General features: G+C 59.8%; 2 protein-coding genes across 2 annotated transcripts; both read right to left on the reverse strand.

The window, feature by feature from the left end:
• Positions 1-25,030: 25,030 nt before the first annotated feature.
• On the reverse strand, positions 25,031-26,219 carry LOC115455475 (translation initiation factor IF-2). Its single transcript, XM_037444968.1, has 2 exons — positions 26,005-26,219; positions 25,031-25,877 (listed from the first exon to the last, which is right to left on the reverse strand). Exons 1-2 carry the CDS (start codon positions 26,217-26,219, stop codon positions 25,031-25,033), a joined length of 1,062 nt encoding a protein of 353 aa, XP_037300865.1.
• Positions 26,220-30,645: 4,426 nt separating this feature from the next.
• Positions 30,646-45,832, reverse strand: LOC119191084 (actin cytoskeleton-regulatory complex protein PAN1-like). Its single transcript, XM_037444969.1, has 5 exons — positions 45,717-45,832; positions 45,258-45,580; positions 37,359-38,501; positions 32,062-32,202; positions 30,646-31,979 (listed from the first exon to the last, which is right to left on the reverse strand). The coding sequence occupies exons 1-5, from the start codon at positions 45,830-45,832 to the stop codon at positions 30,646-30,648; spliced, it is 3,057 nt and encodes a 1,018-aa protein (XP_037300866.1).
• Between the last annotated feature and the right edge of the window lie 24,096 nt (positions 45,833-69,928).

The following is a 69,928-nucleotide window of genomic DNA, read 5'->3' on the forward strand; positions in this document are numbered from 1 at the left end:
TGTTCACGAGTATGGGGAAAGGATGGTCCGCCCAGGCAGTGCCTGTACCTGGGTAAGCCTAGCGTAACCCGCCAGAGGGTCGGCCGGTACTCTGGCGGGGGTCGCACTGGACCGAACTACCCATCGGCCATGCATCCCTCGCGGTGCGCCGCCGCTTGGGATTCGGGGTGATTTTTATAGAGGTTTTCTTCCTCGCGGTCCGGGCGGTTAAGCCAAGACCCTCGGTCCAGCAGGGCGCGAGACATATCCACAGACCTCCATACCGGATTACGATCTACGACGGCGACAATGGGAGGGAGAGTCCCCCACTGCCTGCTCGGGGCGGGGTGAGCGCACACCGAGCCCGTCGACACCCCGGGACAGAACCGGGAGCCGCCCAGATGGGCCAATCTCGACACTACGACACGACGGCCGCCACAAGAGGCGACGACCGCCAACCAACTCATTGTCAGGATATTCGCCGGCGCGCAGATCAGCCTGATCGGTCTGATCGACGCGCCGTTGCCAAGTGCACCACGAGGAGGTTCCCGACCTAGCACCCAACCTAACCTAACCTTTTTTGGTTTCGCGGAGAAAGTGCCTTATTACTACCGCCCAGCCTTCGCGGGGGCGACTGAGCGGTTATGTTGGGGTCTCCCGTGCCTTACGACCCGACGTTGCGCCGCCCGGAATTGATGTAGACCTTCGGGCGACCGCCGGGCCGAGTCCCTAACCTATGTACAACGCACGGCATACCAACTAAAACTCCGCGGTGGCCCTCTTCGGCGCATTAGGGGACGGCTGCGGGCTTCCTCTGACGTTGGAATGTCTAGTCTGCGACCGCAACCGCCCCTGCGCGGTGCCGCCTTGCGGCCCGTCTCCTATGGGGGCTCAAAAGCCCCGCGCACCGAAGGACGCCCTCGGCGTCTACGGCAGCGTGAGGCCAACAACACACTGCCGTCCATCCCGGGGGTCAACCGAGGTGTGCGATGAACGCACGTACACGCACTGAAAAGTGCGCGCGCACTAGGACGGGCAGCCCCCTGCTGCCCGCCGACGACCCCTTCGTGGCCCCTATTAGTCGCCTTTTACGACAGGCAGGGGATACCGTGGTGGAATTCTCCAAACGCCCCCATTCCACAGGGCGGGAGACGCCGGTCAGTCGTCCACCCGGCGCCTCCTACGTCTCCTCTGACGGCGGGAGGGATCGGCCCGTTCCCGATCCCTCTCGGCACTCTCCTTCTGCGAGAGGAACCACCTCACAGAAGTGGGCCACCGCACGCCAGGCCTCCCGACTGTCGACCATGGACGCGACCACGGCCGGCAGCGAGAGGTCTCCTCCGACGACTTGACACGAGAGCGCTGCGCTCATCGTCCCAGGCTGGGCAAGACTCCAACGTATGTTGGGCCGTATCCCGCGGGCAGTTGTCACAATGGTGACACACGGCGCTAACCTCCGTGCCTACTATCTGACACAGGTACTCCCCGAAGCACCCATGCCCGGTGAGCACCTGTGTCAATCTAAAAGTTGCCGCGCCGTGGCGCCTGTCCAGCCACTGTGCAAAGACAGGACGCACTGCCGCGACGGCCCGAAGCCCCGCTGACGGGGCCTCCAGCCTGAGACGCCACTCCTCCACGGCGGCTCGCCGTAAGGAGGCCCTTTTGGCCTCCACCTCCTTCAGGGCCGGACGCTGCCCGTTCCTGAACGCCTCCTCCCTCCAATGGAATGTATCGGAGAGAGCCTTGGCGTCCAGATCCCAGGGCAGGAATCCGGCCAAAAGACTAACCGCCTCGAACGAGACCGTGCGATACGCCCGTATGGCCCGCTGCGCAATGACCCGCTGCGGGCCCCGCAGAAGAGCGGCAAGAACGCTCCCCTAGGGCGTCAGCCCAGACCGGGCTGCCGTATAGTGCTATGGACCGCACGACCCCGTGGTATAACCTTCGACAAGGGATATTTGGACCTTCCAGGTTGGGCAGCAGGCTGGAAAGAGCGCCCGCCGCCCTGGTCAACTTCGTCCTTAAATTTTGAAAATGGGCGCGGAATTCCCATCGGCTATCCAATATCAAGCCTAAATACTTCATCGTGTTCCCGATGGGAATCCGCACCCCCTCCACTACGATGTGGGCACCGGCCGGTGGCCCCGCCGAGGCCCGTGAAAGCAGATGGCCTCAGTCTTCTCGAGGGCCACCTTTAAACCTAAACGCCGAATGCGGCTCACTATATGACCGGTGCCCACCGCCGCCAGGATCGCGGCGCCCTGGAAGGTCTTAGACGTCGCCGTGACCAACGTGTCATCCGCATAACACGTCACGTCGACGCCCCAGAGATTGGCACCACGGAGCACCCAGTCGTACCCGATGTTCCACAAGAGGGGGCTAGAACCGACCCCTGTGGAACACCGCACGACTTATCGCTCTTCGGTGCCACCCGTCGGCGCCCGGATACACCACGTACCTGTCAGAAAGGTACGCGTGCACCAGACGCCTGAGATAGGGCGGCACCACATGGTACCGCAGTGCTTCGTTTATACAAGGCCAGGGGAGCGAATTGAAAGCGTTGGATATATCCAATGAAACGGCGATAACTACCTTTCCCCTGGCCACTGCTGCCTCCGCCTGCGACTTGACCCGCAGAATCGCGTGGACAGTTGAGCGTCCACTCCTAAAACCAAACTGTTTGTCGGCCAAATTTGGACCGACCCTCTCGAGATGCTCGACGAGGCGCGCGTGTATAATACGCTCAAAAAGTTTGGCGACCTCGTCGAGCAGCACGATGGGCCGGTAGGCCGACGGCGACTCTGCGGGTCTCCCCTCTTTCTTAAGCAGGACGAGCTTCCCGACTTTCCAACGCGCCGGGAAGACGCCCTGCACCATACAGGCGGAGAATAAACTGCGGAGCCGCGGCCCCAAGTACTCGAGGGCTAACACCCAGGCTTTCCGGGGATGCCGTCGAGACCCGGGGCGGTGTTTTTGCCCACCAGTCGAAACACTGCCGCCCGCATTTCCGCGGGCGAAACCTCTGGAATATCCCTTGCCGAAAGTTCCGACGACGATGACGCCAACTCCGGTGGCGCCATCGGTGGAGAGTGGTCTCCCTCGGTGGCCGGGAACAAGGCCGCGACAACGTTGGCCAATAAATCTGGCCTGAGACTCTCCGACAGTGGAGGCGCCGCCGTACGAAGCTTGTTCATAACTAGCTTGTATGGGCGCCCCACGGGTCCGCGTCGAGAGTCTCCAAAAACTCCACGTGCCGCGACCTTGGCCTGTGAATGGCCACCCGCAGCGCTCTCTTCGCCTCTTTATAGAGGCCATAGAGCTGCCGCTCCTGGTCTTCGTGGTCTCTTCCTCGGATTCGGCGGCGGCGATGCCTGGCGCATCGGCGGCGCGCAGCCGCGCAAGACGCGCGCAACTGCGCTAACTCCGCCGACCACCAATACACCTCCCGCCGCGGAGGGCGACGGAGCGCCCGGGGCATGGCGGCGTCGCAGACATCCGACATTGCCACCCCGAACCACTCCGCCTCCTGCTCTACCCGAACCGGACCCTCCGGCTCGGGGAGCCACAGACTGCCAGAGCGGCCAACTCTAGGAGCCTCCCTTGTCGAGGCGCCTTAACGCCCACCGCGGGCCGTCCTGTCGAGGGGCACTCGGTCCACCAGTACTATTGGGCCGGATACTCGGGGGCGCGGAGACATCGAACCTTATATAACGGTGGTCCGACAGCGTCTCCACGCCCACGAGGACTCTCCAGCCCTGGACACGACGTGCGACGGCGGGGCTCCCAAACGACAAATCCACAATAGACCCGCCGTTGTGCCGCACGCACGTGTCCACCGACCCCCTGTTCAGGACGACCAGGCCGACGGAAATCGCCCATTCCTCCAGGACCTCACCGCGAGCGTCGGTCGCCGGCGAACCCCAGACCGCGGACTTCGCGTTGAAGTCGCCGGCGACGATCGCCGGGTGAGGTTGGCCTTGCTCAACCAGGGCCCCAGCCGAACGAGAAAGGATTCGAACTCGGCCCGAGGTCTGTTGGGGAGAAATAAACTCCTACAATCCACAAGTCCCCAACAGAGCCGCGACGCATCCCTGGCCCTTCTCGACTTTTGCGAAGGGCGGGGAGCCAGCGGCACCCTGGGTGATGATGGCCACCGACCCGTCGATGTCCCCTACCCAGTTATCTCGGGGCGGGACAAAATACGGTTCGGCGACCACGGCCACTTGCACCGACCACTGCGCCAGGCTTTGGGACAACAGGTCCTGGGCGCGGGCGCAGTGGTTGATGTTCGCCTGGAGGAAACTTAGGTCCATTACTGATGGGCGATCTCCTCCACGTCCATCTCGGCCACTAATTGTTGCGGTGGGCTCGCCGCCTGCGGCTGGGACAGAACCTCAGCCGCGGCGGCATTCCTTCTTTGTTGGGGGCGGCGCCGGGTTGCGTCGGGAGGGGGCAGAACAAGCCTTCCCCCCGAGCCGGTGCCTGGCGGGCCTGCCGGCGGCAGCGCAGACTGCGCAGTTCGCCGGGGCCTTGCACTCACGGGCTTTGTGGCCCGCTTGACCGCAGCGGTAGCAGAGGTCGCTGCGGTCCACCGCGCAGTCGCAGCGCTCCCCGGACGTGCCCGGACTCCAGGCACCGGAAGCACCGCATCGGCCGCGACTCGAGGACCGTCACCCGAGCCGCGGTCCAGCCAATAAGGATGCGGGCCGCCCCCCTAACTTTTTGCGCCGCCTTAATAGGCATCCTGACCCAGGCTGTCCCCACGCCGGATCGATCAGGGCGAATTTGCCCAACTTTTATCGCCTCTACGGCGCACTCACCGGCCTTGGAGAGGGCCGCTGCGACTGACTCGGGTGTAGCAGTGTAGTCGAGTTCTGTCAGTCGCAGTTCGACGGTTTTGGTGGGCCGGGATATCCTCACATCCTCCGACCCACCGAAGCACTCCCTCAGCCTCGCGGCGAGGGAGTCGGCCCTCTCCTCTGAGTTGGCCCCGGGCACCTCATACATTGGGGGCACCCGTGGCCGCAAACTTTGGCCTCATCATTCCAATTTCTAGGCCGGGGATGTCTACCGTATTTTGAGAGTCCATTAGTAAGCTCTTATAGAATCAAGCCCTTCGCAACTGCTGCTGGTGTGAGAGATGACTACGGCCGCAGAACGTGGCGGCCGCAGTTTCGGCTCCTTCCGGCGCGTCGGTTTCGGCGGTTGCGTGCTGTTTGTTGGCGCTGCTGCCGGCTTCCCCTTCTTCTTTCTTCTTACCACCTCGACCCACGGCGTGTCCACGTTAGCCGGGGCTGGCGGCAGCACGCGGGGCTCTGGAGCGGGTTGGGCTGGAGGCGGTCCGTTCTTCTTGCCCTTTTGGGGCTTTTGTTTGGGCGTCTCTCTCCTTCGGTCCTGGGTCTTCTTTGCCGCCGATGCCGTCGTAGTCACCGGGGCCGTGGAGGGACCCGCGACGGGTTGTGGCGGCGCGCTGGAGGGCCCAGCGACTGGAGCAGGGAGGGGGGTGGGAGCGGGAGCGGGTTGGGCTGCTCCCTTCTCTTTCCTTTTTCCCTTGCCTTTGGCCGGTTTTGTGTTCGGCGCCCCTCCTACATATCCGCTCGTCACGGGGAGTTGTGTGTCCCCGGAGGCGGTCCTTCTTTCGTGGGCCAGCGGGGGCCGTTGCGCCGGGCCCATGAGGATAGATTCCATTTGGGCTTGGACCCTCGCTTCGACCATCGCCAGCATCTCCTCTGTCGATGACTTGTTTGCGGACGCCTCCAGGTCTTCGAGGCGTCGTTTTAGGGTGGCATTCTCCTCCTTCATGGCCTTCATGTTGGCTTCAAGACGGGCACTGTGATCCTGCCACTTCTTTATTTCCTCCTCGAGGCGCGCGATGACTGCGGACTCAGGCTGTTCCACGTACTTCACGATCTTGTCCGTGACCCAGTTAAGCGCTTTCTGGGAAGTGCCTTTGAGGTTGCCTGACTTCCTCACGACATTGCGAACAACCTGGGTGTACTTACGGAGGTCTTCCTTGAGTATTGGACGGTCCTCTTCGGTGTCTGATACTCTGGGGGGGACCGGCGACTTGATAAATTGCAGCTGGTCCTCCAGCTCCTTCTCTGCGTCTTTCCGCGCGGCTTCCCGTTGAAGCCTGTCACGCTCCAACTGCGCTTTCTTGAGGCCGACGTACTTGCCCACTGAGGGCGGGCGTCCTCTCATTCTGCCGTCGATCGCCTGCGTCTTCGGCGCCGGTTCATCGGTGTCGCTGGTCAGACTGAGCTGCGAAAAGCTGCTTCTTGTTTGCGACTTCCTTCTCCAGAGCTTTTTGCTCCTCACGGTAGAGCCACTCTCGCTCGAGTCCGTGTCCAGGCTCAAAGGCCGCGCGGATTCGGCTGCCACCTCCATGGGCATCGCGCCCGTTGTCTCCTTCACTACGTCTTCGTCGTTGGGCTTGCACCCTTCGACCACCGCCTCTCCGGACGAAACCGAAGAAGGCAACTTCGTTAATAAAATTATTGGGGTTTTGTTTTGATTAAAGGATTCCATAATTGTTCCCACGAGTGTGGGGGAAAGGGTGGTCCGCCCAGGCAGTGCCCCCTGTGTCTGGGTAAGCCTAGCGTAACCCGCACAGAGTGTCGGCCGGTACTCTGGCGGGGGTCGCACTCGAGACCGAACTACCCATCGGCCATGCATCCCCTCGCGGTGCGCCGCCGCTTGAGATTCGGGGTGATTTGTTCTAGAGGTGTTCTTCCTCGCGGTCCGGGCGGTTAAGCCAAGACCCTCGGTCCGGCAGGAGCGCGAGACATATCCACAGACCTCCATACCGGGTTACGATCTATGACGGTGGCAATGAAGGGAAAATCCCCCACTGCCTGCTCGGGGCGGGGTGAGCGCACACCGAGCCCGCCGACACCCCGGGACGGAACCGGGAGCTGCCCGAGATGGGCCCCACGACGTTGTCTAGTCGACGGCGGAAAATATCGTCAGCGGGCCTACTCGCCAACGCCACAAGTGACGGAGAGACTAGTCGACGACGACACTGTCCGACGGCGTAACTAGACGGCGGCCGCCGCAAGAGGCGACGACCGTCAACAACTCGTTGTCAGGATATTCGCCGGCGCGCAGATCAGCCTGATCGGTCTGATCGACGCGCCGTTGCCCGGAGTGCACCACGAGGAGGTTTCCTGACCTAGCACCCCAACCTAACCTAACCTAACCTAACCTAACCTAACCTAACCTTTTTTTTTTTTTTGTTTTCGCGGAGAAAGTGCCTTATTACTACCGCCCAGTCTTCGCGGGGGGCGACTGAGCGGTTATGTTGGGGTAGCCGTTGCCTTACGACCCGACAATTGAAGCGGCCCGGGACCCTCGGGCGGCGGTCGGGCCGAGTCCCTAACCCTAACAACTAGTCCCTACGCAACGACCTACCAACTAAAACTCCGCGTTGACCCTCTTCGGCGCATAGGGACGGCTGCGTGCTACCTCGAGACAGCAGGTCCGAGTTTCGTCCGCGGCCGCCCCTGCGCGGTGCCGCCTTGCGGCCCGTCTCCCCTAAATGGGGGGCTCCTAAGCCCCGCGCACCGAAGAGACGCTCTCAGCGTCAGCGGCAGCGTGAGGTCAACACCACACTGCCGCCCATCCCGGGGTCAACCGAAAGTGTGCGATGAACGCACTACACGCACTGAAAAGTGCGCGCGCACTAGAGACGGACAGCCCCTGCTGCCCGCCGACGACCCCTTCGTGGCCCCTATTAGTCGCCTCTTACGACAGGCAGGGGTTTACCGTGGTGGTATTCTCCAAACGCCCCCATTCCACAGGGCGGGAGACGCCGGTCAGTCGTCCACCCGGCGCCTCCTACGTCTCCTCTGACGGCGGGAGGGATCGGCCCGTTCCCGATCCCTCTCGGCACTCTCCTTCTGCGAGAGAACCACCTCACAGAAGTGGGCCACCGCACGCCAGGCCTCCCGACTGTCGACCATGGACGCGACCACAGCCGGCAGCGAGAGGTCTCCTCCGACGACTGACACGAGAGCGCTGCGCTCATCGTCCCAGGCTGGGCAAGACTCCAACGTATGTTGGGCCGTATCCCGCGGGCAGTTGTCACAATGGTGACACACGGCGCTTATCTCCGTCCTGCTATCTGACACAGGTACTCCCCGAAGCACCCCTGCCCGGTGAGCACCTGTGTCAATCTACACCTTGCCGCGCCGTGGCGCCTGTCCAGCCACTGTGCAAAGACAGGACGCACTGCCGCGACGGCCCGAAGCCCCGCTGACGGGGCCTCCAGCCTGAGACGCCACTCCTCCACGGCGGCTCGCCGTAAGGAGAAGCCCTTTGGCCTCCACCTCCTTCAGGGCCGGACGCTGCCCATTCCTGAACGCCTCCTCCCTCCAATGGAATGTATCGGAGAGAGCCTTGGCGTCCAGATCCCAGGGCAGGAATCCGGCCAAAAGACTACCCGCCTCGAACGAGACCGTGCGATACGCCCGTATGGCCCGCTGCGCAATGACCCGCTGCGGGCCCCGCAGGAAAAGCGGCAGAACGCTCCCCTAGGGCGTCAGCCCAGACCGGGCTGCCGTATAGTGCTATGGACCGCACGACCCCGTGGTATAACCTTCGACAAGGGATATTTGGACCTTCCAGGTTGGGCAGCAGGCTGGAAAGAGCGCCCGCCGCCCTGGTCAACTTTGTCCTTAAACGTTTTTAAAAATGGGCGCTGAACTCCCACCGGCTATCCAAAATCAAACCTAAATACTTCATGGTATTGCCGATGGGAATCCGCACCCCCTCCACTACGATGTGGGCACCGGCCGGTGGCCCCGCCGAGCCCGTGAAAGCAGATGGCCTCCGGTCTTCTCGAGGGCCACCTTTAAACCTAAACGCCGAATGCGGCTCACTACATGACCGGTGCCCACCGCCGCCAGGATCGCGGCGCCCTGGAAGGTCTTAGACGTCGCCGTGACCAACGTGTCATCCGCATAACACGTCACGTCGACGCCCCAGAGATTGGCACCACGGAGCACCCAGTCGTACCCGATGTTCCACAAGAGGGCCTAGAACCGACCCCTGTGGAACACCGCACGACATCGCTCTTCGGTGCCACCCGTCGGCGCCCGGATACACCACGTACCTGTCAGAAGGTACGCGTGCACCAGACGCCTGAGATAGGGCGGCACCACGTGGTACCGCAGTGCTTCGTTGATGCATGGCCAGGGGAGCGAATTGAAAGCGTTGGAGATGTCGAATGAAACCGCGATGACGACCTTCCCCTGGCCACTGCTGCCTCCGCCTGCGACTTGACCCGCAGAATCGCGTGGACAGTTGAGCGTCCACTCCTAAAGCCAAACTGTTTGTCGGCCAAATTTGGACCGACCCTCTCGAGATGCTCGACGAGGCGCGCGTGTATAATACGCTCAAAAAGTTTGGCGACCTCGTCGAGCAGCACGATGGGCCGGTAGGCCGACGGCGACTCTGCGGGTCTCCCCTCTTTCTTAAGCAGGACGAGCTTCCCGACTTTCCAACGCGCCGGGAAGACGCCCTGCACCATACAGGCGGAGAATAAACTGCGGAGCCGCGGCCCCAAAGTACTCGAGGGCTAACACCCAGGCTTTCCCGGGGATGCCGTCGAGACCCGGGGCGGTGTTTTTGCCCGCAGTCGAAACACTGCCGCCCGCATTTCCGCGGGCGAAACCTCTGGAATATCCCTTGCCGAAAGTTCCGACGACGATGACGCCAACTCCGGTGGCGCCATCGGTGGAGAGTGGTTCTCCCTCGGTGGCCGGGAACAAGGCCGCGACAACGTTGGCCAATAAATCTGGCCTGAGACTCTCCGACAGTGGAGGCGCCGCCGTACGAAGCTTGTTCATAACTAGCTTGTATGGGCGCCCCACGGGTCCGCGTCGAGAGTCTCCAAAACTCTACGTGCCGCGACCTTGGCCCTGTGAATGGCCACCCGCAGCGCTCTCTTCGCCTCTGTAGAGGCCGTAGAGCTGCCGCTCCTGGTCTTCGTGGTCTCTTCCTCGGATTCGGCGGCGGCGATGCCTGGCGCATCGACGGCGCGCAGCCACGCATGACGCGCGCAACTGCGCTAACTCCGCCGACCACCAGTACACCTCCCGCCGCGGAGGACGACGGAGCGCCCGGGGCATGGCGGCGTCGCAGACATCCGACATTGCCACCCCGAACCACTCCGCCTCCTGCTCTACCCGAACCGGACCCTCCGGCTCGGGGAGCCACAGACTGCCAGAGCGGCCAACTCTAGGGCCTCCTTGTCGAGGCGCCTTAACGCCCACCGCGGGCCGTCCTGTCGAGGGGCACTCGGTCCACCACCAATATTGGGCCGGATACTCGGGGGCGCGGAGACATCGAACCTTATATAACGGTGGTCCGACAGCGTCTCCACGCCCGCGAGGACTCCTCCAGCCCTGGACACGACGTGCGACGGCGGGGCTCCCAAACGACAAATCCACAATAGACCCGCCGTTGGGCCGCACGCACGTGTCCACCGACCCCTGTTCAGGACGACCAGGCCGACGGAAATCGCCCATTCTCTCCAGGACTCCCTCACCGCGAGCGTCGGTCGCCGGCGAACCCCAGACCGCGGACTTCGCGTTGAAGTCGCCGGCGACGATCGCCGGGTGAGGTTGGCCCCTTGCTCAACCAGGGGCCCCCAGCCGAACGAGAAAGATTCGAACTCGGCCAGAGGTCTGTTGGGGAGAAATAAACTCCTACAATCCACAAGTCCCCAACAGAGCCGCGACGCATCCCTGGCCCTTCTCGACTTTTGCGAAGGGCGGGGAGCCAGCGGCACCCTGGTGATGATGGCCACCGACCCGTCGATGTCCCCTACCCAGTTATCTCGGGGCGGGACAAAATACGGTTCGGCGACCACGGCCACTTGCACCGACCACTGCGCCAGGCTTTGGGACAACAGGTCCTGGGCGCGGGCGCAGTGGTTGATGTTCGCCTGGAGGAAACTAGGTCCATTACTGATGGGCGATCTCCTCCACGTCCATCTCGGCCACTGGTTGCGGTGGGCACGCCGCCTGCGGCTGGGACAGAACCTCAGCCGCGGCGGCATTCCTTCCTTGGGGGCGGCGCCGTTTGCGTCGGGAGGGGCAGAACAAGCCTTCCCCGAGCCGGTGCCTGGCGGGCCTACCGGCGGCAGCCGCAGACTGCGCAGTTCGCCGGGGCCTTGCACTCGCGGGCTTTGTGGCCCGCCTGACCGCAGCGATAGCACAATTCGCTGCGGTCCACCGCGCAGTCGCAGCGCTCCCTAACGTGCCCGCTCTCCAGGCACCGGAAGCACCGCAGGGGCCGCGACTCGAGGACGGTCACTCGAGCCGCGGTCCAACCGATCAATATGCGGCCGCCCCCCTTCATCCTTTTGAGGCCGCCTTTATGGGCAAACGAACCCAGGCGGTCCCAACGCCGGAGCGATCGGGGCGAATTTGCCCCACCTTGATTGCGTCCGCGGGACACTCACCGGCTCTGGAGGGCCGCTGCGACCGACTCCGGGTGGCCGTGTAGTCCAACTCCGTCAGCCGCAGCTCTGCAGTCTTCGTGGGCCGGGAGATCTTATCCTCCGACCCACCGAAGCACTCCCTCAGCCTTGCGGCGAGGGAGTCGGCCCTCTCCTCCGAATTGGCCCCGGGCACCTCATACATTGGGGGCGCCCGTGGCCGTGAACTTCGGCTTTAGCCTCGAGATATCCAATCCGGTGAGGTCCACGCGATTCTGTGCGTCCGTGAGGACGCCCTTACGTCATCCCTTTGCCACTGCTGCCGGTGTCAGCGAGATTACCACGGCCGCAGAACGTGGCGGCCGCAGTTTGGGTTCCTTCCGGCGCGTCGGTTTCGGCGGCTGCGCGCTGGTTGTTGGCGCTGCTGTCGACTTCCCCTTCTTCTTCCTTCTGGCCACCTCGACCCACGGCGTCTCCATGAGGCGGGGCCGGCGGCAGCGGACGGGGCTCTGGCGCGGGTTGAACTGCCGGCTCTTTTCTTCCGCCCTTCTTCGGCTTGGAGCCTGGTGCCGGCTTCTTTGCAGGCGCCGCGCTCTTCTCGCGTCTTCTCGCGGTTGCTGGCGCCATCGCGGGTGTCGACGCCGCCGCTGTAGAAGGCCCGCGTACGGCTTGCGGCGGGCAGCTGGAAGGCCAGCGATGGGAATAGTGGGGGCAGGAGCGGGAGCCTGAGGGGCTGGGCCGTCTTTTTCCCCTCCTTTTCCTTTCTCCTTCCTCGGCTTGGCGTAGGTTCCACAACATACCCATCGCTCACTGGGAGTTGGACATCCCCGGGAGTAGTCTTCTTTTCGTGTGCCAGCGGTGGCCGTTGCGCTGGGCCCATGAGGATCGACTCCATTCGGGCTTGGACCCTCGCTTCGACCATCGCCAGCATCTCTTCTGTTGACGGGCCTTTGGCGGCCGCCTCCTGCTCTTCGAGGCGTCGTTTCAGAGCTGTGTTCTCCTCCTGAATCGTCTTGATATTTGCCTCGAGCCGGGCACAGTTCTCCTGCCACTTAGCCTCGCTCTCGAGAAGAGCGATTGCAGCGGACTCAGGTTGGTCTACATACCTGGCGAATTTTGTTTGTGACCCAGTTTAGGGCCTGCTGGGAAGTGCCTTTGAGGTTGCCAGATTTCCTCACTGTTGTGCGTACTACCTGGATACACTGCCTTAGGTCTTCCCTCAGCACGGGTCGGTCCTCTTCTTCAGTGTCTTCCTTGGAATCGGCGACTTGACAAAATGGAGCCGGTCCTCCAGCTCCTTCTCGGCCTCTTCTTCGCGCCTCCTCGCGTTGGAGCTTATCGCTCGAGCTGAGCTTTCCTCAAGCCGACATATTTGCCCACTGAGGGCGGGCGTCCTCTCATTCTGCCGTCGATCGCCTGCGTCTTCGGCGCCGGTTCGTCGGTGTCGCTGGTGAGACTCAGCTGCAGCTGTTTCTTGTGTGCGAGTTCCTCCTCCAGAGCTTCTTGCTCCGTACGGTGGAGCCACTCCGCTCGAGTCCGTGTCCAGACTCAGAGGCCGTAAAATTCAGCTGCCACCTCCATGGGCATCGCGCCCGTTTTCTCCTTCTGTACTTCGCCATCGTTGGGCTTTCGCCCCCGAACTCCGCCTCCCAGCCCGGATTCCGGAACCGGAGAAGGCAACTTCGTCAATAATAATGGGTTTTAAGTTGAGATAAGGATTCCATGATTGTTCCCACGAGTGTGGGGGAAAGGGTGCGTCCGCCCAGGCAGTGCCCCTGTACCTGGGTAAGCCTAGCGTAACCCGCACAGAGTGTCGGCCGGTACTCTGGCGGGGGTCGCACTCGAGACCGAACTACCCATCGGCCATGCATCCCCTCGCGGTGCGCCGCCGCTTGGGATTCGGGGTGATTTTTATAGAGGTTTTCTTCCTCGCGGTCCGGGCGGTTAAGCCAAGACCCTCGGTCCGGCAGGAGCGCGAGACATATCCACAGACCTCCATACCGGGTTACGATCTATGACGGTGGCAATGAGAGGAAAATTCCCCTGCCTGCTCGGGGCGGGGTGAGCGCACACCGAGCCCGCCGACACCCCGGGACAGAACCGGGAGCTGCCCGAGATGGGCCCACGACGTTGTCCTAGTCGACGGCGGAAAATATCGTCAGCGGGCCTACTCGCCAACGCCACAAGTGACGGAGACCTGGTCGACGACGACACTGTCCGACGGCGTAACTGACGGCGGCCGCCGCGAGGCGACGACCGTCAACAACTCGTTGTCAGGATATTCGCCGGCGCGCAGATCAGCCTGATCGGTCTGATCGACGCGCCGTTGCCTTAGAAGGTGCACCACGAGGAGGTTTCCTGACCTAGCACCCCAACCTAACCTAACCTAACCTACCTATCTAACCTAACTAGCCTTTTAGACTAGCTTATTAGCCTTTCGCACTAGCCTGAGCCTTTTCCTTTTTCCCAACCTCCTAACGTTGGTTTCGCGGAGAAAGTGCCTTATTACTACCGCCCAGCCTTCGCGGGGGGCGACTGAGCGGTTATGTTGGGGTAGCCGTTGCCTTACGACCCGACAATTGAGCGGCCCGGAACCCACGGGCGGCGGTCGGGCCGAGTCCCTAACCCTAACAAACTAGTCCCTACGCAACGACCTACCAACTAAAACTCCGCGTTGACCCTCTTCGGCGCATAGGGACGACTGCGTGCTACCTCGTGACACCAGGTCCGAGTTTCGTCCGCGGCCGCCCTGCGCGGTGCCGCCTGCGGCCCGTCTCCTAAATGGGGGGGGCTCCTAAGCCCCCCGCGCACCGAAGAACGCTCTCAGCGTCAGCGGCAGCGTGAGGTCAACACCACACTGCCGCCCATCCCGGGGTCAACCGAAAGTGCGATGAACGCACTACACGCACTGAAAAGTGCGCGCTCACTAGAGACGGACAGCCCCCTGCTGCCCGCCGACGACCCCTTCGTGGCCCCTATTAGTCGCCTCTTACGACAGGCAGGGGTTTACCGTGGTGGTATTCTCCAAACGCCCCCATTCCACAGGGCGGGAGACGCCGGTCAGTCGTCCACCCGGCGCCTCCTACGTCTCCTCTGACGGCGGGAGGGATCGGCCCGTTCCCGATCCCTCTCGGCACTCTCCTTCTGCGAGAGAACCACCTCACAGAAGTGGGCCACCGCACGCCAGGCCTCCCGACTGTCGACCATGGACGCGACCACAGCCGGCAGCGAGGGTCTCCTCCGACGACTGACACGAGAGCGCTGCGCTCATCGTCCCAGGCTGGGCAAGACTCCAACGTATGTTGGGCCGTATCCCGCGGGCAGTTGTCACAATGGTGACACACGGCGCTTATCTCCGTCCCTGCTATCTGACACAGGTACTCCCCGAAGCACCCATGCCCGGTGAGCACCTGTGTCAATCTAAAGATTGCCGCGCCGTGGCGCCCTGTCCAGCTCACTGTGCAAAGACAGGACGCACTGCCGCGACGGCCCGAAGCCCCGCTGTCGGGGCCTCCAGCCTGAGACGCCACTCCTCCACGGCGGCTCGCCGTAGGGAGGCCCTCTTGGCCTCCACCTCCTTCAGGGCCGGACGCTGCCCGTTCCTGAACGCCTCCTCCCTCCAATGGAATGTATCGGAGAGAGCCTTGGCGTCCAGATCCCAGGGCAGGAATCCGGCCAAAAGATAACCGCCTCGAACGAGACCGTGCGATACGCCCGTATGGCCCGCTGCGCAATGACCCGCTGCGGGCCCCGCAGGAAAACGGCAGAACGCTCCCCTAGGGCGTCAGCCCAGACCGGGCTGCCGTATAGTGCTATGGACCGCACGACCCCGTGGTATAACCTTCGACAAGGGATATTTGGACCTTCCAGGTTGGGCAGCAGGCTGGAAAGAGCGCCCGCCGCCCTGGTCAACTTTGTCCTTAAACTTTTAAAATGGGCGCTGAACTCCCATCGGCTATCCAAGATCAAACCTAAATACTTCATGGTATTGCCGATGGGAATCCGCACCCCCTCCACTACGATGTGGGCACCGGCCGGTGGCCCCCTAAACCTAAACGCCGAATGCGGCTCACTACATGACCGGTGCCCACCGCCGCCAGGATCGCGGCGCCCTGGAAGGTCTTAGACGTCGCCGTGACCAACGTGTCATCCGCATAACACGTCACGTCGACGCCCCAGAGATTGGCACCACGGAGCACCCAGTCGTACCCGATGTTCCACAAGAGGGGCCTAGAACCGACCCCTGTGGAACACCGCACGACATCGCTCTTCGGTGCCACCCGTCGGCGCCCGGATACACCACGTACCTGTCAGAAAGGTACGCGTGCACCAGACGCCTGAGATAGGGCGGCACCACATGGTACCGCAGTGCTTCGTTGATGCATGGCCAGGGGAGCGAATTAAAAGCGTTGGAGATGTCGAGTGAAACCGCGATGACGACTTTTCCCCTGGCCACTGCTGCCTCCGCCTGCGACTTGACCCGCAGAATCGCGTGGACAGTTGAGCGTCCACTCCTAAAGCCAAACTGTTTGTCGGCCAAATTTGGACCGACCCTCTCGAGATGCTCGACGAGGCGCGCGTGTATAATACGCTCAAAAAGTTTGGCGACCTCGTCGAGCAGCACGATGGGCCGGTAGGCCGACGGCGACTCTGCGGGTCTCCCCTCTTTCTTAAGCAGGACGAGCTTCCCGACTTTCCAACGCGCCGGGAAGACGCCCTGCACCATACAGGCGGAGAATAGACTGCGGAGCCGCGGCCCCAAGTACTCGAGGGCTAACACCCAGGCTTTCCCGGGGATGCCGTCGAGACCCGGGGCGGTGTTTTTGCCCGCAGTCGAAACACTGCCGCCCGCATTTCCGCGGGCGAAACCTCTGGAATATCCCTTGCCGAAAGTTCCGACGACGATGACGCCACTTCCGGTGGCGCCATCGGTGGAGGAGTGGTCTCCTCGGTGGCCGGGAACAAGGCCGCGACAACGTTGGCCAACAGATCGGGCCTGAGACTCTCCGACAGTGGGGGCGCCGCCGAACGAAGCTTGTTCATAACTAGCTTGTATGGGCGCCCCACGGGTCCGCGTCGAGAGTCTCCAAAAACTCCCCTACGTGCCGCGACCTTGGCCCTATGAATGGCCACCCGCAGCGCTCTCTTCGCCTCCTTGTAGAGGCCGTAGAGCTGCCGCTCCTGGTCTTCGTGGTCTCTTCCTCGGATTCGGCGGCGGCGATGCCTGGCGCATCGGCGGCGCGCAGCCACGCATGACGCGCGCAACTGAGCTAACTCCGCCGACCACCAGTACACCTCCCGCCGCGGAGGACGACGGAGCGCCCGGGGCATGGCGGCGTCGCAGACATCCGACATTGCCACCCCGAACCACTCCGCCTCCTGCTCTACCCGAACCGGACCCTCCGGCTCGGGGAGCCACGAACTGCCAGAGCGGCCAGCTCTAGGGCCTCCTTGTCGAGGCGCCTTAACGCCCACCGCGGGCCGTCCTGTCGAGGGGCACTCGGTCCACCAATACTATTGGGCCGGATACTCGGGGGCGCGGAGACATCGAACCTTATATAACGGTGGTCCGACAGCGTCTCCACGCCCACGAGGACTCTCCAGCCCTGGACACGACGTGCGACGGCGGGGCTCCCAAACGACAAATCCACAATAGACCCGCCGTTGTGCCGCACGCACGTGTCCACCGACCCCCTGTTCAGGACGACCAGGCCGACGGAAATCGCCCATTCCTCCAGGACCTCACCGCGAGCGTCGGTCGCCGGCGAACCCAGACCGCGGACTTCGCGTTGAAGTCGCCGGCGACGATCGCCGGGTGAGGTTGGCCCTGCTCAACCAGGGCCCCCAGCCGAACGAGAAAAGATTCGAACTCGGCCAGAGGTCTGTTGGGGGAGAAATAAACTCCTACAATCCACAAGTCCCCCAACAGAGCCGCGACGCATCCCTGGCCCTTCTCGACTTTTGCGAAGGGCGGGGAGCCAGCGGCACCCTGGGTGATGATGGCCACCGACCCGTCGATGTCCCCTACCCAGTTATCTCGGGGCGGGACAAAATACGGTTCGGCGACCACGGCCACTTGCACCGACCACTGCGCCAGGCTTTGGGACAACAGGTCCTGGGCGCGGGCGCAGTGGTTGATGTTCGCCTGGAGGAAACTTAGGTCCATTATTGATGGGCGATCTCCTCCACGTCCATCTCGGCCACTGGTTGCGGTGGGCCCGCCGCCTGCGGCTGGGACAGAACCTCAGCCGCGGCGGCATTCCTTCCTTGGGGGCGGCGCCGGTTGCGTCGGGAGGGGGCAGAACAAGCCTTCCCCCCGAGCCGGTGCCTGGCGGGCCTGCCGGCGGCAGCGCAGACTGCGCAGTTCGCCGGGGCCTTGCACTCACGGGCTTTGTGGCCCGCTTGACCGCAGCGGTAGCAAAGGTCGCTGCGGTCCACCGCGCAGTCGCAGCGCTCCCGGACGTGCCCGGACTCCAGGCACCGGAAGCACCGCATCGGCCGCGACTCGAGCACGGTCACCCGAGCCGCGGTCCAGCCAATAAGGATGCGGGCCGCCCCCCTAACTTTTTGCGCCGCCTTAATAGGCATCCTGACCCAGGCTGTCCCTACGCCGGATCGATCAGGGCGAATTTGCCCAACTTTTATCGCCTCCACGGCGCACTCACCGGTCTTGGAGAGGGCCGCTGCGACTGATTCTGGAGTGGCTGTATAGTCCAGCTCACTTAGCCGCAGTTCCACGGTCTTCGTGGGCCGGGAGATTCTGATATCTTCCGACCCCGTGAAACACTCCCTCAGCCTCGCGGCGAGGGAGTCGGCCCTCTCTTCGGAATTCGCCCCGGGCACCTCATACATTGGAGCGCCCGTGGCCGCAAACTTTGGCCTCATCTTGCTTATTTCAAGGCCGGTGAGGTCTACCTTATTTTGGGCGTCCGTTAGGACGCTCTTATAGGTCAGGCCCTTCGCAATTGCTGCTGGTGTGAGGGAGATGACTACGGCCGCAGAACGTGGCGGCCGCAGTTTCGGCTCCTTCCGGCGCGTCGGTTTCGGCGGCTGCGTGCTGTTTGTTGGCGCTGCTGCCGGCTTCCCCTTCTTCTTTCTTCTGACCACCTCGACCCACGGCGTGTCCACGTTAGCCGGGGCTGGCGGCAGCACGCGGGGCTCTGGAGCGGGTTGGGCTGGAGGCGGTCCGTTCTTCTTGCCCTTTTGGGGCTTTTGTTTGGGCGTCTCTCTCCTTCGGTCCTGGGTCTTCTTTGCCGCCGATGCCGTCGTAGTCACCGGGGCCGTGGAGGGACCCGCGACAGGTTGTGGCGGCGCACTGGAGGGCCCAGCGACTGGAGCAGGGAGGGGGGCAGGAGCGGGAGCGGGTTGGGCTGCTCCCTTCTCTTTCCTTTTTCCCTTGCCTTTGGCCGGTTTTGGGTTCGGCGCCCCTCCTACGTATCCGCTCGTCACGGGGAGTTGTGTGTCCCCGGAGGCGGTCCTTCTTTCGGGCCAGCGGGGGCCGTTGCGCCGGGCCCATGAGGATAGATTCCATTTGGGCTTGGACCCTCGCTTCGACCATCGCCAGCATCTCCTCTGTCGATGACTTGTTTGCGGACGCCTCCAGGTCTTCGAGGCGTCGTTTTAGGGTGGCATTCTCCTCCTTCATGGCCTTCATGTTGGCTTCAAGACGGGCACTGTGTTCCTGCCACTTCTTTATTTCCTCCTCGAGGCGCGCGATGACAGCGGACTCAGGCTGTTCCACGTACTTCACGATCTTGTCCGTGACCCAGTTAAGCGCTTTCTGGGAAGTGCCTTTGAGGTTGCCTGACTTCCTCACGACATTGCGAACAACCTGGGTGCACTTACGGAGGTCTTCCTTGAGTACTGGACGGTCCTCTTCGGTGTCTGATATTCTGGGGGGGACCGGCGACTTGATAAATTGCAGCTGGTCCTCCAGCTCCTTCTCTGCGTCTTTCCGCGCCGGCTTCCCGTTGAAGCCTGTCACGCTCCAACTGCGCTTTCTTGAGGCCGACGTACTTGCCCACTGAGGGCGGGCGTCCTCTCATTCTGCCGTCGATCGCCTGCGTCTTCGGCGCCGGTTCGTCGGTGTCGCTGGTCAGACTGAGCTGCGAAAAGCTGCTTCTTGTGTGCGACTTCCTTCTCCAGAGCTTTTTGCTCCTCACGGTAGAGCCACTCTCGCTCGAGTCCGTGTCCAGGCTCAAAGGCCGCGCGAATTCGGCTGCCACCTCCATGGGCATCGCGCCCGTTGTCTCCCTTCACTACGTCTTCGTCGTTGGGCTTGCACCCTTCGACCACCGCCTCTCCGGACGAAACCGAAGAAGGCAACTTCGTCAATAAAATTATTGGGGTTTTGTTTTGATTAAAGGATTCCATAATTGTTCCCACGAGTGTGGGGGAAAGGGTGGTCCGCCCAGGCAGTGCCCCCTGTACCTGGGTAAGCCTAGCGTAACCCGCACAGAGTGTCGGCCGGTACTCTGGCGGGGGTCGCACTCGAGACCGAACTACCCATCGGCCATGCATCCCCTCGCGGTGCGCCGCCGCTTGAGATTCGGGGTGATTTTTTATAGAGGTTTTCTTCCTCGCGGTCCGGGCGGTTAAGCCAAGACCCTCGGTCCGGCAGGAGCGCGAGACATATCCACAGACCTCCATACCGGGTTACGATCTATGACGGTGGCAATGAGAGGGAAAATCCCCCCACTGCCTGCTCGGGGCGGGGTGAGCGCACACCGAGCCCGCCGACACCCCCGGGACGGAACCGGGAGCTGCCCGAGATGGGCCCCACGACGTTGTCCTAGTCGACGGCGGAAAATATCGTCAGCGGGCCTACTCGCCAACGCCACAAGTGACGGAGAGACTGGTCGACGACGACACTGTCCGACGGCGTAACTAGACGGCGGCCGCCGCAAAAGGCGACGACCGTCAACAACTCGTTGTCAGGATATTCGCCGGCGCGCAGATCAGCCTGATCGGTCTGATCGACGCGCCGTTGCCCAGGGTGCACCACGAGGAGGTTTCCTGACCTAGCACCCCAACCTAACCTAACCTAACCTAACCTAACCTTTTTTTTTTTTTTTGGTTTCGCGGAGAAAGTACCTTATTACTACCGCCCAGCCTTCGTGGGGGGCGACTGAGCGGTTATGTTGGGGTCACCGTGCCTTACGACCCGACGTTGCGCCGCCCGGAATTGATGTAGACCTTCGGGCGACCGCCGGGCCGAGTCCCTAACCTATGTACAACGCACGGCATACCAACTAAAACTCCGCGGTGGCCCTCTTCGGCGCATTAGGGACGGCTGCGGGCTTCCTCTGACGTTGAAATGTCTAGTCTGCGACCGCAACCGCCCCTGCGCGGTGCCGCCTTGCGGCCCGTCTCCTATGGGGGGGGCTCAAACCCCCGCGCACCGAAGGACGCCCTCGGCGTCTACGGCAGCGTGAGGCCAACAACACACTGCCGTCCATCCCGGGGGTCAACCGAGAGTGTGCGATGAACGCACTGCGCGCACTGAAAAGTGCGCGCGCACTAGGACGGGCAGCCCCCTGCTGCCCGCCGACGACCCCTTCGTGGCCCCTATTAGTCGCCTTTTACGACAGGCAGGGGATACCGTGGTGGAATTCTCCAAACGCCCCCATTCCACAGGGCGGGAGACGCCGGTCAGTCGTCCACCCGGCGCCTCCTACGTCTCCTCTGACGGCGGGAGGGATCCTCCCTCTCTCGATCCCTCTCGGCACTCTCCTTCTGCGAGAGGACCACCTCGCAGAAGTGGGCCACCGCACGCCAGGCCTCCGGGCTGCCGACCATGGAAGCGACCACGGCCGGCAGCGAGAGGTCTCCTCCGACGACTGACACGAGAGCGCTGCGCTCATCGTCCCAGGCTGGGCAAGACTCCAACGTATGTTGGGCCGTATCCCGCGGGCAGTTGTCACAATGGTGACACACGGCGCTAACCTCCGTGCCTACTATCTGACACAGGTACTCCCCGAAGCACCCATGCCCGGTGAGCACCTGCGTCAGGCGAAATGTCGCCGCGCCGTGGCGCCTGTCCAGCCACTGTGCAAAGACAGGACGCACTGCCGCTACGGCCCGAAGCCCCGCTGACGGGGCCTCCAGCCTGAGACGCCACTCCTCCACGGCGGCTCGCCGTAAGGAGGCCCTTTTGGCCTCCACCTCCTTCAGGGCCGGACGCTGCCCGTTCCTGAACGCCTCCTCCCTCCAATGAAAGGTATCGGAGAGGGCTTTGGCGTCCAGATCCCAGGGCAGGAATCCGGCCAAAAGACAAGCCGCCTCGTACGAGACCGTGCGGTACGCCCGTATGGCCCGCTGCGCTACGACCCGCTGCGGGCCCCGCAGGAGGGCGACAGAACGCCCCCCCAGGGCGTCAGCCCAGACCGGGCTGCCGTACAACGCCATGGACCGCACGACCCCGTGGTACAACCTTCGGCAAGGGATACCAGGACCTTCCAGGTTGGGCAGCAGGCTGAAAGAGCGCCCGCTGCCCTGGACAATTTCGTCCGCAACTTTTCAAAATGGGCGCGGAATTCCCACCGGCTGTCCAAAATCAGACCTAGATATTTCATAGTTTTGCCGATGGGAATCCGCACCCCCTCAACCACGATGTGGGCACCGGCCGGTGGCCCCCGCCGAGGCCCGTGAAAACACATGGCCTCGGTCTTCTCGAGGGCCACCTTCAAACCTAAACGTCTAATCCGACTCACTACGTGGCCGGTACCCACCGCCGCCAGGATCGCGGCGTCCTGGAAGGTCTTAGACGTCGCCGTGACCAACGTGTCATCCGCATAACACGTCACGTCGACGCCCCAGAGATTGGCACCACGGAGCACCCAGTCGTACCCGATGTTCCACAAGAGGGGCCTAGAACCGACCCCTGTGGAACACCGCACGACATCGCTCTTCGGTGCCACCCGTCGGCGCCCGGATACACCACGTACCTGTCAGAAAGGTACGCGTGCACCAGACGCCTGAGATAGGGCGGCACCACATGGTACCGCAGTGCTTCGTTTATAAAAGCGTTGGAGATATCTAACGACACGGCGATCACAACCTTCCCCCTGGCCACTGCTGCCTCCGCCTGCGACTTGACCCGCAGAATCGCGTGGACAGTTGAGCGTCCACTCCTAAAACCAAACTGATTTTGTCGGCCAAGTTGGGACCGACCCTCTCGAGATGCTCGACGAGGCGCGCGTGTAAAATGCGCTCAAAAGTTTGGCGACCTCGTCGAGCAGCACGATGGGCCGGTAGGCCGACGGCGACTCTGCGGGTCTCCCCTCTTTCTTAAGCAGGACGAGCTTCCCGGTCTTCCACCGCGCCGGGAAGACGCCCTGCACCATACAGGCGGAGAATAGACTGCGGAGCCGCGGCCCCAGGTACTCGAGGGCTAACACCCAGGCTTTCCGGGGATGCCGTCGAGACCCGGGGCGGTGTTTTGCCCCGCAGCCGAAACACTGCCGCCCGCATTTCCGCGGGCGAAACCTCTGGAATATCCCTTGCCGAAAACGACGATGACGCCACTTCCGGTGGCGCCATCGGTGGAGGAGTGGTATCCTCGGTGGCCGGGAACAAGGCCGCGACAACGTTGGCCAGTAGTTCTGGCTGGAGACTCTGCGACAGCGGGGGCGCCGCTGGACGAAGCTTATTCATCACTAGTTTGTAGGGGCGCCCCCACGGGTCCCCGTCGAGAGTCTCCAAAAACTCCTTGCGTGCCGCGACCTTGGCCCTATGAATGGCCACCCGCAGCGCTCTCTTCGCCTCTTTATAGAGGCCGTAGAGCTGCCGCTCCCGGTCTTCATGGTCTCGTGCGCGAATACGGCGGCGGCGATGCCTGGCGTATCGGCGGCGCGCAGCCACGCAAGACGCGCGCAACTGCGCTAACTCCGCCGACCACCAGTACACCTCCCGCCGCGGAGGACGACGGAGCGCCCGGGGCATGGCGGCGTCGCAAACGTCCGACATTGCCACCCCGAACCACTCCGCCTCCTGCTCGACCCTCACCGGACCCTCCGGCTCGGGGAGCCACGAGACTGCCAGAGCGGCCAGCTCTAGGGCCTCCTTGTCGAGGCGCCTTAATGCCCACCGCGGGCCGTCCTGACCAGGGGCACTCGGTCCACCAATGGGCTGGTTACGTTGACTCGTGGGCGCGGCGACATCGAACCTTATATATCGATGATCCGATAGTGTCTCCGCGTCCACGAGGACCCTCCAGCCACGGACACGACGTGCGACGACGGGGCACCCAAACGACAAATCAACGATTGACCCGCCGTTGTGCCGCACGCACGTGTCCACCGACCCCTGTTCAGAACGGCCAGGCCGACGGAGATCGCCCATTCCTCCAGGACCTCACCGCGAGCGTCGGTCGCCGGCGAACCCCAGACCGCGGATTTCGCGTTGAAGTCACCGGCGACGATCGTCGGGTGAGGTTGGCCCTGCTCAACCAGGGCCCCCAGCCGAACGAGGAAAGATTCGAACTCGGCCAGGGGGTCTGTTGGGGGAGAAATAAACTCCAACTATCCACAATTCCCCCAACAGAGCCGCGACGCATCCCTGGCCCTTCTCGACTTTTGCGAAGGGCGGGGAGCCAGCGGCACCCTGGGTGATGATGGCCACCGACCCGTCGATGTCCCCTACCCAGTTATCTCGGGGCGGGACAAAATACGGTTCGGCGACCACGGCCACTTGCACCGACCACTGCGCCAGGCTTTGGGACAACAGGTCCTGGGCGCGGGCGCAGTGGTTGATGTTCGCCTGGAGGAAACTTAGGTCCATTATTGATGGGCGATCTCCTCCACGTCCATCTCGGCCTCTACCACTGGTTGCGGTGGGCTCGCCGCCTGCGGCTGGGACAGAACCTCAGCCGTAGGCGCATTCCTTCTTTGGGGGCGGCGCCGGTTGCGTCGGGAGGGGCAGAACAAGCCTTCCCCCCGAGCCGGTGCCTGGCGGGCCTGCCGGCCGCAGCGCAGACTGCGCAGTTCGCCGGGGCCTTGCATTCGCGGGCTTTGTGGCCCGCCTGACCGCAGCGATAGCACAACTCGCTGCGGTCCACTGCGCAGTCGCAGCGCTCCCTAACGTGCCCGCTCTCCAGGCACCGGAAGCACCGCAGGGAGCCGCGACTCGAGGACAGTCACTCGAGCCGCGGTCCAGCCGATCAGTATTCGGCCCGCCCCTTCACTTTTTGGGCCGCCTTTATGGGCATTTTCACCCAGGCGGTCCCTACGCCTGACCGATCAGGGCGAATTTGCCCAACTTTTATCGCCTCCACGGCGCACTCACCGGCCTTGGAGAGGGCCGCTGCGACTGATTCTGGAGTGGCTGTATAGTCCAGCTCACTTAGCCGCAGTTCCACGGTCTTCGTGGGCCGGGAGATTCTGATATCTTCCGACCCCGCGAAACACTCCCTCAGCCTTGCGGCGAGGGAGTCGGCCCTCTCTTCTGAGTTAGCCCCGGGCACCTCGTACATTGGGGCGCCCGTGGCCGCAAACTTCGGTCTCAGCCTGGTAATGTCCAGGCCGGTGAGGTCTACCCGGTTCTGTGCGTCTGTCAGCACGCCCTTATACGTCATGCCTTTCGCCACCGCCGCCGGTGTAAGAGATATTATTACGGCCGCAGAGCGTGGTGGCCGCAGTTTTGGCTCCGCCCGACGTGTTGATTGTGGCGGTTGCGTGTTTGCCGCTGATGTCGGAGCGGGCCTTTCCTTCTTCTTTCTGTTCTTTTGGCCACCACGACCCACGGCGTTTCCATCGAGGTCGGAGCCGGCGGCAGCGGGCGGGGCTCCGGAGCGGCTTGTGCTGGCGTGTCCTTCTTCGTCTTTTTCTTCTTTCCCCCTGTTTTTGCCGGGGCCCTGGAAGGACCAGCGACAGCTGTTGGCGGCGCGCTAGAGGGCCCAGTCGCAGGAGCGGAGAGGGGCGGAGCTGGTTCGGCTGCTCCTTTCGCCTTCCCCTTCCCCTTGTTCTTCGCCGGTTTGCCGTTGTTAGGCGCCCCTCCTACGAAGCCGCTCGTCACAGGGAGCTGCGTGTCCCCGGGGGCGGCCTTCTTTTCGTGGGCCAGAGTGGGCCTCTGGGCTGGCCCCATCAGGGCCGACTCCACCCTGGCCTGGACCCTAGCCTCGACCATTGCCCACAATTCTTCTGTCGGGGCTTTACTGGATGACGCCTCCAGCTCGTCTAACCTGCGGCGGAGCGAGGCGTTCTCTTCTTGCAGCCCTTTGACGGTAGCTTCGAGGCGGGCGCTTTCCTCCTTAGCCTTTTTTCTTTCCTCTTCGAGGCGGGCTATCGCGGCAGACTCGGGCTGCTCCACGTACCGGATGATGAGGTTGATCACCCGGTTTAGGGCCTTCTGTGAAGTTCCCTTCAGATTGCCCGATTTCCTTACGATTGCCCGCACAATCTGCCCACACTCTCTAAGGTCCTCCTTAAGGACGGGGCGGTCCTCGTCCGCGTCGGCCCTGGGAGGTAATGGCGATTTTACGTGGCGAAGTCGCTCATCCAGTTCTTCGGTGGCCTTTCTTCGCGCCTCCTCTCGCTTCAGGCGGTCGCGTTCTTTCTGCGCCTTCTTAAGCCCGGCGTATTTACCGACCGAGGGAGGACGCCCCTCTCCCTCGGCCGTCGGTTGCTAGTGTCTTCGGCGCCGGCTCGTCAGTGTCACTAGTGAAGTGTAGTGACACACTGTCAATCGAGCGGGAATGCCTCCTCCAGAGCCTCCTGCTCCGGACGGAAGAGACACTTCCGCTCGACTCTGAATCTACGTCTGTGATTGTGGCCCCGGATGTTCCGGCCACTCCCTCCATTGGCCTTTCAGCCACACTCCCCTCTACATCGTCTACGTCGTTGGGCTTACGCCCACCGACCACCGCCTCTCCGGACGGAACCGGAGTAGGCAATCTCGTCAAAATGATCGTTGGTTTTTTAAAAGTTAAGACACTCCCTTTTGACTCCCACGAGTATGGGGGAAAGGGTAGTCCGCCCAGGCAGTGCCCCCTGTACCTGGGTAAGCCTAGCGTAACCCGCACAGAGTGTCGGCCGGTACTCTGGCGGGGGTCGCACTCGAGACCGAACTACCCATCGGCCATGCATCCCCTCGCGGTGCGCCGCCGCTTGGGATTCGGGGTGATTTTTATAGAGGTTTTCTTCCTCGCGGTCCGGGCGGTTAAGCCAAGACCCTCGGTCCAGCGGGAGCGCGAGACATATCCACAGACCTCCACACCGGATTACGATCTGCGACGGCGACAATGGGAGAGAGAGTCCCCCCCACCGCCTGCTCGGGGCGGGGTGAGCGCACACCGAGCCCGTCGACACCTCCGGACAGAACCGGGGGCCGCCCAAGATGGGCCAATCTCACCAAACTACAACACGACGGCCGCCGCAAGAGGCGACGACCGCCAACCACCTTGGTTGTCAGGATATTAGCCAGCGCGCAGATCAGCCTGATCGGTCTGATCGACGCGCCGTTGCCCAGGGTGCACCACGAGGAGGTTTCCTGACCTAGCACCCCAACCTAACCTAACCTAACCTAACCTAACCTAACCTAAAACCTACCTTATTACTACCGCCCAGCCTTCGCGGGGGCGACTGAGCGGTTATGTTGGGGTAGCCGTTGCCTTACGACCCGACAATTGAGCGGCCCGGAACCCACGGGCGGCGGTCGGGCCGAGTCCCTAACCCTAACAAACTAGTCCCTACGCAACGACCTACCAACTAAAACTCCGCGTTGACCCTCTTCGGCGCATAGGGACGGCTGCGTGCTACCTCGAGACATCAGGTCCGAGTTTCGTCCGCGGCCGCCCCTGCGCGGTGCCGCCTTGCGGCCCGTCTCCTAAATGGGGGGGGCTCCTAAGCCCCCGCGCACCGAAGGACGCTCTCAGCGTCAGCGGCAGCGTGAGGTCAACACCACACTGCCGCCCATCCCGGGGTCAACCGAAAGTGTGCGATGAACGCACTACACGCACTGAAAAGTGCGCGCGCACTAGGACGGACAGCCCCTGCTGCCCGCCGACGACCCCTTCGTGGCCCCTATTAGTCGCCTCTTACGACAGGCAGGGGTTTACCGTGGTGGTATTCTCCAAACGCCCCCATTCCACAGGGCGGGAGACGCCGGTCAGTCGTCCACCCGGCGCCTCCTACGTCTCCTCTGACGGCGGGAGGGATCGGCCCGTTCCCGATCCCTCTCGGCACTCTCCTTCTGCGAGAGAACCACCTCGCAGAAGTGGGCCACCGCACGCCAGGCCTCCCGACTGTCGACCATGGACGCGACCACAGCCGGCAGCGAGAGGTCTCCTCCGACGACTGACACGAGAGCGCTGCGCTCATCGTCCCAGGCTGGGCAAGACTCCAACGTATGTTGGGCCGTATCCCGCGGGCAGTTGTCACAATGGTGACACACGGCGCTTATCTCCGTCCTGCTATCTGACACAGGTACTCCCCGAAGCACCCATGCCCGGTGAGCACCTGTGTCAATCTAAAGACTGCCGCGCCGTGGCGCCTGTCCAGCCACTGTGCAAAGACAGGACGCACTGCCGCGACGGCCCGAAGCCCCGCTGACGGGGCCTCCAGCCTGAGACGCCACTCCTCCACGGCGGCTCGCCGTAAGGAGGCCCTCTTGGCCTCCACCTCCTTCAGGGCCGGACGCTGCCCATTCCTGAACGCCTCCTCCCTCCAATGGAATGTATCGGAGAGAGCCTTGGCGTCCAGATCCCAGGGCAGGAATCCGGCCAAAAGACTAACCGCCTCGAACGAGACCGTGCGATACGCCCGTATGGCCCGCTGCGCAATGACCCGCTGCGGGCCCCGCAGAAGAGCGGCAGAACGCTCCCCCTAGGGCGTCAGCCCAGACCGGGCTGCCGTATGGTGCTATGGACCGCACGACCCCGTGGTATAACCTTCGACAAGGGATATTTGGACCTTCCAGGTTGGGCAGCAGGCTGGAAAGAGCGCCCGCCGCCCTGGTCAACTTTGTCCTTAAGCTTTTTAAAATGGGCGCTGAACTCCCACCGGCTATCCAAAGTCAAACCTAAATACTTCATGGTATTGCCGATGGGAATCCGCACCCCTCCACTACGATGTGGGCACCGGCCGGTGGCCCCCTCCGAGAGCCCGTGAAAGCAGATGGCCTCGGTCTTCTCGAGGGCCACCTTTAAACCTAAACGCCGAATGCGGCTCACTACATGACCGGTGCCCACCGCCGCCAGGATCGCGGCGCCCTGGAAGGTCTTAGACGTCGCCGTGACCAACGTGTCATCCGCATAACACGTCACGTCGACGCCCCAGAGATTGGCACCACGGAGCACCCAGTCGTACCCGATGTTCCACAAGAGGGGCCTAGAACCGACCCCTGTGGAACACCGCACGACATCGCTCTTCGGTGCCACCCGTCGGCGCCCGGATACACCACGTACCTGTCAGAAAGGTACGCGTGCACCAGACGCCTTGAGATAGGGCGGCACCACGTGGTACCGCAGTGCTTCGTTGATGCATGGCCAGGGAGCGAATTAAAAGCGTTTGGAGATGTCGAGAGAAACCGCGATGACGACCTTCCCCTGGCCACTGCTGCCTCCGCCTGCGACTTGACCCGCAGAATCGCGTGGACAGTTGAGCGTCCACTCCTAAAAGCCAAACTGTTTGTCGGCCAAATTTGGACCGACCCTCTCGAGATGCTCGACGAGGCGCGCGCGTATACTCCGCTCAAAAAGTTTGGCGACCTCGTCGAGCAGCACGATGGGCCGGTAGGCCGACGGCGACTCTGCGGGTCTCCCCTCTTTCTTAAGCAGGACGAGCTTCCCGACTTTCCAACGCGCCGGGAAGACGCCCTGCACCATACAGGCGGAGAATAGGCTGCGGAGCCGCGGCCCCAGGTACTCGAGGGCTAACACCCAGGCTTTCCCGGGGATGCCGTCGAGACCCGGGGCGGTGTTTTGCCCCGCAGTCGAAACACTGCCGCCCGCATTTCCGCGGGCGAAACCTCTGGAATATCCCTTGCCGAAAGTTCCGACGACGATGACGCCAACTCCGGTGGCGCCATCGGTGGAGGAGTGGTCTCCTCGGTGGCCGGGAACAAGGCCGCGACAACGTTGGCCAATAAATCTGGCCTGAGACTCTCCGACAGTGGAGGCGCCGCCGTACGAAGCTTGTTCATAACTAGCTTGTATGGGCGCCCCCACGGGTCCGCGTCGAGAGTCTCCAAAAACTCCTACGTGCCGCGACCTTGGCCCTGTGAATGGCCACCCGCAGCGCTCTCTTCGCCTCTTTATAGAGGCCGTAGAGCTGCCGCTCCTGGTCTTCGTGGTCTCTTCCTCGGATTCGGCGGCGGCGATGTCTGGCGCATCGACGGCGCGCAGCCACGCATGACGCGCGCAACTGCGCTAACTCCGCCGACCACCAGTACACCTCCCGCCGCGGAGGACGACGGAGCGCCCGGGGCATGGCGGCGTCGCAGACATCCGACATTGCCACCCCGAACCACTCCGCCTCCTGCTCTACCCGAACCGGACCCTCCGGCTCGGGGAGCCACGTAGACTGCCAGAGCGGCCAACTCTAGGGCCTCCTTGTCGAGGCGTCTCAGAGCCCACCGCGGGCCGTCCTGTCGAGGGGCACTCGGTCCAACACTATTGGGCCGGATACTCGGGGGCGCGGAGACATCGAACCTTATATAACGGTGGTCCGACAGCGTCTCCACGCCCACGAGGACTCTCCAGCCCTGGACACGACGTGCGACGGCGGGGCTTCCAAACGACAAATCCACAATAGACCCGCCGTTGTGCCGCACGCACGTGTCCACCGACCCCCTGTTCAGGACGACCAGGCCGACGGAAATCGCCCATTCCTCCAGGACCTCACCGCGAGCGTCAGTCGCCGGCGAACCCCAGACCGCGGACTTCGCGTTGAAGTCGCCGGCGACGATCGCCGGGTGAGGTTGGCCCTGCTCAACCAGGGCCCCCAGCCGAACGAGAAAAGATTCGAACTCGGCCAGAGGTCTGTTGGGGAGAAATAAACTCCTACAATCCACAAGTCCCCAACAGAGCCGCGACGCATCCCTGGCCCTTCTCGACTTTTGCGAAGGGCGGGGAGCCAGCGGCACCCTGGTGATGATGGCCACCGACCGTCGATGTCCCCTACCCAGTTATCGCGGGAGGGACAAAATACGGTTCGGCGACCACGGCCACTGCACCGACTTCGTGGGCCGGAGATCTTAATCCTCCGACCCACCGAAGCACTTCCTTCTCAGCCCTCTGCGGCAAAGGAGTTGGCCCTCTCCTCCGAATTGGCCCCGGGCACCTCGTACATCGGGGCGCCCGTGGCCGTGAACTTCGGCTTTAACCTCGATATATCCAATCCGGTGAGGTCCACGCGATTCTGTGCGTCCGTGAGGACGCCCTTGTACGTCAGACCCTTTGCCATGGCTGCCGGTGTCAACGATATTACCACGGCCGCAGATCGTGGCGGCCGCAGTTTGGGTTCCTTCCGGCGCGAAGGTTTTGGCGGCTGCACGCTGGTTGTTGTTGGCGCTGCTGTCGTCTTCCCCTTCTTCTTCCTTCTGGCCACCTCGACCCATGGCGTCTCCATTGAGGCAGGGGCCGGCGGCAGCGGACGGGGCTCCGGCGCGGGTTGAACTGCCGGCTCTTTTCTTCCGCCCTTCTTCGGCTTGGAGCCTGGTGCTGGCTTCTTTGCAGGCGCAGCGCTCTTCTCTCGTCTTCTCACGGTTGCTGGCGCCATCGCGGGTGTCGACGCCGCCGCTGTAGAAGGGCCCGCTACGGCTTGCGGCGGAGCGCTGGAAGGCCCAGCAATGGGAGCGGGGATAGTGGGGGCAGGAGTGGGAGCCTGAGCGGGCTGGGCCGTCTTTTTTCCCCTCCCTTTTCCTTTCTCCTTCCTCGGCTTGGCGTGGGTTCCTCCAACATAACCGTCGCTCACTGGGAGTTCAACATCTATGGGAGTGGTCTTCTTCTCGTGTGCCAGCGGCGGCCGTTGCGCCGGGCCCATAAGGATAGATTCCATCCGGGCTTGGACCCTCGCTTCGACCATCGCCAGCATCTCCTCTGTAGACGGCCCTTTGGCGGCCGCCTCTAGCTCTTCGAGGCGTCGTTTCAGAGCTGTATTCTCCTCCTGTATTACCTTCATGTTTGCCTCGAGCCGGGCACAATTCTCCTGCCACTTCTTTGTCTCGCTCTCGAGAAGAGCGATTACAGCGGACTCGGGTTGGTCTACGTACCTGGCAATTTTGTTAGTGACCCAGTTTAATGCCTTCTGGGAAGTGCCTTTGAGGTTGCCAGATTTCCTCACTGTTGTTCGTACTACCTGGACACACTGTCTTAGGTCTTCCCTCAGCACGGGTCGGTCCTCATCTTCGGTCTCTGATGCCTTGGGAAGGATCGGCGACTTGACGAAATGGAGCCGGTCCTCCAGCTCCTTGTCGGCCCTCTTCTTCGCTTCTTCGCGTTGGAGCTTATCCCTCTCGAGCTGAGCTTTCCTCAAGCCGACATATTTGCCGACTGAGGGCGGGCGTCCTCTCCCTCTGCTGTCAGTCGTTTGCGACTTTTGGCGCTGGTTCGTCGGTGTCGCTGGTGAATTGCGACAAACTGTGCCTTGAGCGCGAGTTCCTCCTCCAAAGTTTTTTGCTTCGTACGGTGGAGCCGCTCCCACTTGAGTCCGAGTCTAAGCTCGGAGGCCGTACGAATTCAGTTGCCACCTCCATGGGCTTCGCGCCCGTGTTCTCCTTCTCTACTTCGCCATCAGTGGGCTTTCGCCCCCCGAACTCCGCCTCCTCAGCCCCGGATTCCGGAACTGGAGAAGGCAACTTCGTCAATAGAATTATAGGGTTTTTAAGGTTTTGAGATAAAGATTCCATGCTTGTTCCCACGAGTATGGGGGAAAGGGTGGTCCGCCCAGGCAGAGCCCCCTGTACCTGGGTAAGCCTAGCGTAACCCGCACAGAGTGTCGGCCGGTACTCTGGCGGGGTCGCACTCGAGACCGAACTACCCATCGGCCATGCATCCCCTCGCGGTGCGCCGCCGCTTGAGATTCGGGGTGATTTTTTATAGAGGTTTTCTTCCTCGCGGTCCGGGCGGTTAAGCCAAGACCCTCGGTCCGGCAGGAGCGCGAGACATATCCACAGACCTCCATACCGGGTTACGATTTATGACGGTGGCAATGAAAGGGAGAATCCCCCCCACTGCCTGCTCGGGGCGGGGTGAGCGCACACCGAGCCCGCCGACACCCCCGGGACGGAACCGGGAGCTGCCCGAGATGGGCCCCACGACGTTGTCCTAGTCGACGGCGGAAAATATCGTCAGCGGGCCTACTCGCCAACGCCACAAGTGACGGAGAGACTGGTCGACGACGACACTGTCCGACGGCGTAACTAGACGGCGGCCGCCGCAAGAGGCGACGACCGTCAACAACCCGTTGTCAGGATATTCGCCGGCGCGCAGATCAGCCTGATCGGTCTGATCGACGCGCCGTTGCCCAGGGTGCACCACGAGGAGGTTTCCTGACCTAGCACCCCAACCTAACCTAACCTAACACTGGTTTCGCGGAGAAAGTACCTTATTACTACCGCCCAGCCTTCGCGGGGGCGACTGAGCGGTTATGTTGGGGTAGCCGTTGCCTTACGACCCGACAATTGAGCGGCCCGGAACCCACGGGCGGCGGTCGGGCCGAGTCCCTAACCCTAACAAACTAGTCCCTACGCAACGACCTACCAACTAAAACTCCGCGTTGACCCTCTTCGGCGCATAGGGACGACTGCGTGCTACCTCGTGACACCAGGTCCGAGTTTCGTCCGCGGCCGCCCCTGCGCGGTGCCGCCTTGCGGCCCGTCTCCCTAAATGGGGGGCTCCTAAGCCCCCGCGCACCGAAGGACGCTCTCAGCGTCAGCGGCAGCGTGAGGTCAACACCACACTGCCGCCCATCCCGGGGGTCAACCGAGAGTGTGCGATGAACGCACTGCACGCACTGAAAAGTGCGCGCGCACTAGGACGGACAGCCCCTGCTGCCCGCCGACGACCCCTTCGTGGCCCCTATTAGTCGCCTCTTACGACAGGCAGGGGTTTACCGTGGTGGTATTCTCCAAACGCCCCCATTCCACAGGGCGGGAGACGCCGGTCAGTCGTCCACCCGGCGCCTCCTACGTCTCCTCTGACGGCGGGAGGGATCGGCCCGTTCCCGATCCCTCTCGGCACTCTCCTTCTGCGAGAGAACCACCTCACAGAAGTGGGCCACCGCACGCCAGGCCTCCCGACTGTCGACCATGGACGCGACCACAGCCGGCAGCGAGAGGTCTCCTCCGACGACTGACACGAGAGCGCTGCGCTCATCGTCCCAGGCTGGGCAAGACTCCAACGTGTGTTGGGCCGTATCCCGCGGGCAGTTGTCACAATGGTGACACACGGCGCTTATCTCCGTCCCTGCTATCTGACACGGGTACTCCCCGAAGCACCCATGCCCGGTGAGCACCTGTGTCAATCTAAAGATGCCGCGCCGTGGCGCCTGTCCAGCCACTGTGCAAAGACAGGACGCACTGCCGCGACGGCCCGAAGCCCCGCTGACGGGGCCTCCAGCCTGAGACGCCACTCCTCCACGGCGGCTCGCCGTAAGGAGGCCCTCTTGGCCTCCACCTCCTTCAATGCCGGACGCTGCCCATTCCTGAACGCCTCCTCCCTCCAATGGAATGTATCGGAGAGAGCCTTGGCGTCCAGATCCCAGGGCAGGAATCCGGCCAAAAGACTAGCCGCCTCGAACGAGACCGTGCGATACGCCCGTATGGCCCGCTGCGCGATGACCCGCTGCGGGCCCCGCAGGAGAGCGGCAGAACGCTCCCCTAGGGCGTCAGCCCAGACCGGGCTGCCGTATAGTGCTATGGATCGCACGACCCCGTGGTATAACCTTCGACAAGGGATATTTGGACCTTCCAGGTTGGGCAGCAGGCTGGAAAGAGCGCCCGCCGCCCTGGTCAACTTTGTCCTTAAGCTTTTAAAATGGGCGCTGAACTCCCACCGGCTATCCAAAATCAAACCTAAATACTTCATGGTATTGCCGATGGGAATCCGCACCCCCTCCACTACGATGTGGGCACCGGCCGGTGGCCCCTCCGAGGCCCGTGAAAGCAGATGGCCTCGGTCTTCTCGAGGGCCACCTTTAAACCTAAACGCCGAATGCGGCTCACTACATGACCGGTGCCCACCGCCGCCAGGATCGCGGCGCCCTGGAAGGTCTTAGACGTCGCCGTGACCAACGTGTCATCCGCATAACACGTCACGTCGACGCCCCAGAGATTGGCACCACGGAGCACCCAGTCGTACCCGATGTTCCACAAGAGGGGCCTAGAACCGACCCCTGTAGAACACCGCACGACATCGCTCTTCGGTGCCACCCGTCGGCGCCCGGATACACCACGTACCTGTCAGAAAGGTACGCGTGCACCAGACGCCTGAGATAGGGCGGCACCACATGGTACCGCAGTGCTTCATTGATGCATGGCCAGGGGAGCGAATTAAAAGCGTTGGAGATGTCGAGTGAAACCGCGATGACGACTTTTCCCCTGGCCACTGCTGCCTCCGCCTGCGACTTGACCCGCAGAATCGCGTGGACAGTTGAGCGTCCACTCCTAAAAGCCAAACTGTTTGTCGGCCAAATTTGGACCGACCCTCTCGAGATGCTCGACGAGGCGCGCGTGTATACTACGCTCAAAAAGTTTGGCGACCTCGTCGAGCAGCACGATGGGCCGGTAGGCCGACGGCGACTCTGCGGGTCTCCCCTCTTTCTTAAGCAGGACGAGCTTCCCGACTTTCCAACGCGCCGGGAAGACGCCCTGCACCATACAGGCGGAGAATAGACTGCGGAGCCGCGGCCCCAAGTACTCGAGGGCTAACACCCAGGCTTTCCCGGGGATGCCGTCGAGACCCGGGGCGGTGTTTTTGCCCCGCAGTCGAAACACTGCCGCCCGCATTTCCGCGGGCGAAACCTCTGGAATATCCCTTGCCGAAAGTTCCGACGACGATGACGCCACTTCCGGTGGCGCCATCGGTGGAGGAGTGGTCTCCTCGGTGGCCGGGAACAAGGCCGCGACAACGTTGGCCAATAAATCTGGCCTGAGACTCTCCGACAGTGGAGGCGCCGCCGTACGAAGCTTGTTCATAACTAGCTTGTATGGGCGCCCCCACGGGTCCGCGTCGAGAGTCTCCAAAAACTCCCTACGTGCCGCGACCTTGGCCCTGTGAATGGCCACCCGCAGCGCTCTCTTCGCCTCTTTATAGAGGCCGTAGAGCTGCCGCTCCTGGTCTTCGTGGTCTCTTCCTCGGATTCGGCGGCGGCGATGCCTGGCGCATCGGCGGCGCGCAGCCACGCAAGACGCGCGCAACTGCGCTAACTCCGCCGACCACCAGTACACCTCCCGCCGCGGAGGACGACGGAGCGCCCGGGGCATGGCGGCGTCGCAGACATCCGACATTGCCACCCCGAACCACTCCGCCTCCTGCTCTACCCGAACCGGACCCTCCGGCTCGGGGAGCCACGAGACTGCCAGAGCGGCCAACTCTAGGGCCTCCTTGTCGAGGCGCCTTAACGCCCACCGCGGGCCGTCCTGTCGAGGGGCACTCGGTCCACCAGTACTATTGGGCCGGATACTCGGGGGCGCGGAGACATCGAACCTTATATAACGGTGGTCCGACAGCGTCTCCACGCCCACGAGGACTCTCCAGCCCTGGACACGACGTGCGACGGCGGGGCTCCCAAACGACAAATCCACAATAGACCCGCCGTTGTGCCGCACGCACGTGTCCACCGACCCCCTGTTCAGGACGACCAGGCCGACGGAAATCGCCCATTCCTCCAGGACCTCACCGCGAGCGTCGGTCGCCGGCGAACCCCAGACCGCGGACTTCGCGTTGAAGTCGCCGGCGACGATCGCCGGGTGAGGTTGGCCCTGCTCAACCAGGGCCCCCAGCCGAACGAGAAAAGATTCGAACTCGGCCAGAGGTCTGTTGGGGAGAAATAAACTCCTACAATCCACAAGTCCCCCAACAGAGCCGCGACGCATCCCTGGCCCTTCTCGACTTTTGCGAAGGGCGGGGAGCCAGCGGCACCCTGGTGATGATGGCCACCGACCCGTCGATGTCCCCTACCCAGTTATCTCGGGAGGGACAAAATACGGTTCGGCGACCACGGCCACTTGCACCGACCACTGCGCCAGGCTTTGGGACAACAGGTCCTGGGCGCGGGCGCAGTGGTTGATGTTCGCCTGGAGGAAACTTAGGTCCATTACTGATGGGCGATCTCCTCCACGTCCATCTCGGCCACTGGTTGCGGTGGGCCCGCCGCCTGCGGCTGGGACAGAACCTCAGCCGCGGCGGCATTCCTTCCTTGGGGGCGGCGCCGGTTGCGTCGGGAGGGGGCAGAACAAGCCTTCCCCCCGAGCCGGTGCCTGGCGGGCCTGCCGGCGGCAGCGCAGACTGCGCAGTTCGCCGGGGCCTTGCACTCACGGGCTTTATGGCCCGCTTGACCGCAGCGATAGCACAACTCGCTGCGGTCCACCGCGCAGTCGCAGCGCTCCCTTACGTGCCCGCTTTCTAGGCACCGGAAGCACCGCAGGGCCGCGACTCGAGGACGGTCACTCGAGCCGCGGTCCAACCGATTAATATTCGGCCCGCCCCCTTCACCTTTTGGGCCGCCTTTATGGGCAAGCGAACCCAGGCGGTCCCAACGCCGGATCGATCGGGGCGGATTTGCCCCACTTTGATTGTGTCCGCGGGACACTCACCGGCTCTGGAGAGGGCCGCCGCGACCGACTCCGGAGTGGCCGTGTAGTCCAACTCCGTCAGCCGCAGCTCTGCAGTCTTCGTGGGCCGGGAGATCTTAATATCCTCCGACCCACCGAAGCACTCCCTCAGCCTTGCGGCGAGGGAGTCGGCCCTCTCCTCGAATTGGCCCCGGGCACCTCGTACATCCGGGGCGCCCGTGGCCGTGAACTTCGGCTTTAGCCTCGAGATATCCAATCCGGTGAGGTCCACGCGATTCTGTGCGTCCGTGAGGACGCCCTTGGGCGCGGGTTGAACTGCCGGCTCTTTTCTTCCGCCCTTCTTCGGCTTGGAGCCTGGTGCCGGTTTCTTTGCAGGCGCGGCGCTCTTTTCTCGTCTTCTCGCGGTTGCTGGCGCCATCGCAGGTGTGGAAACCGCCGCAGTAGAAGGGCCCGCTATGGCTTGCGGCGGGGCACTGGAAGGCCCAGCGATGGGAGTAGGGATAGTGGGGGCAGGAGCGGGGGCCGGAGCAGGCTGGGCCGTCTTTTTCCCTCCCTTTTCCTTTCTCCTTCCTCGGCTTGGCGTGGGTTCCACCAACAAACCCATCGCTCACTGGGAGTTGGACATCCCCGGGAGTGGTCTTCTCTCGTGTGCCAGCGGCGGTCGTTGCGCTGGGCCCATTAGGATCGATTCCATTCGGGCTTGGACCCTCGCTTCGACCATCGCCAGCATCTCTTCTGTTGTTGGCCCTTTGGCGGCCGCTTCCAGCTCTTCGAGGCGTCGTTTCAGAGCTGTATTCTCCTCCTGGATGGTCTTCATGTTTGCCTCGAGCCGGGCACAATTCTCCTGCCACTTCTTTTATTTCCTCGCTCTCGAGAAGAGCGATTGCAGCGGACTCAGGTTGGTCTACGTACCTGGCAATTTTGTTCGTGACCCAGTTTAGTGCCTTCTGGGAAGTACCTTTGAGGTTGCCAGATTTCCTCACTGTTGTGCGTACTACCTGGACACACTGTCTTAGGTCTTCCCTCAGCACGGGTCGGTCCTCTTCGGTGTCTTCCTTGGGAAGGATCGGCGACTTGACAAAATGGAGCCGGTCCTCCAGCTCCTTGTCGGCCTTCTTCTTCGCCTCCTCGCGCTGGAGCTTATCCCGCTCGAGCTGAGCTTTCCTCAAGCCGACATATTTGCCGACTGAGGGCGGGCGTCCTCTCATTCTGCCGTCGATCGCCTGCGTCTTCGGCGCCGGTTCATCGGTGTCGCTGGTGAATTGCGACAGACTGTGCCTTGAGCGCGAGTTCCTCCTCCAAAGTTTCTTGCTTCGTACGGTGGAGCCGCTCCCACTTGAGTCCGAGTCTAGCTCAGAGGCCGTACGAATTCAGCTGCCACCTCCATGGGCATCGCGCCCGTGTTCTCCTTCTCTACTTCGCCATCAGCGGGCTTTCGCCCCGAACTCCGCCTCCTCAGCCCCGGATTCCGGAACCGGAGAAGGCAACTTCGTCAAAAGAATTATTGGGTTTTTTAAGTTGAGATAAGGATTCCATAATTGTTCCCACGAGTGTGGGGGAAAGGGTGGTCCGCCCAGGCAGTGCCCCCTGTACCTGGGTAAGCCTAGCGTAACCCGCACAGAGTGTCGGCCGGTACTCTGGCGGGGGTCGCACTCGAGACCGAACTACCCATCGGCCATGCATCCCCTCGCGGTGCGCCGCCGCTTGAGATTCGGGGTGATTTTTATAGAGGTTTTCTTCCTCGCGGTCCGGGCGGTTAAGCCAAGACCCTCGGTCCGGCAGGAGCGCGAGACATATCCACAGACCTCCATACCGGGTTACGATCTATGACGGTGGCAATGAGAGGGAAAATCCCCCCACTGCCTGCTCGGGGCGGGGTGAGCGCACACCGAGCCCGCCGACACCCCCGGGACGGAACCGGGAGCTGCCCGAGATGGGCCCCACGACGTTGTCCTAGTCGACGGCGGAAAATATCGTCAGCGGGCCTACTCGCCAACGCCACAAGTGACGGAGAGACTGGTCGACGACGACACTGTCCGACGGCGTAACTAGACGGCGGCCGCCGCAAGAGGCGACGACCGTCAACAACTCGTTGTCAGGATATTCGCCGGCGCGCAGATCAGCCTGATCGGTCTGATCGACGCGCCGTTGCCCAGGGTGCACCACGAGGAGGTTTCCTGACCTAGCACCCCAACCTAACCTAACCTAACCTAACCTAACCTAACCTAACCTTTTTTTTTTTTTTTTGGTTTCGCGGAGAAAGTGCCTTATTACTACCGCCCAGTCTTCGCGGGGGGCGACTGAGCGGTTATGTTGGGGTAGCCGTTGCCTTACGACCCGACAATTGAGCGGCCCGGAACCCACGGGCGGCGGTCGGGCCGAGTCCCTAACCCTAACAAACTAGTCCCTACGCAACGACCTACCAACTAAAACTCCGCGTTGACCCTCTTCGGCGCATAGGGACGGCTGCGTGCTACCTCGAGACAGCAGGTCCGAGTTTCGTCCGCGGCCGCCCCTGCGCGGTGCCGCCTTGCGGCCCGTCTCCTAAATGGGGGGGGCTCCTAAGCCCCCGCGCACCGAAGGACGCTCTCAGCGTCAGCGGCAGCGTGAGGTCAACACCACACTGCCGCCCATCCCGGGGGTCAACCGAAAGTGTGCGATGAACGCACTACACGCACTGAAAAGTGCGCGCGCACTAGGACGGACAGCCCCCTGCTGCCCGCCGACGACCCCTTCGTGGCCCCTATTAGTCGCCTCTTACGACAGGCAGGGGTTTACCGTGGTGGTATTCTCCAAACGCCCCCATTCCACAGGGCGGGAGACGCCGGTCAGTCGTCCACCCGGCGCCTCCTACGTCTCCTCTGACGGCGGGAGGGATCGGCCCGTTCCCGATCCCTCTCGGCACTCTCCTTCTGCGAGAGAACCACCTCACAGAAGTGGGCCACCGCACGCCAGGCCTCCCGACTGTCGACCATGGACGCGACCACAGCCGGCAGCGAGAGGTCTCCTCCGACGACTGACACGAGAGCGCTGCGCTCATCGTCCCAGGCTGGGCAAGACTCCAACGTATGTTGGGCCGTATCCCGCAGGCAGTTGTCACAATGGTGACACACGGCGCTTATCTCCGTGCCTGCTATCTGACACAGGTAGTGCCCGTAGCACCCATGCCCGGTGAGCACCTGTGTCAATCTATAGGTTGCGGCGCCGTGGCGCCTGTCCAGCCACTGTGCAAAGACAGGACGCACTGCCGCGACGGCCCGAAGCCCCGCTGACGGGGCCTCCAGCCTGAGACGCCACTCCTCCACGGCGGCTCGCCGTAAGGAGGCCCTTTGCGCCTCCACCTGCCTCCGGGCCCGACGCTGCCCATGCCTGAACGCCTCCTCCCTCCAATGGAATGTATCGGAGAGAGCCTTGGCGTCCAGATCCCAGGGCAGGAATCCGGCCAAAAGACTAACCGCCTCGAACGAGACCGTGCGATACGCCCGTATGGCCCGCTGCGCAATGACCCGCTGCGGGCCCCGCAGAGAGCGGCAGAACGCCCCTAGGGCGTCAGCCCAGACCGGGCTGCCGTATAGTGCTATGGATCGCACGACCCGTGGTATAACCTTCGACAAGGGATATTTGGACCTTCCAGGTTGGGCAGCAGGCTGGAAAGAGCGCCCGCCGCCCTGGTCAACTTTGTCCTTGGTGCTCAAACCTAAATCTTCTAATCCTTGCCGTTGGGTTTTCGCGGAGAAAGTGCCTTATTACTACCGCCCAGTCTTCGCGGGGGGCGACTGAGCGGTTATGTTGGGGTAGCCGTTGCCTTACGACCCGACAATTGAGCGGCCCGGAACCCACGGGCGGCGGTCGGGCCGAGTCCCTAACCCTAACAAACTAGTCCCTACGCAACGACCTACCAACTAAAACTCCGCGTTGACCCTCTTCGGCGCATAGGGACGGCTGCGTGCTACCTCGAGACAGCAGGTCCGAGTTTCGTCCGCGGCCGCCCCTGCGCGGTGCCGCCTTGCGGCCCGTCTCCTAAATGGGGGGGGCTCCTAAGCCCCGCGCACCGAAGGACGCGCTCAGCGTCACCGGCCGCGTGCGGTCACCGCCCCACTGCCGCCCCTCCCCGGGGACAACCGAAAGTGTGCGATGAACGCACTACACGCACTGAAAAGTGCGCGCGCACTAGGACGGACAGCCCCCTGCTGCCCGCCGACGACCCCTTCGTGGCCCCTATTAGTCGCCTCTTACGACAGGCAGGGGTTTACCGTGGTGGTATTCTCCAAACGCCCCCATTCCACAGGGCGGGAGACGCCGGTCAGTCGTCCACCCGGCGCCTCCTACGTCTCCTCTGACGGCGGGAGGGATCGGCCCGTTCCCGATCCCTCTCGGCACTCTCCTTCTGCGAGAGAACCACCTCACAGAAGTGGGCCACCGCACGCCAGGCCTCCCGACTGTCGACCATGGACGCGACCACAGCCGGCAGCGAGAGGTCTCCTCCGACGACTGACACGAGAGCGCTGCGCTCATCGTCCCAGGCTGGGCAAGACTCCAACGTATGTTGGGCCGTATCCCGCAGGCAGTTGTCACAATGGTGACACACGGCGCTTATCTCCGTCCTGCTATCTGACACAGGTACTCCCCGAAGCACCCATGCCCGGTGAGCACCTGTGTCAATCTAAATGTTGCCGCGCCGTGGCGCCTGTCCAGCCACTGTGCAAAGACAGGACGCACTGCCGCGACGGCCCGAAGCCCCGCTGACGGGGCCTCCAGCCTGAGACGCCACTCCTCCACGGCGGCTCGCCGTAAGGAGGCCCTTTTGGCCTCCACCTCCTTCAGGGCCGGACGCTGCCCGTTCCTGAACGCCTCCTCCCTCCAATGGAATGTATCGGAGAGAGCCTTGGCGTCCAGATCCCAGGGCAGGAATCCGGCCAAAAGACTAGCCGCCTCGAACGAGACCGTGCGATACGCCCGTATGGCCCGCTGCGCAATGACCCGCTGCGGGCCCCGCAGGAGAGCGGCAGAACGCTCCCCAGGGCGTCAGCCCAGACCGGGCTGCCGTATAGTGCTATGGACCGCACGACCCCGTGGTATAACCTTCGACAAGGGATATTTGGACCTTCCAGGTTGGGCAGCAGGCTGGAAAGAGCGCCCGCCGCCCTGGTCAACTTTGTCCTTAACGTTTTAAAATGGGCGCTGAACTCCCATCGGCTATCCAATATCAAACCTAAATACTTCATGGTATTGCCGATGGGAATCCGCACCCCCTCCACTACGATGTGGGCACCGGCCGGTGGCCCCCGCCGAGGCCCGTGAAAGCAGATGGCCTCGGTCTTCTCGAGGGCCACCTTCAAACCTAAACGCCGAATACGGCTCACTACATGACCGGTGCCCACCGCCGCCAGGATCGCGGCGCCCTGGAAGGTCTTAGACGTCGCCGTGACCAACGTGTCATCCGCATAACACGTCACGTCGACGCCCCAGAGATTGGCACCACGGAGCACCCAGTCGTACCCGATGTTCCACAAGAGAGGGCCTAGAACCGACCCCTGTGGAACACCGCACGACATCGCTCTTCGGTGCCACCCGTCGGCGCCCGGATACACCACGTACCTGTCAGAAAGGTACGCGTGCACCAGACGCCTGAGATAGGGCGGCACCACATGGTACCGCAGTGCTTCGTTGATGCATGGCCAGGGAGCGAATTGAAAGCGTTGGAGATGTCGAGAAACCGCGATGACGACTTTCCCCTGGCCACTGCTGCCTCCGCCTGCGACTTGACCCGCAGAATCGCGTGGACAGTTGAGCGTCCACTCCTAAAGCCAAACTGTTTGTCGGCCAAATTTGGACCGACCCTCTCGAGATGCTCGACGAGGCGCGCGTGTATAATACGCTCAAAAAGTTTGGCGACCTCGTCGAGCAGCACGATGGGCCGGTAGGCCGACGGCGACTCTGCGGGTCTCCCCTCTTTCTTAAGCAGGACGAGCTTCCCGACTTTCCAACGCGCCGGGAAGACGCCCTGCACCATACAGGCGGAGAATAGACTGCGGAGCCGCGGCCCCAAGTACTCGAGGGCTAACACCCAGGCTTTCCGGGGATGCCGTCGAGACCCGGGGCGGTGTTTTTGCCCCGCAGTCGAAACACTGCCGCCCGCATTTCCGCGGGCGAAACCTCTGGAATATCCCTTGCCGAAAGTTCCTACGACGATGACGCCACTTCCGGTGGCGCCATCGGTGGAGGAGTGGTCTCCTCGGTGGCCGGGAACAAGGCCGCGACAACGTTGGCCAACAGAATCTGGCCTGAGACTCTCCGACAGTGGGGGCGCCGCCGAACGAAGCTTGTTCATACCGAGCTTGTATGGGCGCCCCCACGGGTCCGCGTCGAGAGTCTCCAAAAACTCCCGACGTGCCGCGACCTTGGCCCTGTGAATGGCCACCCGCAGCGCTCTCTTCGCCTCTTTATAGAGGCCGTAGAGCTGCCGTTCCTGGTCTTCGTGGTCTCTTCCTCGAGTTCGGCGGCGGCGATGCCTGGCGCATCGGCGGCGCGCAGCCACGCATGACGCGCGCAACTGCGCTAACTCCGCCGACCACCAGTACACCTCCCGCCGCGGAGGACGACGGAGCGCCCGGGGCATGGCGGCGTCGCAGACATCCGACATTGCCTCCCCGAACCACTCCGCCTCCTGCTCTACCCGAACCGGACCCTCCGGCTCGGGGAGCCACGAGACTGCCAGAGCGGCCAGCTCTAGGGCCTCCTTGTCGAGGCGCCTTAACGCCCACCGCGGGCCGTCCTGTCGAGGGGCACTCGGTCCACCAATACTATTGGGCCGGATACTCGGGGGCGCGGAGACATCGAACCTTATATAACGGTGGTCCGACAGCGTCTCCACGCCCACGAGGACTCTCCAGCCCTGGACACGACGTGCGACGGCGGGGCTCCCAAACGACAAATCCACAATAGACCCGCCGTTGTGCCGCACGCACGTGTCCACCGACCCCTGTTCAGGACGACCAGGCCGACGGAAATCGCCCATTCCTCCAGGACCTCACCGCGAGCGTCGGTCGCCGGCGAACCCCAGACCGCGGACTTCGCGTTGAAGTCGCCGGCGACGATCGCCGGGTGAGGTTGGCCCTGCTCAACCAGGGCCCCAGCCGAACGAGAAAAGATTCGAACTCGGCCAGAGGTCTGTTGGGGGAGAAATAAACTCCTACAATCCACAGGTCCCCAACAGAGCCGCGACGCATCCCTGGCCCTTCTCGACTTTTGCGAAGGGCGGGGAGCCAGCGGCACCCTGGTGATGATGGCCACCGACCCGTCGATGTCCCCTACCCAGTTATCTCGGGCGGGACAAAATACGGTTCGGCGACCACGGCCACTTGCACCGACCACTGCGCCAGGCTTTGGGACAACAGGTCCTGGGCGCGGGCGCAGTGGTTGATGTTCGCCTGGAGGAAACTTAGGTCCATTACTGATGGGCGATCTCCTCCACGTCCATCTCGGCCACTGGTTGCGGTGGGCACGCCGCCTGCGGCTGGGACAGAACCTCAGCCGCGGCGGCATTCTTCCCTGGGGGCGGCGCCGGTTGCGTCGGGTGGGGGCAGCCCCCGCCTGCCCCCGGAGCCGGTGCCTGGCGGGCCTGCCGGCGGCCGCGCAGACTGCGCAGGTCGCCGGCGCCGTGCACTCGCGGGCTGGATGGCCCGCCTGACCGCAGCGCTAGCACCCCAGGTCGCTGCGGTCCACCGCGCAGTCGCAGCGCTCCCGGACGTGCCCGCACTCCAGGCACCGGAAGCACCGCACGGCCGCGACTCGAGGACAGTCACTCCGAGCCGCGGTCCAACCGATCAAAATTCGGCCCGCCCCTTCACCTTTGGGCCGCCTTTATGGGCAAACGAACCCAGGCGGTCCCAACGCCGGAGCGATCAGGGCGAATTTGCCCCACCTTGATTGCGGCGCGGGACACTCACCGGCTCGGAGAGGGCCGCTGCGACCGACTCCGGAGTGGCCGTGTAGTCCAACTCCGTCAGCCGCAGTTCCAGTCTTCGTGGGCCGGGAGATTTAATATCCTCCGACCCACCGAAGCACTCCCTCAGCCTCGCGGCGAGGGAGTCGGAGAGATCACCACGGCCGCAGAACGAGGCGGCCGCAGTTTCGGCTCCTTCCGGCGCGTCGGTTTCGGCGGCTGTGTGATGTTTGTTGGCGCTGCTGCCGGCTTTCCCTTTTTCTTTCTTCTGGCCACCTCGACCCACGGCGTGTCCATTAGCCGGGGCTGGCGGCAGCACGCGGGGCTCTGGAGCGGGTTGGGCTGCAGGCGGTCCGTTCTTCTTCCCCTTTTGGGGCTTTTGTTTCGGCGTCTCTCTCCGCCGGTCCTGGCGTCTTCTTGCCGTCGATGCCGTCGTAACCGCCGCAGCCGTGGAGGGGCCCGCTACGGCTTGCGGCGGCGCACTGGAAGGCCCAGCGACTGGGAGCAGGGGAGTGGGGCGGGAGCGGGAGCCGGAGCGGGCTGGGCCCTTCTTTTCCTTTTCCCTTTGCTCTTGGCCGGTTTGTGTTCGGCGCCCTCCTACTTATATCCGCTCGTCACGGGGAGTTGACGTCCCCGGAGGCGGTCTTCTTCGTGGGCCAGCGGTGGGCCTTTGCGCTGGGCCCATCAGGATCGACTCCATTGGCTTGGACCCTCGCTTCGACCATCGCCAGCATCTCCTCTGTCGACGGCCCTTTGGCGGACGCCTCCAGCTCTTCGAGGCGTCGTTTCAGAGTGTATTCTCCTCCTGGATGGCCTTCATGTTGGCCTCGAGCCGGGCACAGTTCTCCTGCCACTTCTTTAGCCTCCTCTCGAGGCGCGCGATTGCAGCGGACTCAGGCTGTTCCACGTACCTGGCGATCTTGTCCGTGACCCAGTTAAGCGCTTTTCTGGGAAGTGCCTTTGAGGTTGCCAGATTTCCTCACTGTTGCGTACAACCTGGATGCACTTACGGAGGTCTTCCTTGAGCACGGGTCGGTCCTCTTCGGTGTCTGATATCTCTGGGGGGACCGGCGACTTGATAAATTGCAGCCGGTCCTCCAGCTCCTTCTCTGCGTCTTTCCGCGCCGCTTCGCGTTGGAGCCTGTCACGCTCAGAGCTGAGCTTTCCTGAGGCCGACATATTTGCCCACTGAGGGCGGGCGTCCTCTCATTCTGCCGTCGATCGCCTGCGTCTTCGGCGCCGGTTCATCGGTGTCGCTGGTCAAACTGAGCTGCGAAAAGCTGCTTCTTGTTGCGACTTCCTTCTCCAGAGCTTTTGCTCCTCACGGTAGAGCCACTCTCGCTCGAGTCCGTGTCCAGGCTCAAAGGCCGCGCGAATTCGGCTGCCACCTCCATGGGCATCGCGCCCGTTATCTCCTTTCTGCTACTTCATCGTCGTTGGGCTTGCACCCTCGACCACCGCCTCTCCGGAAAACCGGAGTAGGCAACTTCGTCACTAAAATTATAGTGGATTGTGTTTGTGATTTAAGGATTCCAGAATTGGTCCCTCGAGTATGGGCGGGAAAGGGTGGTCCGCCCAGGCAGAGCCCCCTGTACCTGGGTAAGCCTAGCGTAACCCGCACAGAGTGTCGGCCGGTACTCTGGCGGGGTCGCACTCGAGACCGAACTACCCATCGGCCATGCATCCCTCGCGTGCGCCGCCGCTTGAGATTCGGGGTGATTTTTATAGAGGTTTTTTCTTCCCTCGCGGTCCGGGCGGTTAAGCCAAGACCCTCGGTCCGGCAGGAGCGCGAGACATATCCACAGACCTCCATACCGGTTTACGATTCTATGACGGTGGCAATGAAGGGAGATTCCCCCACTGCCTGCTCGGGGCGGGGTGAGCGCACACCGAGCCCGTCGACACCCCCGGGACGGAACGGGAGCCGCCCAAGATGGGCCCCACGACGTTGTCCTAGTCGACGGCGGAAAATATCGTCAGCGGGCCTACTCGCCAACGCCACAAGTGACGGAGAGACTAGTCGACGACGACACTGTCCGACGGCGTAACTAGACGGCGGCCGCCGCAAGAGGCGACGACCGTCAACAACTCGTTGTCAGGATATTCGCCGGCGCGCAGATCAGCCTGATCGGTCTGATCGACGCGCCGTTGCCCAGGGTGCACCACGAGGAGGTTTCCTGACCTAGCACCCCAACCCCCTAACCTAACCTAACCTAACCTAACCTTTTTTGGTTTCGCGGAGATAGTACCTGATTACTACCGCCCAGCCTTCGCGGGGGGCGACTGAGCGGTTATGTTGGGGTAGCCGTTGCCTTACGACCCGACAATTGAGCGGCCCGGAACCCACGGGCGGCGGTCGGGCCGAGTCCCTAACCCTAACAAACTAGTCCCTACGCAACGACCTACCAACTAAAACTCCGCGTTGACCCTCTTCGGCGCATAGGGACGACTGCGTGCTACCTCGTGACATCAGGTCCGAGTTTCGTCCGCGGCCGCCCCTGCGCGGTGCCGCCTTGCGGCCCGTCTCCTAAATGGGGGGGGGCTCCTAAGCCCCCGCGCACCGAAGGACGCTCTCAGCGTCAGCGGCAGCGTGAGGTCAACACCACACTGCCGCCCATCCCGGGGGTCAACCGAAAGTGTGCGATGAACGCACTACACGCACTGAAAAGTGCGCGCGCACTAGGACGGACAGCCCCCTGCTGCCCGCCGACGACCCCCTTCGTGGCCCCTATTAGTCGCCTCTTACGACAGGCAGGGGTTTACCGTGGTGGTATTCTCCAAACGCCCCCATTCCACAGGGCGGGAGACGCCGGTCAGTCGTCCACCCGGCGCCTCCTACGTCTCCTCTGACGGCGGGAGGGATCGGCCCGTTCCCGATCCCTCTCGGCACTCTCCTTCTGCGAGAGAACCACCTCACAGAAGTGGGCCACCGCACGCCAGGCCTCCCGACTGTCGACCATGGACGCGACCACAGCCGGCAGCGAGAGGTCTCCTCCGACGACTGACACGAGAGCGCTGCGCTCATCGTCCCAGGCTGGGCAAGACTCCAACGTATGTTGGGCCGTATCCCGCGGGCAGTTGTCACAATGGTGACACACGGCGCTTATCTCCGTCCTGCTATCTTACAAAGGTACTCCCCGAAGCACCCATGCCCGGTGAGCACCTGTGACAATCTAAAAGCTTGCCGCGCCGTGGCGCCTGTCCAGCCACTGTGCAAAGACAGGACGCACTGCCGCGACGGCCCGAAGCCCCGCTGACGGGGCCTCCAGCCTGAGACGCCACTCCTCCACGGCGGCTCGCCGTAAGGAGGCCCTTTTGGCCTCCACCTCCTTCAGGGCCGGACGCTGCCCATTCCTGAACGCCTCCTCCCTCCAATGGAATGTATCGGAGAGAGCCTTGGCGTCCAGATCCCAGGGCAGGAATCCGGCCAAAAGACTAGCCGCCTCGAACGAGACCGTGCGATACGCCCGTATGGCCCGCTGCGCAATGACCCGCTGCGGGCCCCGCAGAAGAGCGGCAGAACGCTCCCTAGGGCGTCAGCCCAGACCGGGCTGCCGTATAGTGCTATGGACCGCACGACCCCGTGGTATAACCTTCGACAAGGGATATTTGGACCTTCCAGGTTGGGCAGCAGGCTGGAAAGAGCGCCCGCCGCCCTGGTCAACTTTGTCCTTAAGCTTTTTAAAATGGGCGCTGAACTCCCACCGGCTATCCAAAATCAAACCTAAATACTTCATGGTATTGCCGATGGGAATCCGCACCCTCCACTACGATGTGGGCACCGGCCGATGGCCCCCTCCGAGCCGCCCGTGAAAGCAGATGGCCTCGGTCTTCTCGAGGGCCACCTTCAAACCTAAACGCCGAATGCGGCTCACTACATGACCGGTGCCCACCGCCGCCAGGATCGCGGCGCCCTGGAAGGTCTTAGACGTCGCCGTGACCAACGTGTCATCCGCATAACACGTCACGTCGACGCCCCAGAGATTGGCACCACGGAGCACCCAGTCGTACCCGATGTTCCACAAGAGGGGCCTAGAACCGACCCCTGTGGAACACCGCACGACATCGCTCTTCGGTGCCACCCGTCGGCGCCCGGATACACCACGTACCTGTCAGAAAGGTACGCGTGCACCAGACGCCTGAGATAGGGCGGCACCACATGGTACCGCAGTGCTTCGTTGATGCATGGCCAGGGGAGCGAATTGAAAGCATTGGAGATGTCGAGTGAAACCGCGATGACGACCTTCCCCCTGGCCACTGCTGCCTCCGCCTGCGACTTGACCCGCAGAATCGCGTGGACAGTTGAGCGTCCACTCCTAAAGCCAAACTGTTTGTCGGCCAAATTTGGACCGACCCTCTCGAGATGCTCGACGAGGCGCGCGTGTATAATACGCTCAAAAAGTTTGGCGACCTCGTCGAGCAGCACGATGGGCCGGTAGGCCGACGGCGACTCTGCGGGTCTCCCCTCTTTCTTAAGCAGGACGAGCTTCCCGACTTTCCAACGCGCCGGGAAGACGCCCTGCACCATACAGGCGGAGAATAGACTGCGGAGCCGCGGCCCCAAGTACTCGAGGGCTAACACCCAGGCTTTCCGGGGATGCCGTCGAGACCCGGGGCGGTGTTTTTGCCCCGCAGTCGAAACACTGCCGCCCGCATTTCCGCGGGCGAAACCTCTGGAATATCCCTTGCCGAAAGTTCCGACGACGATGACGCCACTTCCGGTGGCGCCATCGGTGGAGGAGTGGTCTCCTCGGTGGCCGGGAACAAGGCCGCGACAACGTTGGCCAATAAATCTGGCCTGAGACTCTCCGACAGTGGAGGCGCCGCCGTACGAAGCTTGTTCATAACTAGCTTGTATGGGCGCCCCCACGGGTCCGCGTCGAGAGTCTCCAAAAACTCCTGCGTGCCGCGACCTTGGCCCTATGAATGGCCACCCGCAGCGCTCTCTTCGCCTCTTTATAGAGGCCGTAGAGCTGCCGCTCCTGGTCTTCGTGGTCTCTGCTCGGATTCGGCGGCGGCGATGTCTGGCGCATCGGCGGCGTGCAGCCACGCAAGACGCGCGCAACTGCGCTAACTCCGCCGACCACCAGTACACCTCCCGCCGCGGAGGACGACGGAGCGCCCGGGGCATGGCGGCGTCGCAGACATCCGACATTGCCACCCCGAACCACTCCGCCTCCTGCTCTACCCGAACCGGACCCTCCGGCTCGGGGAGCCACGAGACTGCCAGAGCGGCCAACTCTAGGGCCTCCTTGTCGAGGCGCCTTAACGCCCACCGCGGGCCGTCCTGTCGAGGGGCACTCGGTCCACCAGTACTATTGGGCCGGATACTCGGGGGGCGCGGAGACATCGAACCTTATATAACGGTGGTCCGACAGCGTCTCCACGCCCACGAGGACTCTCCAGCCCTGGACACGACGTGCGACGGCGGGGCTCCCAAACGACAAATCCACAATAGACCCGCCGTTGTGCCGCACGCACGTGTCCACCGACCCCTGACAATCCACAAGTCCCCCAACAGAGCCGCGACGCATCCCTGGCCCTTCTCGACTTTTGCGAAGGGCGGGGAGCCAGCGGCACCCTGGGTGATGATGGCCACCGACCCGTCGATGTCCCCTACCCAGTTATCGCGGGGAGGGACAAAATACGGTTCGGCGACCACGGCCACTTGCACCGACCACTGCGCCAGGCTTTGGGACAACAGGTCCTGGGCGCGGGCGCAGTGGTTGATGTTCGCCTGGAGGAAAACTAGGTCCATTACTGATGGGCGATCTCCTCCACGTCCATCTCGGCCACTGGTTGCGGTGGGCCCGCCGCCTGCGGCTGGGACAGAACCTCAGCCGCGGCGGCATTCCTTCCTTGGGGGCGGCGCCGGTTGCGTCGGGAGGGGGCAGAACAAGCCTTCCCCCCGAGCCGGTGCCTGGCGGGCCTGCCGGCGGCAGCGCAGACTGCGCAGTTCGCCGGGGCCTTGCACTCGCGGGCTTTATGGCCCGCTTGACCGCAGCGATAGCACAACTCGCTGCGGTCCACCGCGCAGTCGCAGCGCTCCCTAACGTGCCCGCTCTCCAGGCACCGGAAGCACCGCAGGGGCCGCGACTCGAGGACAGTCACTCGAGCCGCGGTCCAACCGATCAAAATTCGGCCCGCCCCCTTCACCTTTTGGGCCGCCTTTATGGGCAAACGAACCCAGGCGGTCCCAACGCCGGAGCGATCAGGGCGAATTTGCCCCACCTTGATTGCGTCCGCGGGACACTCACCGGCTCTGGAGAGGGCCGCTGCGACCGACTCCGGAGTGGCCGTGTAGTCTAACTCCGTCAGCCGCAGCTCTGCAGTCTTCGTGGGCCGGGAGATCTTAATATCCTCCGACCCACCGAAGCACTCCCTCAGCCTTGCGGCGAAGGAGTCGGCCCTCTCCTCGAATTGGCCCCGGGCACCTCGTACATCGGGGGCGCCCGTGGCCGTGAACTTCGGCTTTAGCCTCGAGATATCCAATCCGGTGAGGTCCACGCGATTCTGTGCGTCAGTGAGGACGCTCTTGTACGTCAGACCATTTTCCACTGCTGCCGGTGTCAACGAAATTACCACGGCCGCAGATCGTGGCGGCCGCAATTTGGGTTCCTTTCGGCGCGAAGGTTTTGGCGGCTGCACGCTGGTTGTTGTCGGTGCTGCTGTCGTCCTCCCCTTCTTCTTCCTTCTGGCCACCTCGACCCATGGCGTCTCCATTGAGTCAGGGGCCGGCGGCAGCGGACGGGGCTCCGGCGCGGGTTGAACTGCCGGCTCTTTTCTTCCGCCCCTTTGGCTTCTTTGCAGGCGCGCTCTTCTCTCGTCCTCGGTCTTGCTGGCGCCATCGCGGGTGTCGACGCCGCCGCTGTAGAAGGGCCCGCTACGGCTTGCGGCGGAGCGCTGGAAGGCCAGCAATGGGAGCGGGGATAGTGGGGCAGGAGCGGGAGCCGGAGCGGGCTGGGCCGTCTTTTTCCCCTTCCTTTTCCTTTTCTCCTTCCTCGGCTTGGCGTGGGTTCCGCCAACATAGCCATCGCTCACTGGGAGTTGTACATCTCCTGGAGTGGCCTTTTCTCTCGTGTGCCAGCGAGGGCCGTTGCGCCGGGCCCATGAGGATCGATTCCATCCGGGCTTGGACCCTCGCTTCGACCATCGCCAGCATCTCTCTGTTAGACGGCCCTTTGGCGGCCGCTTCCAGCTCTTCGAGGCGTCGTTTCAGAGCTGTGTTCTCCTCCTGGATGGTCTTCATGTTTGCCTCGAGCCGGGCACAATTCTCCTGCCACTTCTTTGGCCTCGCCCTCGAGGCGAGCGATTGCAGCGGACTCAGGTTGGTCAACATACTTGGCGATTTTGTTCGTGACCCAGTTTAGTGCCTTCTGGGAAGTGCCTTTGAGGTTGCCAGATTTCCTCACTGTTGTGCGTACTACCTGGACACACTGCCTTAGGTCTTCCCTCAGCACGGGTCGGTCCTCATCTTCGGTCTCTGATGCCTTAGGAAGGATCGGCGACTTGACAAAATGGAGCCGGTCCTCCAATTCCTTGTCGGCCTTCTTCTTCGCCTCTTCGCGTTGGAGCTTATCCCGTTCGAGCTGAGCTTTCCTCAAGCCGACATATTTGCCGACTGAGGGCGGGCGTCCTCTCCCTCTGCTGTCAGTCGTTTGCGACTTTGGCGCTGGTTCGTCGGTGTCGCTGGTGAATTGCGACAAACTGTGCCTTGAGCGCGAGTTCCTCCTCCAAAGTTTTTTGCTTCGTACGGTGGAGCCGCTCCCACTTGAGTCCGAGTCTAAGCTCGGAGGCCGTACGAATTCAGTTGCCACCTCCATGGGCTTCGCGCCCGTGTTCTCCTTCTCTACTTCGCCATCAGCGGGCTTTCGCCCCCGAACTCCGCCTCCTCAGCCCCGGATTCCGGAACTAGAGAAGGCAACTTCGTCAAAAGAATTATAGGTTTTTTTATGTTTTGTAAGGATTCCATGATTGTTCCCACGAGTGTGGGGGAAAGGGTGGTCCGCCCAGGCAGAGCCCCCTGTACCTGGGTAAGCCTAGCGTAACCCGCACAGAGTGTCGGCCGGTACTCTGGCGGGGGTCGCACTCGAGACCGAACTACCCATCGGCCATGCATCCCTCGCGGTGCGCCGCCGCTTGAGATTCGGGGTGATTTTTTTATAGAGGTTTTCTTCCTCGCGGTCCGGGCGGTTAAGCCAAGACCCTCGGTCCGGCAGGAGCGCGAGACATATCCACAGACCTCCATACCGGGTTACGATCTATGACGGTGGCAATGAAGGGGAAAACCCCCCACTGCCTGCTCGGGGCGGGGTGAGCGCACACCGAGCCCGCCGACACCCCCGGGACGGAACCGGGAGCTGCCCGAGATGGGCCCCACGACGTTGTCCTAGTCGACGGCGGAAAATATCGTCAGCGGGCCTACTCGCCAACGCCACAAGTGACGGAGAGACTGGTCGACGACGACACTGTCCGACGGCGTAACTAGACGGCGGCCGCCGCAAGAGGCGACGACCGTCAACAACTCGTTGTCAGGATATTCGCCGGCGCGCAGATCAGCCTGATCGGTCTGATCGACGCGCCGTTGCCCAGGGTGCACCACGAGGAGGTTTCCTGACCTAGCACCCCCAACCTAACCTAACCTTTTTTTTTTTTTGGTTTCGCGGAGAAAGTGCCTTATTACTACCGCCCAGCCTTCGCGGGGGGCGACTGAGCGGTTATGTTGGGGTCACCGTGCCTTACGACCCGACGTTGCGCCGCCCGGAATTGATGTAGACCTTCGGGCGACCGCCGGGCCGAGTCCCTAACCTATGTACAACGCACGGCATACCAACTAAAACTCCGCGGTGGCCCTCTTCGGCGCATTAGGGACGGCTGCGGGCTTCCTCTGACGTTGGGATGTCTAGTCTGCGACCGCAACCGCCCCTGCGCGGTGCCGCCTTGCGGCCCGTCTCCCTATGGGGGGGCTCAGAAGCCCCCGCGCACCGAAGGACGCCCTCGGCGTCTACGGCAGCGTGAGGCCAACAACACACTGCCGTCCATCCCGGGGGTCAACCGAGAGTGTGCGATGAACGCACTACACGCACTGAAAAGTGCGCGCGCACTAGGACGGGCAGCCCCCTGCTGCCCGCCGACGACCCCCTTCGTGGCCCCTATTAGTCGCCTTTTACGACAGGCAGGGGATACCGTGGTGGAATTCTCCAAACGCCCCCATTCCACAGGGCGGGAGACGCCGGTCAGTCGTCCACCCGGCGCCTCCTACGTCTCCTCTGACGGCGGGAGGGATCCTCCCTCTCTCGATCCCTCTCGGCACTCTCCTTCTGCGAGAGGACCACCTCGCAGAAGTGGGCCACCGCACGCCAGGCCTCCGGGCTGCCGACCATGGAAGCGACCACGGCCGGCAGCGAGAGGTCTCCTCCGACGACTGACACGAGAGCGCTGCGCTCATCGTCCCAGGCTGGGCAAGACTCCAACGTATGTTGGGCCGTATCCCGCGGGCAGTTGTCACAATGGTGACACACGGCGCTCACCTCCGTGCCTACTATCTGACACAGGTACTCCCCGAAGCACCCATGCCCGGTGAGCACCTGCGTCAGGCGAAATGTCGCCGCGCCGTGGCGCCTGTCCAGCCACTGTGCAAAGACAGGACGCACTGCCGCTACGGCCCGAAGCCCCGCTGACGGGGCCTCCAGCCTGGAACGCCACTCCTCCACGGCGGCTCGCCGTAAGGAGGCCCTTTGGCCTCCACCTCCTTCAGGGCCGGACGCTGCCCGTTCCTGAACGCCTCCTCCCTCCAATGAAAAGTATCGGAGAGGGCTTTGGCGTCCAGATCCCAGGGCAGGAATCCGGCCAAAAGACAAGCCGCCTCGTACGAGACCGTGCGGTACGCCCGTATGGCCCGCTGCGCTACGACCCGCTGCGGGCCCCTCAGGAGGGCGACAGAACGCCCCCCCAGGGCGTCAGCCCAGACTGGGCTGCCGTACAACGCCATGGACCGCACGACCCCGTGGTACAACCTTCGGCAAGGGATACCAGGACCTTCCAGGTTGGGCAGCAGGCTAGAAAGAGCGCCCGCTGCCCTGGACAACTTCGTCCGCAACTTTTCAAAATGGGCGCGGAATTCCCACCGGCTGTCCAAAATCAGACCTAAATATTTAATAGTTTTGCCGATGGGAATCCGCACCCCTCAACCTCGATGTGGGCACCGGCCGGTGGCCCTCGCCGAGGCCCGTGAAAACAAATGGCCTCGGTCTTCTCGAGGGCCACCTTCAAACCTAAACGCCTGATTCGGCTCACTACGTGGCCGGTACCCACCGCCGCCAGGATCGCGGCGTCCTGGAAGGTCTTAGACGTCGCCGTGACCAACGTGTCATCCGCGTAACACGTCACGTCGACGCCCCAGAGATTGGCACCACGGAGCACCCAGTCGTACCCGATGTTCCACAAGAGAGGGCCTAGAACCGACCCCTGTGGGACACCGCACGACATCGCTCTTCGGTGCCACCCGTCGGCGCCCGGATACACCACGTACCTGTCGGAGAGGTACGCGCGCACCAGACGCCTGAGATAGGGCGGCACCACGTGGTACCGCAGTGCTTCATTGATGCATGGCCAGGGGGAGCGAATTAAAAGCGTTAGAAATGTCTAACGAGACGGCGATAATCACCATTCCCCTGGCCACTGCTTCCTCCGCCTGCGACTTGACCCGCAGAATCGCGTGGACAGTTGAGCGTCCACTCCTAAAACCAAACTGTTTGTCGGCCAAATTTGGACCGACCCTCTCGAGATGCTCGACGAGGCGCGCGTGTATAATACGCTCAAAAGTTTGGCGACCTCGTCGAGCAGCACGATGGGCCGGTAGGCCGACGGCGACTCTGCGGGTCTCCCCTCTTTCTTAAGCAGGACGAGCTTCCCGGTCTTCCACCGCGCCGGGAAGACGCCCTGCACCATACAGGCGGAGAATAGGCTACGGAGCCGCGGCCCCAGGTACTCGAGGGCTAACACCCAGGCTTTCCCGGGGATGCCGTCGAGACCCGGGGCGGTGTTTTTGCCCCGCAGCCGAAACACTGCCGCCCGCATTTCCGCGGGCGAAACCTCTGGGATATCCCTTGCCGAAAACGACGATGACGCCACTTCCGGTGGCGCCATCGGTCGGAGGAGTGGTATCCTCGGTGGCCGGGAACAAGGCCGCGACAACGTTGGCCAGAAGTTGTGGCCGGAGACTCTGCGACAGCGGGGGCGCCGCCGGACGAAGCTTGTTCATGACGAGCTTGTATGGGCGCCCCCACGGGTCCGCGTCGAGAGTCTCCACAAACTCCTTACGTGCCGCGACCTTGGCCCTGTGCACGGCCACCCGCAGCGCTCTCTTCGCCTCTTTATAGAGGCCGTAGAGCTGCCGCTCCCGGTCTTCATGGTCTCGTGCGCGAATACGGCGGCGGCGATGCCTGGCGTATCGGCGGCGCGCAGCCACGCAAGACGCGCGCAACTGCGCTAACTCCGCCGACCACCAGTACACCTCCCGCCGCGGAGGACGACGGAGCGCCCGGGGCATGGCGGCGTCGCAAACGTCCGACATTGCCACCCCGAACCACTCCGCCTCCTGCTCGACCCTCACCGGACCCTCCGGCTCGGGGAGCCACGAGACTGCCAGAGCGGCCAGCTCTAGGGCCTCCTTGTCGAGGCGCCTTAATGCCCACCGCGGGCCGTCCTGACCAGGGGCACTCGGTCCACCACTGGGCTGGTTACGTTGACTCGTGGGCGCGGCGACATCGAACCTTATATATCGATGATCCGATAGTGTCTCCGCGTCCACGAGGACCCTCCAGCCACGGACACGACGTGCGACGACGGGGCACCCAAACGACAAATCAACAATTGACCCGCCGTTGTGCCGCACGCACGTGTCCACCGACCCCTGTTCAGAACGGCCAGGCCGACGGAGATCGCCCATTCCTCCAGGACCTCACCGCGAGCGTCGGTCGCCGGCGAACCCCAGACCGCGGATTTCGCGTTGAAGTCACCGGCGACGATCGTCGGGTGAGGTTGGCCCTGCTCAACCAGGGCCCCCAGCCGAACGAGGAAAGATTCGAACTCGGCCAGGGGTCTGTTGGGGAGAAATAAACTCCAACTATCCACAATTCCCCCAACAGAGCCGCGACGCATCCCTGGCCCTTCTCGACTTTTGCGAAGGGCGGGGAGCCAGCGGCACCCTGGGTGATGATGGCCACCGACCCGTCGATGTCCCCTACCCAGTTATCTCGGGGCGGGACAAAATACGGTTCGGCGACCACGGCCACTTGCACCGACCACTGCGCCAGGCTTTGGGACAACAGGTCCTGGGCGCGGGCGCAGTGGTTGATGTTCGCCTGGAGGAAACTTATATCCATTATTGATGGGCGATCTCCTCCACGTCCATCTCGGCCACTGCCTGTTGCGGTGGGCTCGCCGCCTGCGGCTGGGACAGAACCTCAGCCGCAGGCGCATTCCTTCTTTGGGGGCGGCGCCGGTTGCGACGGGAGGGGGCAGCACATGCCTTCCCCCCCTAAGCGGTGCCCGGCGGGCCTGCCAGCGGCCGCGCAGACTGCGCAGTTCGGCGGGGCCTTACATTCTCGGATCTTGTGGCCCGCCTGGCCGCAGCGGTAGCAAAGGTCGCTGCGGTCCACTGCGCAGTCGCAGCGCTCCCGGACGTGCCCGGACTCCAGGCACCGGAAACACCGCATTGGCCGCGACTCTAGGACGGTCACCTTAGCCGCGGTCCAGCCTATTAAGATGCGGCCCGCCCCCTTGACCTTTTGGGCCGCCTTTATGGGCATTTTCACCCAGGCGGTCCCTACACCTGACCGATCGGGGCGAATCTGCCCTACTTTAATTAGCTCCGAGGAGCACTCACCGGCCTTTGAGAGGGCCGCTGCGACTGACTCCGGAGTGGCCGTGTAGTCCAGCTCCGTCAGCCGCAGTTCTACAGTCTTTGTGGGTCGGGATACTTTCACATCCTCCGACCCGAGGCACTCCCTCAGCCTTGCGGCAAGGGAGTCGGCCCTCTCTTCGGAGTTGGCCCCGGGCACCTCGTACATTGGGGCGCCCGTGGCCGCAAACTTTGGCCTCAACCTGCTGATATCAAGGCCGGTGAGGTCAACTCTCGCCTGGGCGTCCGTCAGTACTTGTTTGTACGACAGCCCCTTGGCCACCGCCGACGGCGTTAGGGAAATGATAACCGCCGCGGAGCGTGGCGGCCGCAATTTGGGCTCCGCCCTGCGCGTCGGCTGCGGCGGCTGTGCATTGGCCGCTTGCGCTGTAGCGGGCTTCCCTTTCTTTGACTTCTTGGCCACCACTACCCACGGCGTATCCATTGACGCAGGGGGCCGGCGGCAGCGGACGGGGCTCCGGCGCTGGTTGCACTACCTGTCCTTTCTTTCCTCCCTTTCTTGTTTTGGGGCCTGGCGCCTTCCTCTTTTCAGGTGCACCGTTCTTCTCGCGGTTTTTCTGGCTGTTGGTGCCGTCGTGGGCGTCACAGCCGCCGTCGCCGAGGAGGGACCCGCTATGACTTGCGGCGGGGCGCTGGAGGGCCCAGCAACAGGAACGGGGATAGTGGGAGCCGGGGCGGGAGCAGGTGCAGGCTTGGCCGACTTTTTCCCAATACCTTTGCCCTTTGGCTGCTTACTTTGCGCTCCCCCCAACGATACCATCCGCTACCGGGAGTTGCGTATCCCCGGTAGTCCTTCGTTCGTGTGCCAATGGGGGGCGCTGTGCCGGGCCCATCTGGATAGACTCCATCCTGGCCTGCACCCTTGCCTCAATCATTGCCAGCACTTCTTCCGTAGAAGGCTTACTGGCAGACGCCTCTAGTTCTTCTAGGCGCCTCCGTAGGGAGCTGTTTTCCTCCTGCAACTTTTCACGGATTCCGCAAGTTGGGCTCCGCGCTCTTTCCACTCGCGTGCCTCCTTTTCTAAGCGTGCCATCAACTCGGATTCCGGCTGCTCGACGTATTGTTTTATTGTGTCCGTCACATGATTGAGTGCTTTCTGCGAGGTCCCTTTTAGGTTCCCCGACTTACGGACTATGTGACGGACCATATGACCGCAGTGTAGCAGGTCTTCCTTCGAGATGACTCGGGGTTCCTCGATGTCCATGCGTTTCGAGGTCACCGGCCGTTTTTCTTGTCGAAGTTGATCCTCGAGTTCTTTCTCCATTCTTTGACGGGATTGCTCCCGCCTTCGAGCGTCGAGCTCTTTTGGGCCTTTTAAGGCCCGCATAATGCCCGGTAGATGGCGGACGCCCTCGTCCTCTGCCATCAGTCGTGACCGCTTTCGGAGCCGGTTCGTCAGTCTCGCTCGTCAAGCATATTTCGCTCTCCTTGGAGCGAGAGTGCCGTCTCCAGAATTTCTTGCTACGGACCGACGACATACTCTCACTTGATTCGGAGTCGATTCCGAAGCTGTCAAAGGCCTTGTGAACTCGGCCGCTACCTCCATGGGCCTTTCAGCCGCACTCTCCTGCACCTCGTCTACGTCATTGGGCTTTGCACCCGCCGACCTCCGCCTCTCCAGCCGGAACTGGAGTAGGCAATCTCGTCAGTGTGATTTTGGGTTGTTTTAGATTTAAAAATTCCATTACTGTTCCCACGAGTATGGGGAAAGGGTGGTCCGCCCAGGCAGTGCCCCTGTACCTGGGTAAGCCTAGCGTAACCCGCACAGAGTGTCGGCCGGTACTCTGGCGGGGGTCGCACTCGAGACCGAACTACCCATCGGCCATGCATCCCCTCGCGGTGCGCCGCCGCTTGGGATTCGGGGTGATTTTTATAGAGGTTTTCTTCCTCGCGGTCCGGGCGGTTAAGCCAAGACCCTCGGTCCAGCAGGAGCGCGAGACATATCCACAGACCTCCATACCGGATTACGATCTACGACGGCGACAATGGGAGGGAGAGTCCCCCACTGCCTGCTCGGGGCGGGGTGAGCGCACACCGAGCCCGTCGACACCCCCAAGGGCAGAACCGGGGAGCCGCCCAAGATGGGCCAATCTCGACACTACGACACGACGGCCGCCACAAGAGGCGACGACCGCCAACCACCTCGTTGTCAGGATATTCGCCGGCGCGCAGATCAGCCTGATCGGTCTGATCGACGCGCCGTTGCCCAGGGTGCACCACGTGGAGGTTTCCTGACCTAGCACCCCAACCTAACCTAACCTAACCTAACCTAACCTAACCTAACCTAACCCAGGAAAAGGGCGAGAAATCCACTAACATCACATGTGGCGATACAGGTGCCTCCGCGAATATGGAAGTGCCTCACGGAAGAGGGATCTGTCCATATTGATGTGCAAAGAGTGAGGGTGGAGGACCAATCTCCTCTTATACAGTGCTCGCGCTGCCTGGGCTATGGGCATGGAAGGCGCTTCTGTCGGGAACAGGTCGACATATGTAGTCACTGCGGGGGAGCGCATCACAGATCGGAATGTGCCGACTGGATGGCAAAGGTGCCCCCGTCGTGCTGCAACTGCACAAAGGCCAAGCTCGATGGGGCCGCCCATAGTGCCTTTAGCCCAGAGTGCCCAGTGAGGAGGAAGTGGGAAACCTTAGCGAGATCGGCAATTGCGTACTGCTGAGGTGGACAATGGGAACCCGGATCAGACCAGCACCCCAACAAATGCCACATCGACCTTCGTCGTGCAAGTCAATCTGCAGCGTAAGAAGTTGGCAACAGAGGAGCTTCTTATAGAAGCAACCAACAGAAAGGTCGATGTGGCATTGCTCCAGGAGCCATATGTGGGAAGCAAAGGTAGAATGAGGGATCATCGCGGGGTCAGAATCTTCCAAGGGATAAACGGAAACGGGGCCGTAGTCAAGTCAGCAATCGCGGTTTTCAACGACGGTTGGACTGCGACCCCGTGCCCGGCCCTAACCACGACCAACATCACAGTGGTGAAGATTCAAACCGGAGCGCGTGATCTGATTCTGATCTCGTTCTACTTTGAGCCAGACAAACCCATAGGGCCATACTTGGAGCAGTTGGGGAAGGCGGTTGAAACACTGGGTCGAAACGGAATCCTCATTGGGGGCGACACCAATGCAAAAAGCATATGGTGGGGCAGCGCAGAGACAGACAGTAGAGGAGAAGAAATGGCGGGCATGCTTGGGGAATGGGGACTTCAGGTACTCAACGACGGCGGGTCTCCAACGTTTGAAACGGTGAGAGGAGGAAACTCCTCACCAGTCATATTGACATAACGGCCTGCTCAGAGGACATAGTGGACAAGATAAACGACTGGAGGGTAGACGATACCATGGCGAGTTCGGACCACAACGCGATAACTCTGAAAATTAGAAAAAGTAAAGACAACAATGTTAAACGTAAACATAAAACAACAAGGAAATACAATACAAGGAAAGCAAACTGGACATATTTTAACGAAAAATTGAAGGAGCTGTTAGAAAATAACAAATTAGAAGAATCAGAAATTATAAATATAAATAATAAAACAAATTTAGACAAGATAATAAATAAATATATACAAACAATAATAGAAACTAGCAATAATACAATACCATTAATAAAATCAAAAATAGGATAAACTTACCGTGGTGGTCCGATGAACTCGCCAAAATGAAGCGTGAGGTGAACACCAAAGAAGGAGAATCCGATGCGCAGCGCCGATCCGAAGAGCCAAGGTCGTCGACGAGTACCTGAAATCAAAAGAAGAATATGAGAACGAGGCAAAAGGGGCTCAGGATTGATAGTTGGAAAGAGTTTTGTAGGAAACAGAACAGAGAAACCATTTGGGAAGGAGTCTATAGGATAATAGGAAAAGCATGCCCGATGAAAGAAGATCTGCCATTAATACACCAAGGACAGACCCTTACCGAAATAGAGTCGGCGAAGCTGTTGGCGGAAACGTTTTACCCAGAAGACAATCCAGAGACCGATAACGCAGAACATCAGCGGATAAGAAGTGCAGCCACAAAAGTAAATGATAGAGTCTATGATGAACCACATGACCCACCATTTACCATAGAAGAACTCCACTTAGCTGCAAACAGCTTTAATCCAAAGAAAGCTCCAGGCTCAGACGGTCTTACAGCAGATATCTGCAAACAGGCCATAGCGGCTTCCCCCAGGGTTATACCTGTCACTGGCTAACAAATGCCTCGAACTTGGCCACTTCCCGACCATCTGGAAGGAGGCAACGGTCATAGTCCTCCGGAAACCAGCAAAGGAGGACTATACGAATGCTAAATCGTACAGACCGATAGGCTTGTTACCAGTGATGGGTAAAATCCTGGAAAAGATGGTAGTGGGTCGGGTGAGGTGGCATCTGCACCCTAGGACACACCCCGCCAGTTTGGCTTTATGCCCCAGAGAGCACCGAAGACTCCCTCTATGTCCTGATGAAGTATATAAGAGACAGACTATCGGAAAAGAAAATAGTAGTCATTGTTTCATTGGACATAGAGGGAGCCTTGACAGCGCCTGGTGGCCAGCAATCAGTCAGACTGGCGGAGGAAGGATGTCCAGCCAACATCAGAAGGGTTGTAGATAGCTACCTCCAGAGCAGAAAAGTTAAAGTAAGGTATTCCGGTGAAGAGGTCGAGAGATGGACCTCCAAGGGATGCGTACAGGGATCCATTGGAGGCCCAACCTTCTGAATCTGCTCCTCGACCCACTGCTGTTCGAGCTTGACAGACGTGGCAGTCACTGCCAAGCTTTTGCCGACGACGTGGTGCTCGCGTTTGAAGGGCAAGAGATGGGCGAAATACAAAGAGGGCCAATGAAACGCTGGCCTATGTGAAGGACTGGGAATCCGAAACAAACTTAAGTTTGCGCCGCACAAAACCAAGGCCATGGTAATAACGCGCAAGCTTAAGTACGATTCCCCGATCCTCCACATGGGGGCGTAGACATTGGTCTGGAAAACAAATAAAAATACTGGGAGTCACCATCGACAGCGGGCTGACTTTCAATACTCACGTATCCGAAGTTTGTAGAAAGGCAGTCGCCTTCTACAACAAGCTATCCCGGGCGGCGAGGCTGCAATGGGGCTGGGGCCAGACGTTATAAAGCTGCTATATACGGCTGTCGTGGAGCCAGTAGTTTTATACGGAGCAAGGGGGCTTTCCGGCCTCGCGAAAACTCGGAGTGAGGAAGCAGCTCGCTGTCGTCCAAAGAGGCTTTGCGCAAAAGCTCACGAAGGCCTACAGAACCGTCTCACTAAACTCGGCCCTACTGCTCGCCGGAATATTGCCCCTCGATATACGTGCGAGGGAGAACGCCTCCCTATACGAAATAAAGAGGGATACTCGGCGAGTGGTGGGAGACCGAGAGGTGGAACGGCCTGTGGCCTACGGCGAGCTCGAGCACCCGGCGCAGCGGAGCATGGTCCGATATCGGTGCCTGGCGGACGGTGCAGAAGTGAACCAAATTACCAGCCAGTGCCTCTGTATATATACAGATGGCAGCAAAATACAAGACAGAGTCGGAGCGGCAATCTCAATCTGGGAAAATGCCGCCGAGACAAGAAGCAAAAAATTTAAAATGGAATCCTTCTGCACCGTCTACCAGGCGGAACTGCTGGCCCTTCACGGAGCCACGGAGGAAGCGGTCAAAAGTGGGAGGGAAATTTGCAGCGTCCTGAGCGACTCGAGGGCGGCGCTGGACACCGTAGCAGACGGAACTTCCCTCCATCCCCTTGCGTTCAAAATTAGGAAAAATTTAAGAACATTAAAGGAACGCAACAAAATAATAAACCTATTTTGGATAAAGGCACACGCAGGGATGGTGGGAAATGAGCGAGCAGACGAGCTCGCAAAGGACGCAGCACTTAAATCCAAAACCAAACCTCAGTATAGCAGATGCCCTGTCTCATACGTCAAGAGACAAATTAGAGCGGAGTCAGTCGACGAATGGGACAGGCGCTATACAGAGAGAAACCGCTTCGACCACGAAGATTTTCTTCCCTAATGTCGTGGAGGCTCATCGGATTATGAAGCAAACACCTATAGACCCGATACTAACGTAGGTGTTCATAGGCATGGCGGATTCTCCGAATACTTGCATAGATTCAAGTGTAAGGAGAGTCCGGCATGCATCTGCGATCCAACGGAAAGTGAGTGTGTAATGCATGTGCTGACTAAATGCCCGGTGCATTTGCGTGAAAGAACTGAACTAGAAATAGAACTAGATATAGAAGTTAAAATAGAGAACATACATATAATTATAGCGGAAAAAGAAAGTAGAAATAAATTCATAAAATACTGTAAAGAAATAGCAAATAGAGTAAGAAATAGAAATAAGTAGTAATAGTTGAACTAAATAATGTAAGATAATATTACATATATTTAGTAACACAACAAATAGCGATAAGAATCTAGAAATAATTGAAAATAGGAAGATAAGCAGTAGAAAATAAGATATAGAAAATAAAAAGTAGATAGCTACAGTAGAATGTAGTAAAAACAAAAGATGGATAGAAGATGAAACAAGAAAGTCTCACAAAAGGGATCAGTAAGAACCATGGCCCAAAAGAGCAACGCTCTTAAACACCAAAAACACCAAATAATATATAAAAAAATGTAGAAAATAAAGCAGAAAAGAAAGTCTCTATTAAGGGGCGGGGGAATTAGAAAAAAAAAAAAAAAAAAAAACCTAACCTAACCTAACCTAAACCTAAACCTAAACCTAAACCTAAACCTAAACCTAAACCTAAACCTAAACCTAAACCTAAACCTAAACCTAAACCTAAACCTAAACCTAAACCTAAACCTAAACCTAAACCTAAACCTAAACCTAAACCTAAACCTAAACCTAAACCTAAACCTAAACCTAAACCTAAACCTAAACCTAAACCTAAACCTAAACCTAAACCTAAACCTAAACCTAAACCTAAACCTAAACTTAAACCTAAACCTAAACCTAAACCTAAACCTAAACCTAAACCTAAACCTAAACCTAAACCTAAACCTAAACCTAAACCTAAACCTAAACCTAAACCTAAACCTAAACCTCCTAAACCTAAACCTAAACCTAACCTAAACCTAAACCTAAACTCTAAACCTAAACCTAAACCTAAACCTAAACCTAAAACCTAAACCTAACCCTAAACCTAAACCTAAACCTAAACCTAAACCTAAACCTAAACCTAAACCTAACCTAAACCTAAACCTAAACCCTAAACCTAAACCAAAACCTAAACCTAAACCTAAACCTAAACCTTCCTTCCTTCCTTCCTTCCTTCCTTCCTTCCTTCCTTCCTTCCTTTTCCTTCCTTCCTTTTCCTTCCTTCCTTCCTTCCTTCCTTCCTTCCTTCCTTCCTTCCTTCCTTCCTTCCTTCCTTCCTTCCTTCCTTCCTTTTCCTTCTTCCTTCCTTCCTTCCTTCCTTCCTTCTTCCTTCCTTCCTTCCTTCCTTCCTTCCTTCCTTTTCCTTCCTTTTTCCTTCCTTCCTTCCTTCCTTCCTTCCTTCCTTCCTTCCTTCCTTCTTCCTTCCTTCCTTCCTTCCTTCCTTTTCCTTCCTTCCTTCCTTCCTCTTCCTTCCTTCCTTCCTTCCTTCCTTCCTTCCTTCCTTCCTTCCTTCCTTCCTTCCTTCCTTCCTTCCTTCCTTCCTTCCTTCCTTCCTTCCTTCCTTCCTTCCTTCCTTCCTTCCTTCCTCCTTCTTCCTTCCTTCCTTCCTTCCTTCCTTCCTTCCTTCCTTCCTTCCTTCCTTCCTTCCTTCCTTCCTTCCTTCCTTCCTTCCTTCCTTCCTTCCTTCCTTCCTTCCTTCCTTCCTTCCTTCCTTCCTTCCTTCCTTCCTTCCTTCCTTCCTTCCACACAGATGACAATGGCTATTAACTACATTCATAAACAAACAAATTATAGTTTATGTTAGACGATTATTGAAGGACCCATTTTTCAGGGCTTTTAATACATGGGTGTGTTCTAGGTGCCACAAGAACTCAAAATAACAATTAAACAGAATTTTCCATAAGCAAGTTATTTACATTATGTACTTATAATCAGATTAACAATAAAAAAAAAAAAAAAATTAGTGCCGTTAAAATACATTTCAATATTACATTTTAAAATTTCCCGCGTAAATAAACGAAAACGCCAGAGGCCACGTTGCTGACGTCATCGTGATAGTAAACATCAAGTTACTCAGACAACAACCGCAGACAACGCTGTGCATAGAGGAAGAAGAAATTATTACAATTTAAATGAGCTACTATAAAAGTTATAAGATATTTATATAGAGCGGAAACTGAGATTTTCATAAAAAAGTTTTGCGCACGAGCGATGGTAACTCCATCTACCGTGAAATAGCAAGACTCCAATGTAAAATCAATTAAAAATGTTTATCTGTTGCATGGTAGATAGCATCAGTTTTAAGGATTTACCATTGACATATCTAAAGATATCGATAATTTGCTTTCTATGATATTTTACAATAACCCATACATATATATGTATTACGTATTTATGAAGGTAGGTATTTCTAAGATTTTCGTAATCAATAAAAAAAAAAGAAATATATACAGGGTCATTTCGACATTGCGTTACTAAATGAAACCACAAGTTCGTGGTGACCTCTGCTAACACCGTGCAAAAGATTATTCACAAGTAACGAATATTTACGTCAATAATCTCGATTTTAGATTTATGGTTTTTGATCACGCTGTCTCTTAGCGCGCTTAACTAAAGTGAATGAACTACGTCACAGCTGATGATATTATTACCGAACCTATAGGATTCAGAAGGTCAGCTCACAAATGAACTCCCAATACGTTCACTGTCTTGGTTGTAGCAGTTCATTGAGTCAATAATTAATTACTACAAAAAATATTTCGTCAATTATAAACGTTATTTTCGTTAATAAAATAGTTTTCCAAAAAGTTACCTACATAATTACTAAAGTTACAAGATTTAAATCTATTGGTATCGTATTTTTTCTAGATTCTACATGATATTCCGACATTTATTTTAATTCCAACATTAATATTTCGGTTTGTCATAATATCTAAAAGAAGACTACGTACACATTACCGAACGTCATATTATGCTTTCTGTACCATTTCTTTGCTAGATAGGTTCACTATGGCAATTCGTCCGAGTCTTTGACCGAGTCCGAAGAGCGCGCGACTATTCAATACAATAGTCGTACTCTTTCTCGCCTAAACTCGCAGTGTTGTCAGTATAAACTTTTTTACCACAAAGCTTGCTAAAACGACACAGTTTCAAAAATTCTGATATTAGATTTTTTTTTATTACATGATGTTCTAACAGATTTAACACACAATTGTATTACAAAATAAAATAAGTAATGATTTATGATGAGATGATTAATGAAAAGTCTACCTAATTAAAATAATACACAGCAATATTTTAGTATTTTTGAAACATTATTTTAAGTAATAAAGTATAATAGAGATTTTGGATTCAGTCATTCATTTTCAATAGGCATACAGGGTATAAAATAAACAAGATATTTCACAATAAGGTAATAATAAAAGTTTGGTAACACTGCGAGGGCACGTGTTAGTTGTAAAACTCTGGCTCGTCAAATATCGTGTACCTCCAGACTAGTGTTGCCAGGGTCAATTTGTTTAAAATCAAGAAGGTAAAAAAATCGAGATTTAGTGTTATGGATCGGGACATAAAAAAGCAAGTATTTTTTAAAAATTTAAGTTTTATGTATTTCGTTTTACAAAAATATCACTGCAAGTCATGCTAAAGTTGCGTTTTAATTTGATTTCTGTTTTAAAATCAAAGCACAGATCGCCGGGTAGTCGCATCTCTAAGCAAGAGAATAAAACAAAACTGTACCTTCAGCGTGACCCTTGCCGCTACTTTGTGGAATTCGCTAAACTCGTGTGTCGCGTGTTGGTCGGTCAGGCACAAAGAAATTTAAAGTGGTCCCCTAAATGCGACCTTAACACGTATAAAATAGAGTCTATTTTTAGAAATATTTTTTGTCATTTTGAATATTTTACGATCGCGAAGTTGCATCGTTGACGCGTACGCAAAACTGAACGTATCACAATCTATTGATTATGTTTCTATCGGAGGCTGTCATTACGATTTTAATGTGGATTTATGAATTTGCGATAGGTATTGAATGGAAAAATCCAATATCATTTTGTCGGACCCGGGATTCGATCCCGTGACCTTATCAAAGCATCTGTACAACAACTGCGGCACCGAGGCAGTTACAAATTAACTGTATTAAAAATACTTTGAGTATGAAACAACTTTTAAAGGAACAAGCAATCTACAAATCTTCATTAGGTATTGGTAAACGCATTTACTATTTTGAAAACATGTTAAGATACCTATTGGGACGCCGCGCCGCGCCGTGACGCATCCCGTCGCTCGACATTTTACCTCAAACTATCACATTACCTAATTATCATCAACATTGTAACTTCGTTATTAATTGTTCGTGTGAATTGCCAGACTTGCAGAATGATATTTTATTGTTATGAGTGTTATAAATCTAACCGTTAAACGTATTTATTATACCTACTTATCTACTAAAATGGATGAACTACCGACATTAGAATGTGTGTGTTTGATTTAAAAGATTGAAACCACTTTAAAATTACAAAAATCATGTGTTATGTGTACCTAACTTATGCAGTTGTGGTTTATTAATGTCGTTTGCTTATGATGATAGTTTGAGCGTAGAAAATATTGTTCTAATGAAATGTGATGATTAGTGCGTGATGTTTATGTTGAGTTTGGATGTCCACCTGCAAGGTGGACAGACGACTGGATAAACGTCGCGGGAACACATTGATGCAGGCAGCTTTTGACAGGTCCGTCTGGAAATCTTTAGGGGAGGCCTATGTTCAACACTGGACTTTATGTGGCTGATGATGATAATGATGTTTAGGTATGTGTCTTTTGTAACGTTGGCGTAGGGTCGTCGCTGCTGATCTAATTGTTGATTGAGTGATGTGGCACGACACAAAACCCTAGGTAGTTAAAGCGCCGACATCAGCTGTTCGGTTGCGGCGCGGCGCGCGGTGCGACGAACTACCCTTTTGCGCTCCGAGTGTGCATCACTTGTTCGTGTGCGTGAGCATAATATTATCAATGACTGCGTGCGATGTTGCTGCCCGACGAATTCTAGTATAGTAGTAGCGGCAAAAGGTGTGTAAAAATAAAATGACTATTTGAATATTTATTTTGTTTGAAAATTTTACTTTTTGTTTTTGACCTTAGGTTAGAGTAACTTATAGTAAACTGCTTCTTTCAAGATGACTTTCTCGCAGTTAAATTTAAGTCTAGGTTACAAAATGACCCCTGTATATAAAATTGAAACTAATTTATGAAACTCATAAGCTACAAATAAATTTAACAAACTTTATGTCGGGTGTATCATTCAATAGCTATTAAACTGAATAACTCTATTTTATGTCTATTCAATACTTGTGGATTTTTATTAAATGTCTCGGCGTTTCCTTAGACCGAAATAAAAATTACCTACATTTAATTTCAGAAATTCTTTGTAAATATTAAATGAACATAAAAGGTGTAAAAACAACGATAGTCGGTTTTGTTTGTGTTTCTATAGAGCTTAAGTGGTACTGACATGCTCCAGATAATTTTACTATACAGTGAATGACGACCAAGCAAACCATTTCTTCTATGAACGAATATTCTTATTAGTAGAAATCTATAATGATATTTAGTATGCATATTATTTATTTAAATCCTATTAGTGTAAAAATTAAATTCGTAATTTGTATATATTGAATGTAAACAGTGGACTTTTGAGGTCCTTGTTTTAACACAAGAATAAAAATATCGATAACTTAAATTGATTAATGTCACAACTCGCATCAAATCGCTACTCAGAAAATA

Source organism: Manduca sexta, unplaced genomic scaffold (assembly GCF_014839805.1).
Source record: "Manduca sexta isolate Smith_Timp_Sample1 unplaced genomic scaffold, JHU_Msex_v1.0 HiC_scaffold_1013, whole genome shotgun sequence".
NCBI classification, from domain to species: domain Eukaryota; kingdom Metazoa; phylum Arthropoda; class Insecta; order Lepidoptera; family Sphingidae; genus Manduca; species Manduca sexta.

Excerpts from the sequence above, each read along its gene's own strand:
- LOC115455475 (XM_037444968.1), bottom strand. The coding sequence starts at position 26,219 with ATGGAGGGAGTGGCCGGAACATCCGGGGCCACAATCACAGACGTAGAT. Across the intron at positions 25,878-26,004 it reads GGGGCGTCCTCCCTCGGTCG|GGCCGACGCGGACGAGGACC; the intron begins GTAAATACGCCG and ends ATTACCTCCCAG.
- LOC119191084 (XM_037444969.1), bottom strand. The coding sequence starts at position 45,832 with ATGCTGGCGATGGTCGAAGCGAGGGTCCAAGCCAATGGAGTCGATCCT. Across the intron at positions 45,581-45,716 it reads TCCGGGGACGTCAACTCCCC|TGCGCCGCCGCAAGCCGTAG; the intron begins GTGACGAGCGGA and ends TGGGCCTTCCAG. Across the intron at positions 31,980-32,061 it reads GAGCTTAGACTCGGACTCAA|CGACACCGACGAACCAGCGC; the intron begins GTGGGAGCGGCT and ends GCAATTCACCAG.